At 58.0% G+C, this 69,088-nt stretch overlaps 3 protein-coding genes and 1 pseudogene across 5 annotated transcripts; 2 read left to right on the top strand and 2 right to left on the bottom strand.

Annotated features, from left to right (window-relative positions):
• The first annotated feature begins 3,763 nt into the window (after window positions 1-3,763).
• Window positions 3,764-16,108, top strand: LOC122172782 (tapasin-related protein-like). Of its 2 annotated transcripts, none has more exons than XM_065573853.1 (6): window positions 3,764-3,838; window positions 4,651-4,888; window positions 11,141-11,464; window positions 12,203-12,493; window positions 13,069-13,164; window positions 13,882-16,108. In XM_065573853.1, the coding sequence occupies exons 2-6, from the start codon at window positions 4,819-4,821 to the stop codon at window positions 14,064-14,066; spliced, it is 966 nt and encodes a 321-aa protein (XP_065429925.1). In that variant the 5' UTR covers window positions 3,764-3,838; window positions 4,651-4,818; the 3' UTR covers window positions 14,067-16,108. The 2 variants fall into 2 exon arrangements, with proteins under 2 accessions (XP_065429925.1, XP_065429926.1); XM_065573854.1 differs by having other exon boundaries at window positions 3,768-3,838; window positions 4,654-4,888.
• Window positions 16,109-16,533: 425 nt separating this feature from the next.
• LOC101948181 (free fatty acid receptor 3-like) lies at window positions 16,534-31,548 on the bottom strand. Of its 2 annotated transcripts, none has more exons than XM_065573852.1 (2): window positions 31,219-31,548; window positions 16,534-18,807 (listed from the first exon to the last, which is right to left on the bottom strand). In XM_065573852.1, exons 1-2 carry the CDS (start codon window positions 31,221-31,223, stop codon window positions 17,796-17,798), a joined length of 1,017 nt encoding a protein of 338 aa, XP_065429924.1. In that variant the 5' UTR covers window positions 31,224-31,548; the 3' UTR covers window positions 16,534-17,795. The 2 variants fall into 2 exon arrangements, with proteins under 2 accessions (XP_065429924.1, XP_005312793.2); XM_005312736.5 differs by lacking the exon at window positions 31,219-31,548 and adding an exon at window positions 28,973-29,107 and having other exon boundaries at window positions 16,539-18,807.
• Window positions 31,549-39,010: 7,462 nt separating this feature from the next.
• LOC101947910 (free fatty acid receptor 2-like) lies at window positions 39,011-44,310 on the bottom strand. The gene is made up of 2 exons (XM_005312735.3): window positions 43,854-44,310; window positions 39,011-41,261 (listed from the first exon to the last, which is right to left on the bottom strand). The coding sequence occupies exon 2, from the start codon at window positions 41,248-41,250 to the stop codon at window positions 40,261-40,263; it is 990 nt and encodes a 329-aa protein (XP_005312792.2). The 5' UTR covers window positions 41,251-41,261; window positions 43,854-44,310; the 3' UTR covers window positions 39,011-40,260.
• Window positions 44,311-62,929: 18,619 nt separating this feature from the next.
• On the top strand, window positions 62,930-64,196 carry LOC101947651 (free fatty acid receptor 2-like; annotated as a pseudogene).
• The last annotated feature ends 4,892 nt before the right edge of the window (window positions 64,197-69,088 follow it).

The raw sequence follows: 69,088 nt of genomic DNA on the forward strand, positions 1-69,088 counted from the left end.
TGGGAGTTAGTTGGGGTACCCCACGACTCTGACTAATGCCATGTACAGAGGTGATATCACAGCCTGCTCCCCAGTCCCATCAGCACAGCCTTTAGCTGTGGATTAAAAATGTCCCAGTTCACCAGACACCCCTAAATTCAAAGGCCAGGTCACCCCACCCTGTGGGGAGCGGGTGTGGGGCAGAGAGCAAAGATCCAGCCCCCTGGCCCATGCCTGGCTCCCAGGCGGGTTCAGGGGTTAATCGTTAACCAGGCATGTTCCAGTAACAGGCCGAGATCCCAGCTCTGGGGCTGCAAATCTGGGAATGTCCCACACAGGGGTGCCAAGGCGGGACTGGGAGTCTGGACTACCCCAGCTTTGAGAGGAGAGTGGGATCTGGGGCTGGGAGTCAGGACCCCTTGAGTGCTGGCCTAGAACGAGCAGGACAACCTCTACTCACAGTGTGACCCTGGCTGGTTACAGCGGCCGGGATTGTCAGTGCCTGGAAGAGCCGCAGAGCTGGGGGCTGCACGTCCCTTCTAAGGCAGGACCCCAGTTTGCATGGCCGAGCTCACACGCCCCTTGCCCTGCTGTGCTGTCTACGGCGGGGGCAGATCCGGACATTACTAGGAGCATTGCCGGCAGATCGAGGGAAGTGATTATTCCCCTCTGTTTGGCACTAGGGAGGCCACATCTGGAGTATTGCATCCAGTTTTGGGTCCCCCACTACAGAAAGGATGTGGACAAATTGGAGAGAGTCCAGCTGAGAGCAACGAAAATGATTAGGGTGTTGGGGGCGGGGCACATGACTTCTGAGGAGAGGCTGAGGGAACTGGACTTGTTTAGTCTGCAGAAGAGAAGAATAAGGGGGGATTTGATAGCAGCCTTCATCTACCTGTAGGGGGGTTCCAAAGAGGATGGTGCTCGGCTGTTCTCAGTGGTGGCTGATGACAGAACAAGGAGCAATGGTCTTAAGTTGCAGTGGGGGAGGTCCAGGTTGGATATTAGGAAACACTATTTCACTAGGAGGGTAGTGAAGCACTGGAATGGGTTACCTAGGGAGGTGGTGGAATCTCCTTCCTTAGAGGTTTTTAAGGCCCGGCTTGACAAAGCCCTGGCTGGGATGATTTAGTTGGTGTTGGTCCTGCTTTGAGCAGGGGGTTGGACTAGATGACCTCCTAAGGTCTCTTCCAACCCTGATGTTGTCTGAGTCTATGATTCTATTATCTGCACTGTGAGCTGGTGGGATGGTTCCCAGTTCAGAGAGCCGTCCCCACCCGAGCGCGGAGCGAGCTAGCGCGCTGAGAACAGAGTGCAGCCGCTCCGAGCGACATGAGAGGCCGGGTGTCCGATCAGCACCGAGCAGCAGCTGCCCTGATGGAGTTCAAGAACAAAATCAAATAAAAAGAATTGACAATTTCAGCTACTGTGTCGTGTTCTCAGAATAGAATCCGTCCCGTGCTCTGCTCTGTCCCATGGTGACATGCCCGGAGTCGTTTATAAGCATCTGTTGTAGCCTGCGAGGAGTCTTGGAAGAATTAGATGTTTGATAACGAGCTCTTCAATCTCTCAGAGAAGGTGTAACATGATGCAATGGCTGGAAGACGAAGCTAGATACATTCAGACGGGAAAGGTGCCGATTTTTAGCAGTGAGGATAACTAATCACTGGAATAGTGTACCAAGCAGGGCGGGGATGGGGGGTGGGTTCTCCATCACTGACAATGTATAAATCACGATGTGACGTCTTTCGAAAAGATCCGCTCTAGGGATTATTTGGGGGCCATTCTCAGGCCCGGGTGACACAGGAGGTCAGACAGATGATCACAATGGTCCCTTCTGCCTTGGAATCTCAAAGTCTCGTGCATATTATGTAATGTGTTACGGTCAATTTGCGGTTTTGTTATTTACCAAGTAATCTGCTTTGATCTGTTTGCTATCACTTATAATCACCTAAAGTATTTGACCCAGGTCACAGCAAAATTGCTTTCCAGCAAGTGGGAAGAAGATATAAGAGGGGGCAAGGACGGTACCTCGCTCTCCCTACAACAACACACCTGGAAACACCTGAGGGGCAAAGACTGAACAGGTGGAAGTGATGGTCCCAGGCTAAAGGGATTTCTAGCCTGGGTATGAAAACCTGTGAAACCCAAGCTGCAAAGCAAACAACCAGCCTGTTTATCACTCAGGGTGAGAATTTGCTAATTCATGTAGTATGTTAAGCACAGTTTACAGTTTTGTTTGTTTACTAGGTAATCTGCTCTGATGTTTGCTATCACTTATAATCACTTAAAATCTGTATTTCTGTAGTTAATAAACTTATTTTATGCTTTAATCCAAACCAGTGTGCGTTTGACTAAGGTGTCTGGGGAAAATCTCGGCTTGGTTTCTACAAGGGGGCATGGTTCTCTTCACATTGAGGGGAAGGCGGACTGGGTATTAAACCCACATACTGGCCAGATTTGACCAGGGCAGGATGGTTCAGTTCTGGGGAGGCTGGCGGTCAGAGAGCCTGCAGGTGACGGCAGCTGGGTGTGTCCTGACCTGTGTGAATGCTAGTGAAAATGCAGGCTGGAGGGGTTTGCAGCTTGTCACAGCAGCTCAGTGCGAGAGGGAGCCCAGACTGGTTGTCAGGGGGCTCAGCGGTACCCCAGTTCCAGGTGGTACCCCAGAGTGAACCCCTCACAGAAGGGTCTAGGTGCTGCTGGCTCTGGTCTGGGCCCTGTCCTCTCCCCTGCCCCCTGTCTCATGCTCACACTGAAGGGGCTGTGCTGAGCTCGCTATCTCTGAGCAAATCTAGGCCACCCAGCGCTGTGACAGCTCGGCCCGGGGTCTGGCTGATAAACAGCCCCAGCCCGCAGCCCCGCAGTGCGATTCCCCGGCCCCGTCGGCCCGGAGCTCGGCCACAGACTGACACAGTTATTGAAATGCTGAGCAGCGTCTTCGCCTGCAGTGCAGGGCCGGCGCGGGGCCTTGGAGTGCGCGGCAGTGACTGAGCTCAGGGCCACCTGCCAGCCACGCCCACATTTCAAGGGCTGCTTCTGTGTCTTAGGGGGTTAACCCATGGGACTCCCTGCCACTGGGTGCTAGAGCAGTTAGCACATGGGACTCTCTTCCAGTGGCCATTACCAGGGTTAACCTGCGGGACTCCCTGCCACTAGGTATTGGTGGTGTTAAACCACAGGACTCTTCCGCTGGCTATTTGTGTTATAGACCTGAAAGACTCCGTGCCATAACATATTGAGTATTAGTGGGTTACTCACGTGACTCCCTTCCACTGGGTATTAGTGGGGTTAACTTGCGGGACTCCCTGCAACTAGGTATTGGTGCTGTTAACAGGTGGGACCCTCTTCCACTGGGTATTAGTAGGTTAACTCATGTGACTCCATGCCCCTGGATTTTAGTAGGGTTAACCTATAGGACTCCCTACCACTGGCTATTAGTGGGGTTAACCTCGGAACTTCCTGTCACTGGATATTAGCAGGGTTAACTCGTGGGACTCCCTGCCCCTGGGAATTAGTTGGGTTACCCCATGAGTCTCACTAAAGCCATGTACAGAGGTGATATCACAGCCCTGCTCCCCAATCCCCTGCCAGCACTGCCTGGGGGGGGGCTTTCGCCCCTTTAACTTTGGATTAAAAATGACCAGACACCCCTAAATTCAAAGGCCAGGTCGCCTCACTTCTGAGACACCCTGCGGGGAGCGGGTGAGGGTCAGAGAGCCAAGATCCAGCCCCCTGGCCCATGCCTGGCTCCCAGGCGGGTTCAGGGGTTAATCGTTAACCAGGCATGTTCCAGTAACAGGCCGAGATCCCGGCTGTGGGGCTGCAAATCTGGGAATGCCCCACACGGAGGAGCCGGGTAGGGATGGGGTGGGGAGTGGGAGTCAGGACTCCTGGGTTCTCTACCTCTTGCTTCAGGACCCCTTGTAGTTGCTGGCCTAGAACGAGCAGGACATGCCTTACTCGCGGTGTGACCCCATCTGGTAACAGCGGGATTGTCAGTGCCTGGCAGAGCCGGGGGCTGCATGTCCCCTCTAAGGCAGGACCCCGGTTTGCGCGGCCGAGCCCACACACCCCCTGCCCTGCTGTTCTGTCTGCGGCGGGGGCTGATCACATCCTGTCAGGGTGTAAATCCAGCGCTCGCAGCTCCGCTTTATTAGGTCAGGTCTCTGACAGCCTGCGAGGTAGGGAGATAAGGCCTGAGTTGCTCTGCGCTCCCCACCCCCCACCCACCTGCTCTGCCGGAGCCCCTCACTCCCGACCCGCAGCCCCCTGCTAGCTCAGCACGGAGCTTCCCCCACGCCCCTGACTGCTTCGCTTCAGCACCCAAGTTCCTCTGAGTGCAGGGGAGGCCGTTCTGGTGGCAGGAACAGGCCGGGGGGAGGAGTCCCAGAGGCAGGTGGGTTTTCGTGAACTGCCCTCCTAAGAAGGCGAGAAATCCTGCAAACACACAAGAGAAGCACCTGAGTAAGGAACAGATCCCAGGAGTCCTGACTGCCCTGTCCTGACCCCTTACTCTAACCACTAGACCCCACTCCCCTCTCAAAGCCAGGTATTGAACCCAGGAGTCCCGGCTCCCAGCTCCCCTGCTCTAACCACTAGACCCCACTCCCCTCCCTGAGGTAGGGATAGAACCCAGGAGTCCTGACCCCCCATCTCTGCTCTGACCAGCAGGCCCTGCTCTCCCAAGCTGGGACAGGGGTCCTGGCTCCCAAGCCGCGGCTCTCAGCCCCGTTTCCCTGGCCGTGGGGCTAGCCCAGCACGTGACGCTCAGCGGGGAGTTCCTCTGCCTGGCGGGGCCACCATGCTCCAGTCCCCTGCTGGCTACGAGCGAAGACCATGAGGCTGGAGCTGGGCTGCCTGGTGCTGTGGGTCCAGCTCCTCCCCTGGGGTCCAGGTTCCTTCACAGGTCAGTGACCTTCCTTCTCGGGGTGGGGGAGAACTGCACCCCCCCATCCGGGGGTGGGGGAACAGGGGCTGTGTGTCTGCCATAGACCCCCGTGATCAGCGCAGAGGGGCTGAGAGCCAGGACTCCTGGGTTCTAGCCCCAGATCTGGGAGAGGAGTGGGAGGTAGGGTGGGGGGTCAGGACCCCTGTGTTTCTCTTTCTGAATGTCTCTTTCTTTACTGACTTTAATTTTTTTTATTAATTTATTTTTTTTTATTTTTATTTTATTAATTTAATTACTGAATAATTCTTCTGAAATGTTTATTTCTCCTACTCTGGCCTGTCTGCACACAGAAGTTGTCCCACTGTAACGAATCTCTGTCCCGTTAGAGCGAGGCAGCCCGTCATGTGGACACGGGGAAGCCGGCACAAAGGGGCGCAGACCGGGCAGGGAAAGAAGCGATCGTTTAGCGGCTCCCCAGGAGTGGGCCGTTTCTGTTCGGCGGAGGGGGCGATGAGGGAGTCGCTCTGCTCCGTGGGGCGATCCTGCGTACGGGCAGGGACTGGGAACACGCAACCCCCCTGCTCCCGGGGCAGGGAAGGAGCAAAGCAGCAGGACGTGATCTCTCCCCTCATGGTCCCAGCCCCTGTGGGCACCTCGGCCCGGCTTCGCTCTAGGTCCCTGTGTTGTGAACAGGCCAGTTAGCTGCAGAAACAGCCTCTGCCAACTAGAATGATCCCTGCCCCTGGGAAACTGCCTGGTTAGTTGGGAAAGGGCAGGGACTGTCTCTCGCTGTGTGTCTGGGCAGCGCCCGGCACGACGGGGCCCTGATCTCAGCTGGGGCAGGGACTGTCTCTCGCTGTGTGTCTGGGCAGCGCCCGGCACGACGGGGCCCTGATCTCAGCTGGGGCAGGGACTGTCTCTCGCTGTGTGTCTGGGCAGCGCCCGGCACGACGGGGCCCTGATCTCAGCTGGGGCAGGGGCTGTCTCTCGCTGTGTCTGGGCAGCGCCCGGCACGACAGGGCCCTGATCCCAGCTGGGGCAGGGCCTGTCTCTCGCTGTGTCTGGGCAGCGCCCGGCACGACAGGGCCCTGATCTCAGCTGGGGCAGGGTCTGTCTCTCGCTGTGTCTGGGCAACGCCTGGCACGACAGGGCCCTGATCCCAGCTGGGGCAGGGCCTGTCTCTCGCTGTGTCTGGGCAGCGCCCGGCACGACAGGGCCCTGATCTCAGCTGGGGTAGAGACTGTCTCTCGCTGTGTGTCTGGGCAGTGCCCGGCACGACAGGGCCCTGATCTCAGCTGGGGCAGGAGCTGTCTCTCGCTGTGTGTCTGGGCAGCGCCCGGCACGACGGGGCCCTGATCTCAGCTGGGGCAGGGACTGTCTCTCGCTGTGTGTCTGGGCAGCGCCCGGCACGACGGGGCCCTGATCTCAGCTGGGGCAGGGGCTGTCTCTCGCTGTGTCTGGGCAGCGCCCGGCACGACAGGGCCCTGATCCCAGCTGGGGCAGGGCCTGTCTCTCGCTGTGTCTGGGCAGCGCCCGGCACGACAGGGCCCTGATCTCAGCTGGGGTAGAGACTGTCTCTCGCTGTGTGTCTGGGCAGTGCCCGGCACGACAGGGCCCTGATCTCAGCTGGGGCAGGAGCTGTCTCTCGCTGTGTGTCTGGGCAGCGCCCGGCACGACGGGGCCCTGATCTCAGCTGGGGCAGGGACTGTCTCTCGCTGTGTGTCTGGGCAGCGCCCGGCACGACGGGGCCCTGATCTCAGCTGGGGCAGGGGCTGTCTCTCGCTGTGTCTGGGCAGCGCCCGGCACGACAGGGCCCTGATCCCAGCTGGGGCAGGGCCTGTCTCTCGCTGTGTCTGGGCAGCGCCCGGCACGACAGGGCCCTGATCTCAGCTGGGGCAGGGTCTGTCTCTCGCTGTGTCTGGGCAACGCCTGGCACGACAGGGCCCTGATCCCAGCTGGGGCAGGGCCTGTCTCTCGCTGTGTCTGGGCAGCGCCCGGCACGACAGGGCCCTGATCTCAGCTGGGGTAGAGACTGTCTCTCGCTGTGTGTCTGGGCAGTGCCCGGCACGACAGGGCCCTGATCTCAGCTGGGGCAGGAGCTGTCTCTCGCTGTGTCTGGGCAGCGCCCGGCACGACAGGGCCCTGATCTCAGCTGGGGTAGAGACTGTCTCTCGCTGTGTGTCTGGGCAGTGCCCGGCACGACAGGGCCCTGATCTCAGCTGGGGCAGGACCTGTCTCTCGCTGTGTCTGGGCAGCGCCCGGCACGACAGGGCCCTGATCCCAGCTAGGGCAGGGGCTGTCTCTCGCTGTGTCTGGGCAGCGCCCGGCACGACAGGGCCCTGATCCCAGCTGGGGCAGGGCCTGTCTCTCGCTGTGTCTGGGCAGCGCCCGGCACGACAGGGCCCTGATCTCAGCTGGGGCAGGGTCTGTCTCTCGCTGTGTCTGGGCAACGCCTGGCACGACAGGGCCCTGATCCCAGCTGGGGCAGGGCCTGTCTCTCGCTGTGTGTCTGGGCAGTGCCCGGCACGACAGGGCCCTGATCTCAGCTGGGGCAGGAGCTGTCTCTCGCTGTGTCTGGGCAGTGCCCGGCACGACAGGGCCCTGATCCCAGCTGGGGTAGAGACTGTCTCTCGCTGTGTGTCTGGGCAGCGCCCGGCACGACAGGGCCCTGATCTCAGCTGGGGTAGAGACTGTCTCTCGCTGTGTGTCTGGGCAGTGCCCGGCACGACAGGGCCCTGATCCCAGCTAGGGCAGGGACGGTCTCTCGCTGTGTCTGGGCAGCGCCCGGCACGACAGGGCCCTGATCTCAGCTGGGGCAGGGTCTGTCTCTCGCTGTGTCTGGGCAACGCCTGGCACGACAGGGCCCTGATCCCAGCTGGGGCAGGGCCTGTCTCTCGCTGTGTCTGGGCAGCGCCCGGCACGACAGGGCCCTGATCTCAGCTGGGGTAGAGACTGTGTCTCGCTGTGTGTCTGGGCAGTGCCCGGCACGACAGGGCCCTGATCTCAGCTGGGGCAGGAGCTGTCTCTCGCTGTGTCTGGGCAGCGCCCGGCACGACGGGGCCCTGATCTCAGCTGGGGCAGGACCTGTCTCTCGCTGTTTCTGGGCAGCGCCCGGCACGACGGATCCTGATCTCAGCTGGGGCAGGGGCTGTGTCTGGGCAGCTGTGTCTGGGGAATTTCTAGTTGTTATTGTGATACAAAGGACCCTGGGTATGAAGTGCCAGGGACGGCTGGCTGGGAATCCTAGCAGATCGTGCTCTGTGTTGCTTCTGCGGGTTGAACGCATTGCACCCCCCAAGGTGCCCCTTCCCCCTCTATTTCTGGACTCCCTGAACCCCCCCCCCCAACTCCTCCCTCACGCCAAGGGCTCTGGCTGCCCCCTTCTCCCCTCCCCCCATGTTAGGGTCCCCCACTCTTTCCCCATAGCCCCCCTCACCTATTATTGTCCCCCATTCTCCTCCCCCACAGCGGGCGTTCTGTGTGCATCCCCATACCCCTCTGCTGCCCCATTCCCTCAAGCCCTGCTTTGCCCCCTGCCCCCATACCAGTGAACCCCATTCTCTACCCGTGCCAGAGGCTCTGTGGGCCCCCCTTCCTCCCTCCCCCCCATGCCAGAGGCCCCCATTCTCTCCTGTGCCAGGGGCTCCATGTGCCCCCCATTCCTCCCTGCCCCCCATGCTCAGGTCCCCATGTTCTCTCCCCTGCCAGGGGCTCCAGCGTGCCCCCCGTTCCTCCCTGCCCCCCATGCTCAGGTCCCCATGTTCTCGCCCCTGCCAGGGGCTCCGTGTGCCCGCCTGGGATCACTCGGGGTGTCTGTCTGTGCACTTTTTACGCATCCTGGAGAACGTGATGAAACCATTGCAGCAGCGGGGCCCGTGGGCCGGGACGCAGCCCCGGGCTGACCCGGCTCTGCCCCCGGCTGGAAGACGCTGCAGCCCAAACAAGCGAAGCCGTTCCCGTTCCGGTTTGGCGCTGGCCCAGCAGTGGGTACCGGAAGCAGACTGCCTGAGCCGGGGGAGCTGGTTCTCGCAGGGGGCCAAAGCTGGGGCGGGGGGCAGTGGAAAATCCCCAAAGTGAGCCGGGGGCAGCACTCGCCTCCCACAGCTGCCGACCGCCTGGAGTGAGCCATTGCGGGGCCAGTTAACCCCTGGGGATCTAACCCTGGTACTGGGCCGCCCTGCCCCGTGTCTATACTGGCCCCAGCTCCCCGGATCGCTCGCTGCTTCCTTTGAGGGGGGGCTGTGTGCTGATCGGGGGTGGGCGGGGCGTCAGGCTGCTGGGCAGGGGCACATTGATAGTCCGCTCCTGCTGCAGGGGGTGGGGGGGACATGGGGTGTGTAAATTCCCATTTTCCCCCAGCCACTTAGGGGTTAAGAGTTTCGCTAGCTTGCACCTCCGCTGGGCCAGCAGCGGCTGGGGATAAGAAGGCAGCAGAATGCGGAAAGGCCCCCAGCCCCAGATCATGCTCTGGCATGGTGGGGAAACTGAGGCAGGGTGCGCGTGCAGGCGTGCGCTTGTTTTGGGGGGCGCTGGCGTTGTTCTGAGGGCAGTTCCACGGCCTGCACTAGACAAGCTGGTGGGATCGACGGCTCCGGTGAAAGCGGAGTTGGCTGGGGCTTGGAGCCCTTTGGCATACCCGGGTGGGCTGCACCGCGAGCTGGCACCCGATGTGCCCCCAGGGTGTCGGGAGGCCAAGGAAAGGCTGGGGCCGAATGAGAGCACCTGGACCAGGGTGAGGCACCCAAACGCAGCCACTGGGGAGCAGCTGCTAGACTGTGGTACCTCCTGTTTGTCACATGCCAGGGGCCCCCAGTCTCCCCCCATGCCAGAGGCTCTGTGTACCTCCTACTTCTTCCTCTGCCACGTTTGGGTTCCCCTCCCCTCATGCCAGGGGCTCTGTGCCCCCCATTTCCCTCTACCCCATGTGAGGGGCTCTGTTTGTCGTCCCCCCGTTTTCCTTCCCTCCATGCCAGGGGCTCCGTGTGACCCCCATTCCCCCCTGCCCTCCCCCATAGCAGGATCCTTGATTCTCCCTCCATGCCAGGGGCTTTCTCTATGCCCTCTTCTCCCCACACTTTTCCATCCCTTGATGTTTGTGACCCATGGGGGGACGCTGGGCACAGCTGAGCTGGGGGTGGGGGTAGGATGCTGGCCACTCTGCAGTCAGTGCCAGAAGCCAGATGCGGGGGGGGTGGGGGTGTGTGTGTCCCTAGTTTCCCCCCTTCTGTGTTTGCAATTCCCCCCCCCAAATCACCGCCGGAGCTGTGTAATCCACTGGCGTGTAGCCAGCGTGGCAATTAGCCCATTAGTGAGATCTGCGCCATTCTGGTTTGAGTCTCGCTTTGCCTGCTCCCAATGGCCTCGTTACCTGGTTTGGCCTGACGCCAGCTTCCCTTGAACTAAACCGGATGAGTGTGAGACATGAGCACAGACATTTAATGTGTGTGGCGGGGGGTGGGGGGGGGGGAGTTTCTGTTCTTTCTGTGTAAGAGCCTAGCAGGCAGCGGAGAGCCCTTGGCACAGAAATCCCTGCTCCCAGCTCATGTATGCAGCTAGGGAAGTGACACAATGGGGAAACTGAGGCACGATGTGGTTAAGTGACTTGGCCAAGGTCGCACAGAGACAGGGATAGAATCCAGGAGTCCTGATTCCTAGCCCCGCTCCCTCCCCCTCCCCTTTGCTCTAACCCACTGGTTCTCAAACTTTTGTACCAGTGACCCCTTTCACATAGCAAACCTATGAGTGCGACCTATGAGTGCAAACCTCCCTTATAAATTAACCCCCCACACACATAGTAACCTTGTGACCCCCTGAGGGGTCTAGACCCCCGTCCCTTCCCGGAGCCAAGGATAGCACCCAGGAGTCCCACGAGGAAAATGCACTAATATCATGCTGCAGTGAGTCCCACAGAAACACCCCACTAACATCTAGTGCAGGGTTTCAGAAGTGGTGTGCCGAGTCTTCATTTAATCACTCTAATGTAAGGTTTCGGGTGCCAGTAATATATTGTAACGTTTTTAGAAGGTCTCTTTCTATGTATGTAAAGTAAATAAGGTTTTTAAAATGTTTAAGAAGCTTCATTTAAAATTAAATTAAAATGCAGAGCCCCCCGGACTGGTGGCCAGGACCTGGGCACTGTGTGTGCCACTGAGAATCAGCTTGCGTGCCACCTTCGGCACGTGTACCATAGGTTGCCTACCCCTGATCTAGTGGCGGGGAGTTCCATAGGACCCTGCTGTAGCCCCTCCCCATGCTTGTGTCTCTGCACAGATGCCAACTTCACCGTGGTGCAGTCTCCATCCGAGGTGGGCGTCATCCGGGGAGACAACGCCACCCTGAACTGCACCTTCTCCCGGGGCCTGTCCCCGGACAAGGGCGCCGTCTCCTGGTCCCGAGGCGGGCCGGGAGGAGAGGCCGCTGTGCCCCTGAGAGCCCGTTTCACGCTGGCCTATCCCGACACCTTCCTGCACAGAGGGGAAGGGACCCTGGCCATCACCAATGTCAGCCTGGAGGATGCTGGAAAATATGTCTGCCGGGTGCTGCTGTGGGGCACTGGGGAGGCACGAGGCAACGGCACCCAGCTGCGTGTTTATGGTAAGGGCCCCTGCCTGAGTCCTTCGGGGAAGGCTGCAGGGATGAGAACTGCTCTGTGTGTGTGCTGCCCCCTGCTGGAGGGGATGAGAACTGCTCTGTGTGTGTGCTGCCCCCTGCTGGAAGGGATGAGAACTGCTCTGTGTGTGTGCTGCCCCCTGCTGGAAGGGATGAGAACTGCTCTGTGTGTGTGTGTGTGTGTGTGTGTGTGTGTGTGTTGCTCCCTGCTGGAAGGGATGAGAACTGCTGTGTGTGTGTGTGTGTGTGTGTGTGTGTGTGTGTTGCCCCCTGCTGGAAGGGATGAGAACTGCTCTGTGTGTGTGCTGCCCCCTGCTGGAGGGGATGAGAACTGCTCTGTGTGTGTGCTGCCCCCTGCTGGAAGGGATGAGAACTGCTCTGTGTGTGTGCTGCCCCCTGCTGGAAGGGATGAGAACTGCTCTGTGTGTCTGTGCTGCCCCCTGCTGGAGGGATGAGAACTGGTTTGTGTGTCTGTGCTGCCCCCTGCTGGGGGGGGGGGGATGAGAGCTGCTCCAGGCATGTGAGATTAGAACCAGCCAGTCCCCCGCCCTGGGGCCAGGTTGGAGCTGGCACCCCCTGTTGGGGAAAGGCCCCGTGTCCCAGTCCACTCTTGCAATGTCTTTATGACTCTTTCCCAAGATGTGTCAGTTTGATTATTTTTCTCCCGCTCTGTCAATCTGTCTGTCTCCCCCTCCCCCATCTGTCTGTCCCATTCCACCCCAGCCCGACCCTCCCACCCAGTTGTTTTCCTCCAGTTCCACCCGAAGCCGGAGTCGAAATGGACCCTGGTTTGCAGAACCGCTGGTTTCTACCCCCCACCTGCCCGGCTTGCCTGGTACCAAGGGAGTGTCCGTCTGCCCTCAACCCAGCCACTGCAGGAGTGTGGGGACCCGACCGGACCCCTCCAAGCTTCCACCACCCTGGACTTACCCTCATCGGGGCCCAGAGCCACCTACACCTGTCAGGTGATGCACCCGTCCCTGCAGAATCCCCTCAGCACTGACTACACCTATGGTGAGTAGGGGGAGACCAAAACCTCTCATGTAGCAGGGAGTCCTGTGGGCTGGCCCTGCTCACATCCAGTGGTGGGGAGTCCCATGGGTTCCCCCTGCTTGTGTTCAGTGGAGGGGAGTCCCATGGGTTCCCCCTGCTTGCGTCCAGTGGCAGGGAGTCCTGCAGGCTGGCCCTGCTCATGTCCAGTGGCAGGGAGTCCCGCGGGCTGGCCCTGCTCATGTCCAGTGGCAGGGAGTCCCGCGGGCTGGCTCCGCTCATGTCCAGTAGCGGGGAGTCCCGCAGGGCAAGGAAACAATGGTGGTGATGGGAAAAGGTTTTGGGAGGATTCGAGGCTGCTGGCTAGATGCAGAGCATCTCACAGAGTGACAGGCCGGGGCGTTTGCCTCAGGACGGGCTGCAGGGCTGGTGGGTACCAGCAGGAGAGGGGAAGGCGCGGGGCATCAGCCCCATGTGCTCGGTACAGCTCATCTGCCTGGGGAGAGACCTGCAGGCCCTGGACTCGGCAGGGACACTGGGAGCCTCCTGGGGATCCGGGTGTCCCCTGCATCCTTAACTCTGGGGCTTTCCCCTTCCAGACCCGCAGCACCAGGACCCCCCCTCCCTGATCGCTGGCCTCAACCTCCTGAAAATAGCCCTGCTGGGGGTGCTCAGCCTGGGTGTGGGGCTGGCTGGTAAGAGACTCCTGCCCCCCCCCCCCGGCCCTCCAGGCCCCTTCAAACTCTGTAGGGTAAATGCCAAAGGGCATCGGACCCCAAAGGCAGGGATGGGGAGGGAGACCCTAGTTGGGCAGGGACTGGGACATGGGGTCTTTCCCCTCTAGGGGGCGCTGGCTCTGATCCAGCCCCAGGGCGGGGGACTGGGACACGAGGTCTTTCCCCGCTAGGGGGCACTGGCTCTGATCCGGCCCCTAGGTCGGGGGACTGGGGCATGGGGTCTTTCCCCTCTAGGGGCGCTGGCTCTGATCCGGCCCTAGGGCGGGGGACTGGGACATGGGGCCTTTCCCCTCTAGGGGCGCTGGCTCTGATCCGGCCCTAGGGCGGGGGACTGGGACACGGGGCCTTTCCCCTCTAGGGGCGCTGGCTCTGATCCGGCCCTAGGGCGGGGGACTGGGATACGGGGTCTTTCCCCTCTAGGGGCGCTGGCTCTGATCCAGCCCTAGGGCAGGGGACTGGGACACAGGGCCTTTCCCCTCTAGGGGGTGCCGTCGCTGGCTCTCACATGCACCCAAAGCAAGGCTCCCTGCAGTGGGTCTCTGGGGCGACTGAGGCAGGAGCCCCTCCCAGGGGTTAGATGCCAGGGGCCAGACACAGAGATGGGAGGGTCCGCTGCAAACCTGCTGGACTCCTAGCCACGCTCACGCCCCCTTTCTTCGTGGTCCTTCCTTCTAGCCTGGCTGAGGCCCTGCCTAGGGCGACGCCGCCCGCTCCAGGGGGGTGAGGCCCTGTCACAGAAGGAACCGGTCCGGTCAGTGCTGGGATTCACCACCAGAGGGCGCCCTTCCATGGGCTCCCCATCGCCAGGAGCTGCACCGGCTGCTTGGATTCAGGGGGGCTCGGGCAATAGAAGGAACTGAGACTCGGAGAGGGGGAAAGGACTTGGCCTGGGTCATCAGATGGGGAGAGAACCCAGGAGTCCTGGCTCCCCTCCCCCGCTCTAACCACCAGACCCCACTCCCCTCCCAGAGCTGAGAGAGAACCCAGGAGTCTGGGCTCCCAGCCCTCCCCCAGCTCTAACCACTAGACTCCCCTCCCCTCCCTGAGAGAGAACCCAGGAATCCTGGCTCCCAGCCACTCCATGCCCGCTCTAACCACTAGACCCCACTCCCCGCCCTAAGCTGAGAGAGAACCCAGGAGTCCTGGCTGGGGGTGGCAGACGGGAGTTGGGGGGGTCAGGGGGAGAGTGATGACTCAGGCAGAGTGGATGAGGGTGTCCCCTAGAGGTTCAGTTCCTCCTGTCCTCACCCCCACTGCCCCGGCTCTGGCACGCCCAGGCTGAGCTGTGCCCACCTCTGATCAGTGTCCGCGCTGTGGCTGGCACATTCCTGGCGGCCTTCGCATTCCCGCTGCAGCCAGGGCTCCTCCTTCCGCACTGCGGCCAGCTGCTTAGCATCCCACCGCCTGACAGCCCCGGGAATCCCAGCGCACACTGCTTCCCTGGCACAGTCTGCAGGAATCAGGACATGAACCCTGGTGTCCTGGCCAAATGCCATCTCACAACTCCCTGCAGCATGGCTGTGCGGCTCTTCCCCAGCTGCCCCGCCCCAGAGGTGGCTGCATCTTGGCGCCGGGCACACCCTCTCTGTTGTGTTGGCTGTTAAACATATAAGGGGATAACAGCCTACTACTCCTGCCAGCTGATGAGGTGAGTCCTTTAGCCCTCCATAATGGGATAACAGCCTACTAATGCAGCCTTCCTCCAGTGGCCCACACAGCAGATCGCTGTGGGGCCTGTACTGATGTCTAAACTGTTCCGCTCTCTTCTGCTCCAGTGGAGATGGCGGCAGCAGTTAATAAAGCCCTTATCAGATGAAACAAGCCGAACAGAGCGCTGCTTCCCTTGTGCCCTCCTAGCAGTCAGGTTCCAGTGCCACGCTCTTATCTAAACCCTTGAGGTTGCCTGGCTCTCCAGATAAATTAATTTCCAAACAGCCCTTAGCGTGGAAATCAGAGGTTGTGCCACTTCCCCTCAGCTGGACGGAGACATACATTCAAATACTGGGCCAGATCCCCTGCTGGTGACAAATCAGCGTCGATGTGGCTGATTGGCACCAGAGATCTGTCCCCATTGACCCCAGTGGAACTACGGCCCTGTGATGAAGTTGGGGATTTTTGTAGTGTTTTACATCAATAGCGTGTGCGCGCCTCAGTTTCCCGGTATGCTGCATGTTTGGCAAGGTGGTGGGAGAGGGTTTGTTGTTGCAGAGGACCACATGTGAACTTGCCTAGCGGCCAGGACCCCCGGACAATGGCCTGGAGATGGGGAACCCTAGCAACTGGTGACCTGGAGACTAAGACACCCACCCCAGTGGGAGGACAAAGGGCTGAGGAGAGAAGACCCCAGTGATGACCAACCAGTTCCAGCCAGAGGGGAACAAAGGACTGAAGAGAGAGGGCCTCAGCGACCTGTTTACCTGGGACGGAGGACAAAGGACAGGGGTCTCTGGGTTGGATGGAGAGAGCAGGCAAAGCCCACCTGGATGCAGGAGACACTTAGATGTACGGTGCTGAGGGAGGCCAGGCCTGAGGACCGGAGAGTTTCCTGTGCTGTGTTCAGACGCTCAATAAACCCTCCTGTTTTACGCTGTCTGAGAGTCGCTCTGATCTAGAGAACAGGGTGGCATTATTCCCTCTGGGAGTGGTGGCCCTGGGGGTCCAGAGTGAGGGGAGTCCCTGAGGGGGCCCACGGCGAGAGACAGACGTGCTAAGGCTCAGAGAGGTGCAGTTCTAGGTGGCGGAGGGGCTTAACCCCCGAGAGAGAGTGCACCCCTGAGAAGGGCTGTCGCACTGAAGGGGGTCCCCAGGGACCGTACGGGGCCAAGAATGGGCACGACCTCGGAGTCTGTGACAGGCCCATTGACCCCAGCTGGGGGTCTGGCCCTCAAGTTATAGCATCTTTCTGCCTAAAGCAATTGAGTCCACTTTACAAATTGCATGGAAATGGTGTGATCTAGTGATTAGTGGAGAGGGGGCTGGCAGCCAGGACTCCTGGGTTCCATTCCTGTGTCAATGTGGGCAAGTCATGTACATGCTCTGTGCCTCAGTTTCCCCTCTGTATACTAACAAGATTTCCCGTATATTGCGGAGCTGCCAGTCATCGCTTGTTTCAAAGTCCTTTCGCACTCAGGGTGGAGGGTTTATTCCTGTCTCCCAGCCAGGTACATGGAGTGCTTTGCAAACATTAGCTAATTAAATGTTATTATTGTTCCGGGGGCTGGATCAATATAATTCTCCACGTTGTACAGGGGCGAGAAAAATGAGGCATAGATATGGGATAAGATACAGGCGAGCAAGGGCAGAGCTAGGAAGAGAACCCAGGTGACCTGACTCCCAGCCCCCGTTCTAACCACTAGACTCTGCACCTCTCCCAGAGCTGGGATAGAACCCAGGAGTCCTGATTCCCAGCCCCTCCTCATGCTAACCAGTCCCATTTGTAGGTGGATAGACCATTATCTCTCTCTGCCCCATTCACACACTCCACTATCTCCTCGATAACCAGACCATGTCACATTCTCCAGGATAGAAACCAGTGGCCCCTGATGGACTCCAAGCCTCTTGCTTCAATGCCCTGCGTCGGCCACTTTAATTAACTTCTCCTTGCCATGATTACAGAGCCTAATGAGGCACCTTTGGCTGGACACCTACTCACAGATGGGGACAAATCCGGGGGTAGCAGCAAAATGGATGATCAAAGTTTGAGATGAGGCCACCAGTGGGATGCATTTCCACGAGAGTCCACCAGGGGGTGGTGGAGGTGCCTGAGGCGTTGCAGTACCCAGCAACTCCGCCAGAGGGAGGCGTTGCAGTCTCACACTGCACAAACCCATGCCACGCACTGCCAGCAGGACGCCTCCCACCGCCGCGATCCATGAGAGCCAGCGCTCTCTGTCGCCCCCTCTTGCTGTGGAGGTGCACTGCGGGCGGCCACCCACCGCAGCGCTGCCTTGCGGCAGGAGGCAGAGGTGTGTGTTTTGGTACTGAGGTGGAGGGTTTGAGTCCCAGCAGAGGATCCGTGAGAGGAAGGCCGTGTTGCTAATAATCGCAACAGGAAGGCACCCGATTTGTCCCAGGATGATGATGTCCCAGTAGCCAGCTCTTCGTCCCTAAATCCCACAATGCTTTACAGGTCAGTGTCATTATCCCCACTGTACAGCGGGGGAAACTGAGGCACAAAGTGAGGAAGTGACTTGCATGGGGTCACGCAGCAGGCCACGAGATCTGGGCTCTGTCTGCTCAGCCTCGCAGGGCAGGGATTCCTTCGACACAGTGACCGGCAGAGGCCTTTGATGCAGAAGGGACTGGGGTATGGGGCCTAGAAATGGCTCAGCGGCGGATTCCAGTCCTGACCTGAGCGTGTCATGAGGCTGGGGCTTTCCAGCTTGGTCCTGGCCCCAGAGAGGGGATCCTGAACAGCGGGGGAGAGAGGGCAGCTCTGAGAAGATGTGGATTTGGGAAGAGGACCCAGGAGTCCTGACTCCCAGCCCCATGCTCCAACCCACTGGACCCCAGCACCAGGGATAGAACCCAGGAGTCCTGCCCCACAGTCGAGTCAGTCTCTGGGGGCCGAGGGTGGGTGACTGCTGGCATCACAGCTTGGAGCAGCAAACCTGGCCGCCCCCAAGGCCTCTGCATTGCTCCTGGGGCGGTCCCGGTGTCAGTTTCTCCGTTCGGCGGTAGAAGACCTTCCTGGCCAAGGGGGGCAGGGAGCAGACGCCCCAGAGCCGGGCCAGGAACCTGCGGCAGGAGTGCTGGACGGCGGAGGAGGAGAAGTAGAAGATGACGGGATCCAGGCTGGCGTTGAAGGTGCTCAAGAGCAGAGCCTTGTCCCGCCAGGACGGGCTGGCCCGCTGGACGAAGCCCACCACGTGGGAGACGTTGTAGGGCGTGAAGCAGACAATGAAGACGGCCAGGGTGGCTGCCACCAAGCCCACGGCCCGCTGCTTCTTCCCCCGGCGGATGTGGGGCGAGGAGACCACCACCCATACAAAGCCGCAGTAGCAGAAGGAGGTGAGCAAGGAGGGCACCAGGAAGAGGACGATGCCCAGCTCCAGGCGCACGGGGAGCAGCACCTGCAGCTGGCTGGGGGTGAAGTCATCGTAGCAGAGGCCCTTGGAGGAGGCGCTGGTGGTGTTGGCCGGCCCGCCGCCTGGCTGCAGCTCGGTCACGTAGACGATGCTGCAGTGGGCCAAGGAGCAGAACCACAGGCCCAGGCTGGCCAGGGCGGCGTAGGCGGGTCGGCGGCGCAGCTTGTAGCGGATGGGGTAGGCCGCAGCCAGGTAGCGCTCCACGCTGACGGCCGTCAGGAAGAGGGTGCTGGAGTAGATGGTGCTGAAGTAGAAGAGGCCGCTGAGGGGGCAGAGGAAGGCGGGCAGCGGCCAGCGCCCAGCCCGGGCCTCGGCCACCTTGAAGGGCAGGAAGGCCAGGAAGCAGAGGTCGGAGAGGGTGAGGTTGAGCAGGAGGATGCAGTTGGGGGTGGCCTTGCACCGCAGCTTGCGGATGAGGGCGTGCAGGGCCAGCAGGTTGGTGGGGAAGCCGGTCAGGATGGTCAGCAGGTAGATGGAGAGGTACAGGGCGCGCTCCTCGGGCTGCGGGGCCATGCTGGGGAGAGAGCGGAGACAGGGTCAGCGTGGGACGTGGGGCCTTTCCCCTCGAGGGGGCGCCGGCTCAGTGGGGGCAGGGAACGGGACGTGGGGCCTTTCCCCTCTAGGGGGCGCCGGCTCAGTGGGGGCAGGGAACGGGACGTGGGGCCTTTCCCCTCGAGGGGGCGCCGGCTCAGTGGGGGCAGGGAACGGGACGTGGGGCCTTTCCCCTCGAGGAGGCGCCGGCTCAGTGGGGGCAGGGAACGGGACATGGGGCCTTTCCCCTCTAGGGGGCGCCGGCTCAGTGGGGGCAGGGAACGGGAGGTGGGGCCTTTCCCCTCGAGGGGGCGCCGGCTCAGTGGGGGCAGGGAACGGGACGTGGGGCCTTTCCCCTCTAGGGGGTGCCGGCTCAGTGGGGGCCGGGAACGGGACGTGGGGCCTTTCCCCTCGAGGGGGTGCCGGCTCCATGGGGGCAGGGAACGGGACGTGGGGCCTTTCCCCTCTAGGGGGCGCCGGCTCAGTGGGGGCAGGGAACGGGACGTGGGGCCTTTCCCCTCTAGGGGGTGCCGGCTCAGTGGGGGCCGGGAACGGGACGTGGGGCCTTTCCCCTCGAGGGGGTGCCGGCTCAGTGGGGGCCGGGAACGGGACGTGGGGCCTTTCCCCTCGAGGGGGTGCCGGCTCAGTGGGGGCAGGGAACGGGACGTGGGGCCTTTCCCCTCGAGGGGGCGCCGGCTCAGTGGGGGCAGGGAACGGGACGTGGGGCCTTTCCCCTCGAGGAGGCGCCGGCTCAGTGGGGGCAGGGAACGGGACGTGGGGCCTTTCCCCTCGAGGGGGCGCCGGCTCAGTGGGGGCAGGGAACGGGACGTGGGGCCTTTCCCCTCGAGGGGGCGCCGGCTCAGTGGGGGCAGGGAACGGGACGTGGGGCCTTTCCCCTCGAGGAGGCGCCGGCTCAGTGGGGGCAGGGAACGGGACGTGGGGCCTTTCCCCTCGAGGGGGCGCCGGCTCAGTGGGGGCAGGGAACGGGACGTGGGGCCTTTCCCCTCGAGGAAGCGCCGGCTCAGTGGGGGCAGGGAACGGGACGTGGGGCCTTTCCCCTCGAGGGGGCGCCGGCTCAGTGGGGGCAGGGAACGGGACGTGGGGCCTTTCCCCTCGAGGGGGCGCCGGCTCAGTGGGGGCAGGGAACGGGACGTGGGGCCTTTCCCCTCGAGGGGGCGCCGGCTCAGTGGGGGCAGGGAACGGGACGTGGGGCCTTTCCCCTCGAGGGGGCGCCGGCTCAGTGGGGGCAGGGAACGGGACGTGGGGCCTTTCCCCTCGAGGGGGCGCCGGCTCCGATCCAGCCCCAGGACAGGGACTGGCTGGCTCAGGGGCTGAGATCTGAGTGGCCAGCGAAGTATTTTGCTTGGCTATCAAACCTGCTTTAGTGGCCCAGCCTTGGCAGCCGCTCGCACCCCTCCCTCCTTCCCTCCCCACCCCACTGGAGCACGGCTGGGGCATGACAACCCTGGGGGAACCCAACAGCCCTAGCCCAGATGTGTCTGCCCCTGCTCTCCCCAGCCCCATCGCTCTCTCTTGGCCATGGGGGGAGCTCATTCCCCCTCCCCCCCCCGTTGGCATGCACCCCCCATGCACTTCCGTTGCCCCCGCCCCAAACAGGCAGCGTCATCAGGCAGCCCCTCCTAGCCGGGAATGCACGGAAAGGGTCGTGCATTGCCAGGGATGCATGCGTGTGTGCACACGCCGAGCAGGGTCTGACGCAGCGTGTCCAGCAGGGGGCAGGGCTAACACACAGAGCAGGACTCATCCCCTCCAGCAGGGGGCAGCAGGGACACACACACACACACACACACACACACACACACATAGCAGGGCCCAGCCCCTCCAGCAGGGGGCAGCAGGGACGGACACGGACACACACACACACACACACACAGAGCAGGACTCATCCCCTCCAGCAGGGGGCAGCAGGGACACACACACACACACACACACACATAGCAGGGCCCAGCCCCTCCAGCAGGGGGCAGCAGGGACACACACACACACACACACACACACATAGCAGGGCCCAGCCCCTCCAGCAGGGGGCAGCAGGGACGGACACGGACACACACACACACACAGAGCTGGGCCCAGCCCCTCCAGCAGGAAGCAGCACACACACACACAAACACACACACACACGGAGCAGGAACAAGCCCCTCCAGCAGGGGGCAGCAGGGACACACACACACACACACACACACACACACACACACACACAGAGCAGGGCCCAGCAGACACACACAACCAGGACACCCCAAGTACCTCCCCTGACCCCCTGCCAATGTAGCCCCCTCCTCCCACCCCACTGCAAGGGGGGGGCTGAGACTGTGCCCAGTGCCCCAGGATGCGAAGCTGCACAGGGACAGCTCGCCTGGTGCTGGGGAACTGGATCAGAGCCGATTCCTGGGTTCTGTCTCCGGGAGTGGGGTCTAGTGGTTAGAGCAGGGGGGCTGGGAGCCAGGACTCCTGGGTTCTATCCCCAGCTCTGGGAGGGGAGCGGGGTCTAGTGGTTAGAGCAGGGAGCTAGGAGTCAGGACTCCTGGGTTCTATCCCCAGCTTTGGGAGAGGAGCGGGGTCTAGTGGTTAGAGCAGGGAGCTAGGAGCCAGGATTCCTGGGTTCTGTTCCTGATGGTGAGAGAATACAGGCTAGAGCTGGGGACAGCACCGGCAGGCCGCTGTCTGCCTTGATACATCAGGAGCTCTTGAGTGTCTCGTCGCAGGTTTAGGGAACAAATTGTCTCCCAAGAGACAGACAGCGGGTCAGTTACAAGGTGTCTCTTCCCCCGCGTAATAACGGCCTAACTCAATCCGGGGGCTTGGCTCATCTTTCCAGAATAGTGCCTGAGTCACTCAGTTCCCGTGACTGGCCTGGGGGCTTAATTCTCATCCCGTGGTCACTCTCCCGCTGCATTAACTACACTAGCTCTCTGCTGGCAGGCAGGGCTGGCCCCAGAGTGGCGCTAGGGGGCGCTGTGCTGCAGGGGGCAGGGTGGGGCTCTCCCCTGGCAGTCAGGGCTGCCCCAATGCCCCAGAGCGGCGCTAGGGGGCGCTGCGAGGCAGGGCAGCCCAGGTCATGTGTGTACATTGCTTATCTGTGTTCTTTGAAGCCGGCGCATTTGCATGCCCCAGATTGGCCTGGCCGCTCTCCTCTCCCTTATCTGTCAGACAGTCGAGCGCAGCGGGAGAGAACGTGGGAACCGCGGCAATGCAAGATCCCCCCAACCCTGCCTGCAAACTGCGGGCCAACAACCCCACACTTTCCCACGGCCCTTCCTCCGCTAGGAGACGACACGGCAGCTGAACGGAGCTCTGCCCATCGGAACGCCCCACACCTCCCTCCCGAAGGGCTGGGGGAGAGGATGCAGGGCCCCCGCGGGCACCTCTCTAGCTAGGAGAATAAACAGGCTAACCCGACCCTTGGGAGCCAGGACTCCTGGGTTCTATTCCCAGCTCTGCCCTATACTCCCTGTGTAATCACTTTGAGCAAGTCACTTTGTGCCTCAGTTTCCCCCAGTCTATAAAAGGGAGGCAGGCCCTCCCTTCCTCTCTGCCTGAGCGGCAGGCCAAGTACCAAGATCAGCTCATAACTGTATCATTAAGGTTGAACAAAGTTCCTGTTTTAGCAACGGGGCCTCCAAAATGCCCTAAAACCCGCGGGTCAGTGGTGCCAATCTGGGGTCAGGCGGCTGGGTGGCTACCTCATGGAATAAAGGACCTGCTGCTCTATGGTTCTCTCTCTCTTTGCTCTTATCAGGGGAAATAAATCTTCCCTCTTTTCACCCCCGCCCCCAATCTCTGCTCCTAGCCCCCCAATGCCAAGCCCACCTGCTGCTACTCCAGAACGGCTCCGTTCTGAGCTGGCATTTCCCTCGGAAATCAGCGGGGACCTAATAATACATTTGCTTTACCCTGGCTCCAGAAATGGGGCATGAGGCCTTTCCCCCCTAGGGGGCGCTGGTTCCGATCCAGACCCAGGGTGGGGGACTGGCTGGCTCAGGGACTGGGACACGGGGCCTTTCCCCCCTAGAGGGCGCTGTTTCTGATCTGGACCCAGGGCAGGGGATTGGCTAGCTCAGGAGGGTGGGGAATGGGACCTTTCCCCTCTAGGGGGCACCAGCTCCCATCTGGCCCCAGGGCAGGGGACTGGCGGGGGGGGGAGGGGGCGCGCAGGGAATGGGACACTGGGCCTTTCCCCTCTAGAGGGCACCAACTCCACACTGTACCCACATAGCCTCATGCGACAACTCCCTGGCCACAGGCCGTCAGCAGAGCTTGAACCCTGGGCCTCTAGATAAACAGCCCAGCCCATGTGAGCTAAGAGAGTCGCTCCGTTACCTGGCAGATATAGTAGGCTAGTATCCCCTTACGTCTTCCAGCCGTAGAGGAGGTTGCATTGTAGATCCAGGAACTGGCGGCCCCAGCCCAGCCGCTAATGGCGGGCACCGGCTTAGAGGCCGACTTAGGGCATGTCTACACCCGGAGTGCAATCGCAGCGTAGACGCACTCTGAGTCGCAGCCATGAGGAAGGTGACGAGATGCTCGGCTCAGGATGGGAGGTGCACGCCCAGCCCCGGCAGGCCAGTGAGGGGCAGAGTGCAGGGGATCTGGGCACGGCTGAGGGGGTGTGGGGAGCCCAGGGCTGCGGGTCGGGATTGAGGGGCACCGGCAGAGCTGGGGTACACGCAGAGCTAGCTAGCGAAAACAGCAGCTGGACAGGCTGATGGATGGATCTAATGAGGGGAGTTTAGCCGCTGGCGGGGGAGGGTTTTTCTCATCATCCTGATCAGGGGAATCTAAGTCGGAAACCCAATTTCCCTTCCCCCTGACGGCCTGGGGGAGCGGCTGGTCGGTGGAACAGGCTTCACGGACGCTGGCGTCTGGTACGGACCACACAGGGGAACGTCACGTCCCACCCTCCTGAAGCAGAGCTCCCAGCCCTCCCCCCGCCCCCCGTTCTGACCCCCTACATCCCCACTCCCCTCCCAGAGCTGGGGAGAGAAGCCAGGAGTCCTGGCTCCCAGCCCCCACCACTGCTCTAACCACTAGGCCCCACTGGCTTTAAACTACCAGGAAGAAATGCCGGCTAGTGCCCAGGGTTCTGGGCCACAGTCACGCCGACCAGACCCTCTGCTCAGCTCAGCACCTCAGAGCCTAAATGTACCTGCACTGCCCTTCCCCTCCCCCCATGTGGACCTGGCCCAATGCCCCTCACCTGGTGAGGGGACCCTGGTAAAATGGGGGTTACAGCCCCCCACAAACCACCAAACCCAGATCTGCTCTGCCCCAGCCTGCCCTTTCGGGTACTATTGAGGCAACAGCTGATCAGATTTGGTGACAAGACACTGAGATGCAGCCACCTCTGGGGTGGGGCAGCCGGGGAACAGCCACACAGCAATGCCACACGGGTATGGCTCAGTTAGATCAAGATTGATACCTGGGCTCTGTGCCCAGCTCTAGGAGGGGAGTGGGGTCTAGTGGCTAGAACAGGGGGTACTAGGAGCCAGGACTCCTGGGTTCTATCCCCGGGTGTGGAGTTTAGTGGTTAGAGCAGGGGGGGCTGGGAGCCAGGACTCCTGGGTTCTCTCCCTGGCTCTGGGAGGGGAGAGGGAGCTAGTGGTTAGAGCAGGGGGGCTGGGAGCCAGGACTCCTGGGTTCTCTCCCTGGCTCTGGGAGGGGAGTGGAGTTTAGTGGTTAGAGGTGAGGGAGCTGGGAGTCAAGACTCCTGGGTTCTCTCCCTGGCTCTGGGAGGGGAGTGGGAGCTAGTGGTTAGAGCAGGGGGGGCTGGGAGTCAGTACTTCTGGGTTCTATCCCCAGCTCTATTGTATTGGACACAGCCGTAGCTGCCAAATATCCAAATAAAGACACCAATACAAGTGGGAGCCGGACTTCTCTCTGCCAGTCCCAGCCATTAGACCCCCCCTGCACTCCCAGAGCTGGGGACAGAACCCCGGTGTCCTGGTGCCGTATATCTCTCTGTGGATTTGGGCTGGATCTTCATTGTACTCAGGCGTCTCTAACATCCAGGGGTGTCTGATCTCTCAGCCCTTTGTCCCTCCCTAGTCACCCAGCGACTCCGCCCGGCGTCGGCGCTAATGGTGCGGGGATGGCCAATCTGCTGGTTGTGTGACGTTAAAGCCAAACAGCACTTCCCAATTTCCAGGAATGGATTTAAAGGCTGCTAGGGGCCAATGTGCAGAAAAATAAGAAAATCACAATAAACCTCCTTCCCTAAGCACGTTGGAGAGCTGGAGTCTGGGGCAGAAAAGCAGCCGGTGTTTACACAACATGCTAAAGGCTGAAAGAAAGAAACAGATTTGCCACACAGCAAATCATTAACCCATGGGACTCCCCGCCACTGGGTGCTAGGAGGGTTAAGGATCCAGGCCCTGCTATGAGAGACAGTCCCTGACCCGGGGGAGATCAGGGCCCCGCTAGGCCAGGCAATGCCCAGGCACACGGCCAGAGACAGTCCTTAGTGAAGCAAACTCCTGCCAGGGATGTGTTGGATTTCGCCCATCACACATTTGCTGCTCTCTGAAAGGCAGGTGTGCACACACACACGCACATCATGGTCACACCAAAGGATCGGTGCACGCACACACAGACCCAGAACAGGGATCAGCTCCTCCTGCAGGGGGCAGCAGGGATCCCCCCCCCCGAGCATCGATCTCAGGGCTCCCAGGATCACCCACACACAGAGCACGGCACACCCCGATCTGTTTCAAGGTCATTCTCCAGGGATGCTTGTCCCAGGGCCGGGAGCGCAGCCAGCTCGTCACTAGAGCAAACCTGTCGCCCTGACAGAGACGGGTCCCCGTGGGATGCCGGGAGATGGGGTCGCGGGCAGGTTCATTGGCACGAACCGGAGCAGGACTTGTGGCTTCGTCCACTCCTGCTTCTGTACATCCTGGCTGGGGGCGGGGCGGATCTCACATCCCCCTGAGCTATAAGGATTGCCTGAAACCCCCTGTTCTCACCACTAGATCTCACAGCCCTCCCAGGGCTGGGGACAGAACCCAGGAGTCCTGGCTCCCAGCCCCCCCGCTCTAACCACTAGACCCCACTCCCCTTCCAGAGTTGGGGTAGAACCCAGGAGTCCTGGCTCCCAGCCCCCCTGCTCTAACCACTAGACCCCACTGCTCTCCCCAGCCCAGGGCCATGCTGACAGGCATCTCTTGCCTACAGGGAGGTGTTTGTGTGACGCAGAGGGAACAAATCGATCCCATTAATGGTTCCTCAGCACGGGGCCCCGGGGTCGCTGGCATGGACAGCAGTAAACAGGTGCAGCCCCGTGTTGCTGGGAAGCCAGAAAGTTTTCTGCAGTAGGTAAACAGACAATGTTCCAGCCCTGGCGAGCTGGAACAGGGGACAGGCCACCTTCCACCTCTAGGAGGCATCGGCTCCCATCCGGCCCCAGAGCGGGGCACTGGCTGACTCTGGGGCCAGGGCATGGGATATGGGGCCTTTCCCCTCTACACCACACTCCCAATACCCAGCTGGGAATGGAAACCAGGAGTCCGAAAGAAAGATTGACTTGAAACATCCACCTTCCTGGGTTGGCTCCCCAGTTCCGGGAGGAGGGTGGGGTCTAGTGGGTTAGAGCGGGGGGGTTGGGAGCCAGGACTCCTGGGTTCTATTCTGGGCACTGCCATCTGCACAATGAATTGCTTTACACCGGGAACCATGGCGCTCGTATGAGACGGGAACATCTGCCTGTCCAGCCAGCCAGCCATGCACACCCCCCAGGTAAACATATCTGGCCATCCTTCGCTCTGTCTATGCACCTCCTTTCCTCTCTCTGCTGTTTGTTCACAGGCCTCAGGCCGGGACGGGGCATCACATTGAACTCACCAGGGCAAGCCAAATCTCAGCCATTGATTAGATAGATAGATAGAGGGGGTGTCGGGATAGATAGAGGGGGTGTCTGGGGATAGACAGAAGGGGTGTATGGGGATAGATAGATAGAGGGGGTGTCTGGGGATAGACAGAAGGGGTGTATGGGGATAGATAGATAGAGGGGGTGTCTGGGGATAGACAGAAGGGGTGTACGGGGATAGATAGATAGAGGGGGTGTCTGGGGATAGACAGAAGGGGTGTATGGGGATAGATAGATAGAGGGGGTGTCTGGGGATAGATAGATAGAAGGGGTGTCTGGGGATAGATAGATAGATAGATAGATAGGGGGTGTCTGGGGATAGACAGAAGGGGTGTACGGAGATAGATAGATAGATAGATAGATAGATAGAGGGGTGTCTGGGGATAGACAGAAGGGGTGTATGGGGATAGATAGATAGAGGGGGTGTCTGGGGATAGATAGATACGGGGTGTCTGGGGATAGACAGAAGCGGTGTACGGGGATAGATAGATAGAGGGGGTGTCTGGGGATAGATAGATAGGGGGTGTCTGGGGATAGACAGAAGGGGTGTACGGGGATAGATAGATAGAGGGGGTGTCTGGGGATAGATAGGGGATGTCTGGGAATAGATAGATAGGGGGTGCCTGGGGATAGACAGAAGGGGTGTACGGGGATAGATAGATAGAGGGGGTGTCTGGGGATAGATAGGGGATGTCTGGGAATAGATAGATAGGGGGTGCCTGGGGATAGATAGATGGAAGGGGTGTACGGGGATAGATAGATAGAGGGGGTATCTGGGAATGGATAGATAGATAGAGGGGGTGTCTGGGGATAGATAGGGGGTGTACGGGGATAGATAGATAGAGGGGGTGTCTGGGAATGGATAGATAGATAGAGGGGGTGTCTGGGGATAGATAGATAGAGGGGGTATCTGGGGATAGATAGGGGGTGTATGGGGATAGATAGTTTATGGAGATGGATGGATAGATAGGTGGGGAGATGGAGGCATGTGGGGGGGTAGAGGATTGAAGGGGGATGAAGGGATGAGAAGATGGAGGGGTATAGAGGGATGGATGGGGAGATGGAGGGGCGTGGGGGGGATGGATGGATGCATGGGGAAGTGGGGAGATGGAGGCATGTGGGGGAATGGAGTGATGAGATGGAGGAGTGTGGGTGGATGGATGGGGAAGCAGGGAGATGGAGGTGTGTGGGGGAGATGGAGGGGTGTAGAGGGATGGAAGGGAGAGATGAAGGGGTGTGGGGGGGATGGATGGAGGTTGGGGGGGATGGAAGGATGGAGACTTAGCCGGGTACAGGGGAAGGGGGTGCAGGTGGAGGGTTGGATGGGGAGGGACCGAGGGCAGTGCAAGGCGGTATGGGGCTGGGGGGGAGGATGGAGGGTGTAAGAGGACACAGAGAGGTAGATAGGTGGATGTCGGGGGCAGGGGGGGGGAATAGATGAAGGGGTTGGTGATGGGTGGAAGGGTAGGGGCTATAGTGGTGAATGGATATGGGAGGATGGACAGAGGGGTGGCTAGGGGACTAGATCAAGGAAGGGAGGGATGGGAGCTATGGGGGAGGGTGGGATGGACAGGTGAGGTGGGGATGGATGGAGGAAGGGTTAGGGCTATGGGGGTACATGGGGGGCTGGTTGGAGGACTGTGGGGCTATGGGAGGGGGGATGGAGGTGGACCGGGGGGATCTCACACACACTCTACAAAGGACGGATTAATTGGAGGTGCTGAGGGGCTGGATGGATGGATGGAGGGAGGGAGGGAGGGAGGGTGCATAGGGGCTGGATTGGGGGATATGGGAGGATGGATGAAGGGAGAAGGGGTTGGGGCACATGGGGGTGGATTTGAGGGATCGATGGATGGGGTGCATGAAAGGATGGAGAGAGGGTGGGATGGATGATCTGTGGGGGATGGATGGATCTGGGGTGCATGGGGGGGACAGATGAAGGGAAGAGGGGATGGGGACTATGGGGATGGGGATGGATGGATGGAGGGGGATGGGGGCTATCGGGTGCAGGGGGTGGGGGCTATGGTGTGGATGGATGGAGGGACAGGGGGGATGGGGGCTATGGGGATGGATATGGATGGATGGAGGGGGATGGGGGCTATCGGGTGCAGGGAGTGGGGATATGGTGTGGATGGATGGAGGGACAGGGGGGATGGGGGCTATGCGGGAGGCTATGGGAGGCTGGGGCCAGGATCTATGGGGCACGCACAGATTTAAGGCCAGGGGGACGCGTCCTCCCCTTCCTAATCCCCAGCCGGGCACCTACCGCGCTGGAGAGTGGCCGGACTCCTGGGTCCCTCGGCTGGAGCGCTGCCTCCGGAGTCCCGTCCCGTCTGCTCCGCTCCGCCGGCTGCAGTCCCCGCACCCCGCCCGCACCAGCTGGCGCCGCCCGGGGGCGGGGCTAAAGTGGGCACGGACTGGGAGCTGCACCGGGATGGGGGGGGGGGCGGACTGGGAGCTCGCCCTGGGGGGGCTGAACCCTGGTGCAGTGGAGCTGGGGGGCAGAGATCCCGGAGGAATCGCCCCCCAGGGAGGGGGCAGGAGAAAGAGCGCTCAGGCTGCTGAAGGCTAACATTGGACAAAGACCAGGCAGTGGGGAGCCGCTGAGAGCAGAACCCAGGAGTCCTGGCTCCCAGCCCCCTGCTCTAACCACTAGACCCTCCCACCCCAAGCCAGGGAGAGAACCCAGGAGTCCTGGCTCCTCCCTCCTAACCACTAGACCCCACTCTCCTTCCAGAGCTGGGGAGAGAACCCAGGAGTCCTGGCTCCCAGCCCCCTGCTCTAACCACTAGATCCTCCCACCCCAAGCCAGGGAGAGAACCCAGGAGTCCTGGCTCCAAGATCCCCTTCTCGGGCCACAAAACAGCGCCCAGTATTCCAGAGCTGGCATGGCAGCGGTCTGTGGGTTGGGACTGAGGGGCACCGGCAGAACTGGGTTGCCGGGGGGACCCCAGGGCTGGGGCTGCAGGTCGGGATTTCTCCCTAGCTATTGTTATTAATTCCGCAACCCTGCGCGCTGCAGGCCTCTCTCCGTGTTTACCATTTTAATACCCTTTCTATTACGTTCAACGACTTCCCCAATAAACCTCTGCCCCGACGATGGATCTAACCTTTCATCCCTGCCCAGCTCGGCGCTTCCCCTTTTCCCTGGTCTCCCTGGAGGACGAATCACACAACAAAAACACACAATGGAGTTAATGGCAGCTGGCCCGGACCCGACCGAACCCCGCCGTACCCTGCCCCCACTACGACTCAGAGGCATCGTTTGCATAGGCAAAGTGGGTGGTCAGACTGTACATTTCCAATTTCCAGTTTCCCTAATGCTTTCCTTCCTTAACGATCTCAGCACCGAGACTCGGCCACCTCCGGGGCAGGGCAGCGAGGGAGCAACCGCACGGGGATGGCTCGCCTGGTGCTGAGATGCGACCAGCTCTGGGGGGGGGGGGGGGGGGCAGCTGGGGAACAGCCTCATAACGACACCCCCAGCTATGCCCCCAGCACGGTGCCCCTGTGCCAGCCTTCCTCTGTAGCATGGGGCGCAGCTCGCCTGCTGACCTCACCTGCACACGTCTCCCCTAACCAATCCCCTGCAGTGGCTGGGGGCTCTGGTCTTGCAGGTGTCTGCTGTTCTCTGCCTGGAGCAAGCGCCACCGTCTGGCCAGGCGCTGCAGGACGTTGCCCCGGCTGATCTAAGGGGCCCTGCGGGGCGGATCCGCTGGTGAGCCTGGTGCCAGGCTGGCACCGTGCTGAGACACAGCTCAGACGCTGGCAGGTTCTCCCAGGGGCGGGCGGTGCTGGGGGCGGCTCAGTGTGGGTTTGATTTGCGCTGGGCTGGCGGCTGGCTCGGCCGGGACGTAAGCTGGTTACCCCCTGGGCCAGGGACCCTGGCAACTCCAGACACCTGCCCTGCGTCGAGGGGTCTAGGACACGTGTCCTCACCAACCACGCCCAGTGGCCGGGTCCCGCTCTGTGTCTTGCCACGTGCAGCCTACCGGCCGGTTTGTCCCCCTCACACCCACTGCAGGATCCTTTGGTAAGCGCCACCCTCACCCTTTGATTAAATATGGGGGGGGGGCTGTTAGCATTGTCACAGAGCCAGCCACACTCCAGCCCTCCTGCATGGGACAGGCCGGAGAACTGCCCCCAATAACCCCAGCGCCAATCCATAAAAACCCAGCCAACTCTGATCTAAACCCTGCGCTGACCGAGAAGGCCCCAGGCCCCTCAGGAAATTGTTCCAGTGATTAATGACACTCGCCGGGACAAACGTCTACACTACACAATCAAAGCGACCCAACGTCAGCACACGGCCGCTGCGGGAATGACATCGCTTGTGCGTGTCTACGCTTGGGTTCCCGTGTCGCCGGTGTGCGTCCGCACCACGAGCGCCAGCCCCGATTGTACCGTCACCACGGCCCCTGAAAGCCAGCAACAGGCAACGTGAGCAACGCGGCATCTGCACTGACACCGCGTCGACCGCTCATCTGGTCTTTGTTATCGAAACCAGCCTACCACATCTCTCCCCCGGGGCTCCGTCTGGTGCATCACAATTGCTTCACACATCCGAGCCTGCCCTCCGTTCCCCTGCCGTCCGAACGACTGCCACAGCCTGTTAGAATCTCCATCCATCACCGTCTGCGTCTAGACATCGCAGGTCAGAGCTCTCCGCTCCCGCAGCCTTCCCCACAGCACCGAGGCCCGGGGAGGAGAGGAGACTCGCTGGGTCCCACGTGGCCGGATCGGGCCGAGGCAAAGGTCAGCCTTGCGGGGCCAGGCCAGGCAGTTACTCCCAGCCCCTGTGGTTGGGATTTTCCTGCTGTTAGTCACCCGGAGTTTGAATGCAGGGAAACGTTTGTCAAATATTTTCAGAACAGGAAATGCCCCCCCACCCCCCAAAGGTGCTTGTGTCTCAGAGGACAAAGAGGGGGCAGGTTCTATACACGGATCAGCCATCACAGGGTCATTTTTACTGGCTTTTTTGGCTGCAGCCGTCGGAGCAGCAGAATGTGAGGCTGCCACATGCCGGCCTGGTCTGGCTCTGCATCCTGCCACGTGCAGCGTGCCAGCCGGGTCGTGCTCTGCATCCTGCCACGTGCAGCGTGCCAGCCGGGTCGTGCTCTGCGTCCTGCCACGTGCAGCATGCCAGCCGGGTCGTGCTCTGCATCCTGCCACGTGCAGCGTGCCAGCCGGGTCGTGCTCTGCATCCTGCCACGTGCAGCGTGCCAGCCGGGTCGTGCTCTGCGTCCTGCCACGTGCCGTGTGCCAGCCGGGTCGTGCTCTGCATCCTGCCACATGCAGCGTGCCAGCCGGGTCGTGCTCTGCATCCTGCCACGTGCAGCGTGCCAGCCGGGTCGTGCTCTGCGTCCTGCCACGTGCCGTGTGCCAGCCGGGCCGTGCTCTGCGTCCTGCCACGTGCCGTGTGCCGGCCTGGTCCTGCTCTGCGTCCTGCCACGTACCGTGTGCCGGCCTTGTCCTGCCACATGCCGTGTGCCGGCCTGGTCCTGCTCTGCGTCCTGCCACGTACCGTGTGTCGGCCTTGTCCTGCTCTGCATCCTGCCACGTGCTGTGTGCCAGCCAGGTCTTGCTCTACGTCCTGCCACGTGCCATGCCAGCCGAGTCCTGCTCTGCATCCTGCCACGTGCCGTGTGCCAGCCTGGTCCCGCTCTGCGTCCTGCCACGTACAGCATACCGGCCGATTCATCCCCCTCGTGCCCACTTGCAGGATCTGTGGGCAAGTGCCACCCTTTCCCTTTGTTTAAATATTGGAGAGGGGGAAACTGTTACCATTGTCACAGCACTTTTTTTGTGTCACAGGTCAAAATAAACCCTTCCAGTGGGGCTTGTTCGAGTGGGGGGGGGGGAGGACCTGAACAGAGCCAGCCACACTCCAGCCCTCCAGCCTGGCACAGGTCAGAGAACTGCCCCCAATAACCCCGGAGCCGACCTGGGAAAACCCAGCCAACCCTGATCTAAACGCGGCGCTGACGGAGAAGGCCCCAGGCCCCTCGGGCAATTCTTCCGGTGATTAATGACTCTCGCCGGGACAAACATCTACGCTACACAATCAAGGCGACCCAGCGTCGGCACACGGCCGCTGTGGGAATGATATCGCTGTGCATGTCTACGCTTGGGTTCCCGTGTCGCCGGTGTGCGTCCGCACGAGCGCCTGCACTGATTGTACCGCCAGCGTGGGGCACCGTGGGCCGGCCCCTGAAAGCCAGCAACAGGCCACGTGAGCAACGCAGTGTCTGCACTGACACCGCGTCGATCTACCTACACCAGGATGGATGCTCCGCCGCTCAGGGAGGGGGTGTTATGAAGTCAGGGGAACAGGTGGGTGACATCGGGGGCAGTGAAATTTTAGTGTTGGGGCGACATCAGCTGCCTTACTGCATCCGCGTTGGAGACCAGGGCCACGCCTTGTTTCCAGTCTGACTCTATCTAGCGTCACCTCCCAGGCACCGGATCTGGTCAGACCCTCCTCTGCTAGGCTGACGAGCCAATCGTTAGATACTTGATCGCGACGTAGGTACCTAGAGATGGGGATCAGTCCTGCCAAAGCCTGTTACAATCTCCATCCGTCACTGTCTGCGTCTAGACATCGCAGGTCAGAGCTCTCCGCTCCCGCAGCCTTCACCACAGTGCCGAGGCCCGGGGAGGAGAGGAGACTCGCTGGGTCCCACGTGGCCGGATCGGGCCAAGGCAAAGGTCAGCCTTGCGGGGCCAGGCCAGGCAGTTACTCCCAGCCCCTGTGGTTGGGATTTTCCTGCTGTTAGTCACCCGGAGTTTGAATGCAGGGAAACGTTTGTCAAATAATTTCATAACAGGAAATGCCCGCCCCCCCATCCCAAAAGTGCTTGTGTCTCAGAGAGGACAAATGGGAGGCAGGTTTTATGCACCGGTCATTTTTTTCTGGCTTTTTTAGCTGCAGCTGTCGGAGTAACAGAATGTGAGGCTGCCACGTGCCATGTGATGGCCTGGTCCCGCTCTGCGTCCTGCCACGTGCCGTGTGCCGGCCTGGTCCTGCTCTGCGTCCTGCCACGTACCGTGTGCCGGCCTTGTCCTGCCATGTGCCGTGTGCCGGCCTTGTCCCGCTCTGCGTCCTGCCACGTGCCGTGTGCCGGCCTGGTCCGGCTCTGCGTCCTGCCACGTGCCGTGTGCCGGCCTGGTCCGGCTCTGCATCCTGCCACGTACCGTGTGCCGGCCTGGTCCGGCTCTGCATCCCGCCACGTGCCGTGTGCCGGCCTGGTCCGGCTCTGCATCCTGCCACGTGCCGTGTGCCGGCCTGGTCCGGCTCTGCATCCTGCCACGTACCGTGTGCCGGCCTGGTCCGGCTCTGCATCCCGCCACGTGCCGTGTGCCGGCCTGGTCCGCCTCTGCATCCTGCCACGTGCCATGTGCCGGCCTGGTCCGGCTCTGCGTCCTGCCACGTGCCGTGTGCCGGCCTTGTCCCTCTCTGCATCCTGCCACGAGCTGTGTGCCGGCCTGGTCCCGCTCTGCGTCCTGCCACGTGCCGTGTGCCGGCCTGGTACTGCTCTGCGTCCTGCCACGTGCCATGTGCCGGCCGGGTCTGGCTCTGAGTCCTGCCACGTGCAGCATGCCAGCCAGTTTATCCCCCTCACGCCCACTTGCAGGATCGGTGGGTAAGCGCCTCCCTTACCCATTGTTTAAATATGGGGGAGGGGGAACTATTGTCGTTGCCACAGCACTTTTTTTGTGTCACAGGCAAAATAAACCCTTCCAGGGGGGCTTGTTTGGGGGCACAGAGGCCTGAACAGAGCCAGCCACACTCCAGCCCTCCTGCATGGCACAGGCCAGAGAACTGCCCCCAACAACCCTGGAGCCGACCTGGGAGAAACCCAGCCAACCCTGATCTAAACGCTGCGCTGACGGAGAAGGCCCCAGGCCCCTCGGGAAATTCTTCCAGTGATTAATGACTCTCGCCAGGACAGATGTCTATACTACACAATCAAGGCGACCCAACGTCGGCACACGGCTGCCTCGGCGATGACATCACTTGGGCGTGTCCACACTTGGGTCTCCGTGTCGCCGGTGCGCGTCCGCCCCACGAGCCCCAGCCCCGATTGTACCGCTGGTGCCTGTGTCTCAGGCGGCAGGTTTTACGCGTGGATCGGCCATAACAGGGTCATTTTTTTCAAGCGTCTTCAGCAGCAGCTGTGGGAGCAGCAGAATGTGAAGCCTGATCCTCGCACGCCTTGTCCGAGCAGCGTGTGCCATGCTCGCGCGGTCCGCCCCCGTCCCAGCAGCCTCTGAGCCAATCTAGGGCTGAGGACACTAGCTAAGCCTGGTTGGCCTCTTTCTTTCTTTGCTCACAAAAAGACTTTTTATCAGCGCTCACCCTCTAGCCGTTGAGTGAGCGAAGCCCACGTCTTTCCATTTCAGCAACAAAATCCGAGCTCCCTAAAGATAAAAATACACAGATCTTTCCATTGATAACAACCAGAATCGACAGCCAATCGACCCCAGAGAAACGTCTTGAGACTGTGCCACGCTCCCTTTAAGGCTGTTGACGCTGTCTGTATTGACAGGTGACACTGACGGTCGAAGGTTTAACGATTAGCGTCAACTTTTGGAACAGCTGGGTCATTAAAATTTAGTTATAGACTCAGAGAAGATTAGGGTTGGAAGAGACCTCAGGAGATCACCTAGTCCAATCCCCTGCTCAAAGCAGGACCAACCCCAACTAAATCATCCTAGCCACCTCCCTAGGTAACCCATTCCAGTGCTTCACCAACCTCCTAGTGAAATAGTGTTTCCTAATATCCAACCTAGACCTCCCCCACTGCAACTTGAGACCATTGCTCCTTGTTTTGTCATCTGCCACCACTGAGAACAGCCGAGCTCCATCCTCTTTGGAACCCCCCTTCAGGTAGCTGAAGGCTGCTTTCAAATCCCCCCTCATTCTTCTCTTCTGCAGACTAAACAAGCCCAGTTCCCTCAGCCTCTCCTCGTAAGTCATGTGCTCCAGCCCCCTAATCATTTTTGTTGCCCTCCGCTGGACTCTCTCCAATTTGTCCACATCCCTTCTGCAGTGGGGGGCCCAAAACAGGACACAGTACTCCAGATGTGGCCTCACCAGTGCCGAAGAGAGGGGAATAATCACGATCTGCTGGCAATGCTCCTACTAATGCAGCCCAATATGCCGTTGGCCTTCTTGGCAACAAGGGCACACTGCTGACTCATATCCAACTTCTCATCCACTGTAACCCCCAGGTCCTTTTCTGCAGAACTGCTGCTTAGCCAGTCGGTCCCCAGCCTGTGGCAGTCCATGGGATTCTTCCTTCCTAAGTGCAGGACTCTGCACTTGTCCTTGTTGAACCTCATCAGATTTCCTTTGGCCCAATCCTCCAGTTAGTCAGACACCCCCCTCCCCCCCGCCATTGTCTGATCCCATCGTCATTTCCTGCAACTCTGAACATTGAAACGGATGAAAACTGGGGGTGGGGGAAACGCTGAAGCCGAAACGTGGAGATTATCTGTGGAATTTATTTTAAAAACGGCAAATCGAAAGGCCGCGGGGGCGTCGGGGCCCCTTGCAGCGGTGGAGCAATAGCTGAAAAGCAAACGGCCCCGGGGAAAACCATGTCAGGGGATTGCAGCCGCGATGCCCTCGCTGACCTTGGCTGACTTTGGCCTGGCTGCTCCATAACGGCCGGACTCATCCAGGTGGTGAATATCGTCTAACCCCCCTCCCCCGCAAAAAGAGACACACCAGGCTGTAGGATCTTGAGAATTTCGGTGGATTCCCATTGCCGCCGACCTGCCCACCCCTGGCTTTTGGTTTCCTTCTGGTGCCCCGTCCCTCGGGGATACTTGGTACCCCCCATTACCTGGTTACCCCGCCCAGTGCCAAGTACCCTGTAACTGGGTGTTAGCTCCAGTGCATGTGTGTCCCCACTAACCACCCCCCACTGGCCACCTTCCGCCACTGCAGCCTCTAAATATTTAGGATGCGACTGTCCGCTCCCGTCTCTGGTCCCCCACATTCCCCTGGGGCTCAGGTGTGAGGTGCTGGTGCCCTCTGGTGGACACAGCAAATACTGCACCTGGCTTTTTCCAGGACTGTAGGAAATCTGGGGGAAGGGGGTGGCACTCCAAAGGGGGGGACAGTCAGGAGCAGGAGGGGACACGGGGTGGGGGGGGGTCTCTGGCAGACTGGGGTCTGCCCATGGACTGCAGGCACTGCGTAGCTAGGCCAGGGAGCGCCTTCACAGGGCCCGTCCTTGGGCCGTGCTTAGGGAGCGGCTCCCGGACTTGCTGGGAAAAGCAGACGGTGCCAGAGCTGAGTGATGCCTTCCAAGGAGCTCCTGACCTCTCCCCCGCTCTGCCCCCGTGCCCTGCAGGCCCCTTTCCCAGGCTCCCAGATCCTGCCTCAGCTGCCACGGCCTAGTCCAGCCACAAAGCTCACTCCCGACCCACGGCCCCCTGCTAGCCCAGCCCTGGGCTCCCCACAGCTCTGCCAGTGCCCCTCACTCCCGACCCACGGCCCCCTGCCAGCCCAGCCCTGGGCTCCCCACAGCTCTGCCAGTGCCCCTCACTCCCGACCCACGGCCCCCTGCTAGCCCAGCCCTGGGCTCCCCACAGCTCTGCCAGTGCCCCTCACTCCCGACCCACGGCCCCCTGCTAGCCCAGCCCTGGGCTCCCCACAGCTCTGCCAGTGCCCCTCACTCCCGACCCACGGCCCCCTGCTAGCCCAGCCCTTGGCTCCCCCACACCCCCCCACACAAGCTGTGCCGGTGCTCCTCACTCCAGACCTACAGCCCCCCCATCCCCTACAGCTCTGCTGCTACGGCCGATGTAGGCGAAGGATGAGACGCTCGCTCTTGGCCAGCCCTGTGGCTTGTGGCGGAATCACCCTGACACGGAAGCGAGCGTCTATCAGTCTTGCTATCGGCCCTTAGCCCGCCAGATGGCCCTGGAGATTCAGGGCTATGCACAGAAGCGCAGGGTAGAAATCCCCAGCTGCAGACAGAGGCAGATTGTAGCACAGCCTGGGGCATCGGGGCTAGCCCGGACTGCCAGGGGAGAGCTCCCCACCCTGCCCTCTGCAGCACAGCGCCCCCTAGTGCCAGCCTGGGGCATTGGGGCCAGCCCGGACTGCCCCCTGCAGCACAGCGCCCCCTAGTGCCGCCCTGGGGTGGGCAGTGAGTTCACCCTGCTAAGCGCACACAGTCTGTTCCATACGGCTGTTGTGGTGTGTGAATGTCTTATGGGTGTGTTCGTGTGCTGAGATTTTGTGCAGCTGTGTGTGGGGGTGGGGGGTAAGGGGGCATTCCTGCTGCCCCTGCTGGAGAGGACGAGCCCTGCGTGGGTGTGTATGAGCAGACACACCTTCCTCCCCCTCCCCCACAGCTCCCCTCCCTGCTGCCCATGTGCGTGAGGGTTTGGGAGCCCCTGTGTGGGTGGGGGGGTGTTTGCAATGCAGCGGGGGGGAAGGGCGCTCCCAGTGCGTGTCTGCACCGCGCTCGTTTGTTTATCTGCTAACAGCTGCTCTGGGGAGCTCGCTGTGCAATGAGGTTTGCTGGGTCTCAGCCCCATTCGGAGAGGAGCTGAACTGCACCCAGCTCCCTCTCCGCCCCCCCCCCGCCCCCGCCAACCCCCCGGGGAGCTGGCCAGGCCACGGTGACTGAGCCCAGGAGAGGGGCTGCACGTCTGTTTACAGGGGGCTGTATAGGGGGGCTCCTGCTCTGGGGAAGTCCCGGGAGGAGGGGTGAGCTCTGTGGCAGCGTCCCATGACCTGGGATCTGGTGGTTCCTCCAGCGCCCATGCGAGATCCCCTGACTGCCCCAGGCCCTGCCCAGCCCAGTTATCCATTAACCCCGGTTAACATCAGCACCAGGGAGACACTGTTTGTTTACATGCAGTGCCGGATTCACGCCCTGCAGTTAATTAAAAGTCGACAGACACAATGTGCTTGTGTCCTACTTCCTAGTCCTGGTCCCCTCCCATGGATAGAACCCAGGAGTCCTGGCCCCCAGCACCCCCCCAACTCTAACCCATAGACCCCACTCCCCTCCCAGAATTGGTGATAGAACCAAGTGTCCTTAGCCTCTGTTTGCCAGAAGCTGGGAATGGGCGACAGGGGATGGATCACTTGCTGATCCCCTGTTCTGTTCATTCCCTCTGGGGCACCTGGCACGGGCCGCTGTCGGAAGACAGGACACTAGGCTAGATGGACCTTTGGTCTCACGCAGTATGGCCGTTCTTATGAGTCCTGGCTCCCAGCCCCCCTGACTCTAACCCACAAGACCAGAAGAAAAATAAGAAAATAATCACTATTGGATAATAAATCAATAACTTTATTTAATACGTAGCTAAAGCCACTGCCCCTGGGGGGCGCCAGATCCGCCAGCGAAGGGAGAAGGTGCAGGACCTTGCGCAAGGGAGATCTCAGCTCTATGTCCAGACCTGGAACAGACCCGCAGGGACCAGCGTCCATTGTACGTGTGCCTGCTAATTGCCCATCCCCCACCCACCTGGAGGATAACAGCCCTACTACCGCTGCAAAAGGCACTCCACCTTTAGATCACGTGATGGTGCTAGAAGTCCTGCTTTCAAATCCTGCTCAGCAAGAGCCTTCCCACCACTGCTTGCATAGAGCGCCGTGCATTGATAGTGAAGGTCCAGAGTCCAAATCCTTCCCGTCCACATGGCAGATAACAGCCTTACTACTGCTGCCAACACACGGCATTTCTCCTTTAGCTCAAGCAGTAGCATGCTGGGCTGCAGCCTCTTGCGTTCCAGTCCCACCGAGGCGGTAACTACATTTCCACAGAGGCCAACAAAGACTAATACTAGTGGCCAAGGAGGAAGAGCTCTCCATAGCTTAACAAGGGCAAACTCAGGGCCCATGGGCCCCTCATGGAGCCTGGTCCTTGTTCATCTGCCACTAAATGGTTCCCCTGAAACGGGACAAGCTCAGCCCAGCCTGTTTGCCCTCCCGCAAGCAACCCCCACTTGCAGTTACAGCCCATAGTCACTTGCTTGCCCGTGGGCCCAACCATGGAGAAGGAAAGACCAGGAGTGAGTGGAGGGTGCCGGGGGGACCCTCCAGCTGAAATCGGTCTATGTTTCACTTGTGAGCCTGCAGCGGCAAAGGAAGGCCTTTGACGCCATGGCGACCCTGACACTGAGAGAGGCCGGATCCTTGAGGAAGTTGGGACACTCACTCCAAAGCTGAAGTAAGCCAAAGTCCGGTGGGCGCTTGGTCAACCGCTCGGTTGTGGCCCGGAAGCAGCATAGGAAGGCCCTTGACACCATGGCGACCCCGACTTCAGGTCAGCCAAAGCCCTCTGGAGCCAAGTTTGGCCAACCACACTGAAGCTCAGGTAGGCCAAAGCCATGTGGAAGTTGGGCACCAACTCCAAGCCCCGCCGCACGCTGCTGTCTGAGGAGGCCTACGGCCCTCTCGGGAGGTGCAGGGAAGGACAGAAGATGCCGTCCCGGGCTCAAGTGCAGGATCTCTTGCTCCTGCGGTGCATGGGACAAGGAAGGCTCTGCAGAGGAAACAGAGAGTTGGTCTCACCCTGGGAATCAAGTCGTTGACCCCTCAGCCTCGTCCCCACTGGCTGCCTCCAACTCTCTGCCCCCTTCCCCACAGCAAGTCAAGCAGGGGAGATGGCACCGGACCACGAAGGTTCTGAGTTTGTGCCACAGGCCGGCCAGGCACTTGGTGAAGGCCCGTTGGACAGCAGTGGAGGAGAAGTAGAAGATGGCGGGGTCCAAGGCGGCATTGAGGGTGCTGAGGAGAAGAGCGTACACCCTCCAGGAGGGGCTCTTGTTCTGGACAAAGCCCACCACGTGGGACAGATTGTAGGGAGCGAAGCAGACTATGAAGTTGAACAAGGTGGCCACGGCCAGGCCCACAGCCCGCTGCTTCCTCCGGGCCGGGATGTTGGGCAAGGCCACCAGGATGCGGACAAAGTTGACATAGCAGAAGATGGTGACGGTGAAGGGGAGGCAGAAGAGGACCAGGAAAAGCTCCAGCCGGAAAGGGAGGAGGACATGGAGCTGCGTATCGGAGAAATCATCGTAGCAGTGGGACCTGTTGTTGGAGACTGCGGTCCTATTCAAGTCTTGGTATTGGATAATGTAGACAATGCTGCAGTGGGCACAGCCGACCACCCAGAAGACCACGGAGGCAGCAGTGGCATAGGCTGGCCGGCGTCGGAGCTTGTACTTGATGGGAAAGGCCACGCCCAAGTAGCGCTCAACGCTGACGGCCATGAGGAATAGGGAGCTGATGTAGATGCTACTGTAGAAGACGAAGCTGGTGAGCGTGCAGAGGAAAGAGGGCAAGGTCCATGCCCCATTTGAGATGGCCTCCACCATCTTGAAGGGGAGGAAGATGAGGAGGGAGATGTCGGAGACGGTGAGGTTGAGGAGAAGGATGTCGACGGGGGTGGGTTTCTGGCGGACCTTCACCAGGAAGGTGTAGAAGGCCAGGAGGTTGGACGGGAGGCCGATCAGGAAGGTGAAGATGTAGACAGTGAGAACCACCGGAATGAAATCGGTCGCACTCATTGTCTTGGCTTCTACAAAGGAGAAAAGGATTGTCAGCTGCTGAAGGAGCCCAGGAGTCCTGGCTTCCAGCCCCCGCTGCTCCAACCCACTAGATCCCACTCCCCTGCCAGGCCTGGGGATTGAACCCAGGGGTCTTGGCTCCCAACCCCTCCTTACCCGTAGCCATGCGAGCAAGCTCAGGGCTCCTGGTGCATTAGCTGACACTAGACATAAGACTGGAATTTATGTAGCCAGCTCCCGTATTTATTTAGCTCAGTTTCCTGTTTAGCCAGTGGCAGGTGCGGGGGGGCCAGCACCGGAGAGATCGGCGGACCTGGGATGCACGAGATCGCGTGAGCAAACACACAGGGATGGGATGGGGGGGGCAAGCAGGCAGCTCGGAGTACAGGGAAGTGGCTGTTACTCAAAGGGAAATTTTCATAAATATCATCATCAAATGTGGGGTCTAGTGGTAAAGGCGGGAGGTGGGGGGGAAGTGGGAGCCAGGACTCCTGGGTTCTCTCCCTGGTTCTGAGGAGTGATTTTGTGGTTAAAATAGGGGATAAGGAGTCAATACACAGTAGAACTAAGAAACACAAGCCAGGATTCTTGATCTTTCAGCTCCACTCAACCCACTAGACCCCACTCCCCTCCCAGAACCAGGGAGAGAACCCAGGAGTCCTGGCTCCCGCCTTCAGCTACTGAGCCATCCCAGTGACTCTGAAGAGCAGCCCGCCAGCTTTCCCAGGGCCAGGGTGTCCTGCGCCCGTGCTCCAGACAGGCAGTGGGTGCCCTCACGCCAAGCTGCGATGGGCCCCTCCCTTCCCCAGGGTACATGTAGCTCTACTCCCGCCTCCTAGCTGTGGGGATCGATCGTTAAAAAGCCTCATTAAGGAGAAGCTAATAAACCTCCGGTAAAGTAAACCATTGCCTGGGTCCTTCTGCCGTCTGTAATCACTGCTCCTAGATCCCTTACCACTGGCGGAGTGAGAGGGGGGGTGTCTAGTGGGCTGGGAGCCAGGACTCCTGGGTTCTGGATGGAGAGGGCACATGGGTATGGATGGAAAGATAGCAGAGCTATCCCCTCCATGCTCCTCTATATCCATCTTTCTCCATACGCACCCCGTATCTAGCTATCCAGTCTCATAGAGCCCTGTCCATGTCTCTTAACAGTTGTCTGTCCAGCCATCCCCCTGCCTTTCTCCTGCCGCCTTCTCCCCCTAGTGTCCACAGCCCTGTACTGCACTCGCTCGCCCCCGCTCTATGCAAGAGGCATCAGGCTGAGCCACGGGTTTGAATCCCGGAGCGGCCGGTTCCCACAACCCGCCGGCTCCTTGCTCTTTGCCCGAGTTGGAGCTCAGTCGTGGCAGGGTGGGATTGCTGGTCATTCACCCAGGGATGCCCGAGAGGGATAAATCACTTGGGGCTCGGCTGTCCCCCGCTTCAAATAGAAATACTCCTCCTGCTGCTGTCATTTCAGCCAGCTCGTAAAATCAGGCGCTGGGCTGACCTGCCGCAATCCTGCTACACAGGTTGGCCAGATTATTTTCACTCCCTGGGGTAATCTTGCGGAGTCAGGACGCCTGGGTTCTATCCCCAGATCTGGGAGGGGAGTGGGGTCTACTGATCAGAGCAGGAGGCTGGGAGCCAGGACTCCTGGGTTCTCGGAATAGGGGTGGGTGTATGAGCCAGCCAGCAGATCTCTCCTTGTCATGCCCTCCTGCCGTTCCCGTCTGTCCTTCCGCTCTCTGTTCTCAGAGAGAAACCCACTTCCCCTCCTGGCCTGTCTCGCTGCTCAGATGTGGTGGCACGACATGGAACCGCGGCGAGATCAGACCCATCATCAGGTTCCCAGAGCCCTTGGTAATGGAGCCGCTGCCTGGGGTGGAGGGAGGGGAAGGAATTGTCCCCTCCAGTCTCTTTCTCCGAGTGGGGGACCCATTCTTTGGGGGATGGAATGACCACGCCCTATATCCTGACTGGCACCTCCCCATGCCAGTGCTGGGTGCCCCCCGTACATGGACTGTTGTGTTTTCCCCTCTCCCTGTCCCCACCTTGCTCTTACTCAGCTGAGCTAGACACATTTCCATGCCCCGCTGCCCACGTCGCTCAGCCCTGATCGCTCGGTGGTGGGCGAGCGCGTGGCCAAAGTAGGTCACAAACCTTCACCCCCGTTTTACAGGTTGAAGAACAGAGTCAGAGCAGGGAAAGAAGCTGGCCACGCTGGGGAAAGAGCCCAGGAGTCCTGGCTCCCCCCAGCCCCTGGCTCTAACCACTAGACCCCACTCTCCTCCCAGAGCTGGGGCTAGAACCCAGGGGCCAGCTGAGGCAGCCACTTCCCTTTTACTTTGTTGCTTGTTTGTTTCTTTTTAATTTCACAAAAGCAAAACTAAACTTTGCACAGACCCCTGGGCATGACTGGTAAAGGGAAATACACACTGGTCAGGGCTGGGGACAGAACCCAGGAGCCCTGCCCCTGGCTTTAACCACTAGACCCCACTCCCTGTCCAGAGCCAGTGATAGAACCCAGGAGTCCCAACTCCCCATTCCCCCTGCTCTAACCACTAGACCCCACTCCCCTCCTTACAAGCCCTGACCCAGGCAGCTAGAGAGCCCATCCTCACCTCCTTTCCAGCAGCCAGTGCGCTGGGAGCCTGCAGAAGGGCTGGAACCCAGGTGTCCGGGCAGGGAATGACCCCAGGCGATGTGTCAGGGAAGAGCTGGTGGCTGGTCTCTTGCGTCCTGGCTGGGGAGTGAGTTTTCTGTAGTCCAGGCAGCTGGTTAAATTGTGTCTGTGGTTGAGCCCCAGGAAACCCCACCGGTCCCTCTCCTCGGAAATCCACGCAGAAAGGATGAGAGATGCAATCGTTACTTCCTCGTGCGAGGTGTGAACCAGCACGTCCTCAAGTGAGTCTGAACCTCCCTTTCCACGGGTCAGCTACTGCACCCTGCTGGGGGCGAGGCCCCTTGGGTTCTATCCCCAGCTCAGGCAGGGGAGTGAGGTCTGGTGGTTAGAGCCATGAAGGGCTGGAAGCCAGGACTCCCGGGCTCTAGAAGAGGAGTGGGGTCTAGTGGTTCTATCACAGGGCACGGAGGAGAGGCTGCGCTGGATTTATGAATCTTTGACCCCCCCGGGCTGCAGCAACTTTCAGAAGCACGATATTAAATAAACAAACAAATCCAAGTTCATATTTCTTCGCTCGGGCTCCGGGGCACATAAAAACCCTGCCCAGAGCACAGGGACACTCACAGTAGCCACAGCTGAGTGGGAGGGAATCCTGACTGACTGCCAAAGACAGAGGCAATGGGGCCAGATCCCAGCTGGGGGTGAGTCATCCGTCGCTCCGTTGTAGCCATAGCCGGGATACCAGAGGCGATGGGTCCCCAGGGGCCATCGGGGTATCGTTGCAGGGGAGGGGACACTGACATCCACGGGCCAGTGCTGGGAACAATGAGACGTTCCACGGCTTTACAAGCTACCCCAAGGCATCCTGGCCAAGGGGGCTGGGTGAGAGGGCGGGTTCCCCACCCTCCCCCATGGCCTGGCTTTGGGGAGGGATGAATGAGCCCCATGGATGCAGATTCTCACCCCCCAGCCTCATGCAGGGCTCTGGGTCCAGTGTCCTGTCCCTCCCCCACGGTGGAGCCGCATCAGTTACTATTTGCATAGTTCTGATAGCGTCGGTGCTGTGAGACAAAGGTGACCTCCCGGGTGCCCGTCCTCCTGGCGCGTGCACAGACGGACATTCATGTGGGAGTGCCACGGGCTGGCTCCCCCGTCTTTCCAGAGGGGAGGCAGGTTTCAGATGGGGGCGTTTCTCACTGCAGGGTTCGCGCTTGGCATCTATGGACCCACCCTGTGCTCTTTTGCCATGATAGCCCTTGGCCCAGAAGTCCTGGCTCCCCGCCCCCTGCTCTAACCACTAGACCCTACTCCCCTCCCAGACCCAGGGAGAGAACCCAGGAGTCCTGGCTCCCAGCCCCCTGCTCTAACCACTAGACCCTACTCCCCTCCCAGACCCAGGGAGAGAACCCAGGAGTCCTGGCTCCCAGCCCTCTGCTCTAACCACTAGACCCTACTCCCCGCCCAGACCCAGGGAGAGAACCCAGGAGTCCTGGCTCCCACCCCCACTCTAACCACTAGACCAGCAGTTCTCAGTTCATTTTAATGAGATTGCCAGTGCCGGTGTTAGACTCACTGGAGCCCACGGGGGGAAGCCTGATCCCTGACCAGAGCCCTGGCAACCCACTTCTGACAACAAAAAATGAGGACATGACTCCAGTGCGCTGGCTTAACTATTGAGTAACACGGGGCACTGAGGGCGTTTGTTAACTCCTGAGTAACACAGGGTACTGGGGTCATGTAGCTATTTTTGTTGTCAGAAGGAGGTGGTGGTGCAATGAATCTGAAGACTCTCTGCATTACATCTTCCCTGCTCCCCGCCCAGAGCTGGGGAGAGAACCCAGGAGTCCTGGTTCCCAGCATCCCTGCTATGACCACTAGACCCTACTCTCTTCCCACAGATGAGAAGAGAACGCAGGAGTCCTGGCTCCCAGCCACACACACCCCCCCCACCCAGCAGCTCCAACCAATAGACCCCAAGCAGAGGAGCCGAATCCTGCCTGCCCCATGGTGGTCGGTTGCCCCATTAGCTGCAGGGAGGTTGGGCCGGGCCGGCTCTGCCCTGGGCGAGGCAGGAGGAAATGGCTGCCCACAGGATCTGCCAGAGCTCGTGCTGCACCCAGTGCAGGGCCCCTGATATGGGGCCTTTGTACAACCCTCAGCACCCCGACTTCTGGAAAATCAAACGGAGCAACAAGCTTCTGCCCACAACATTTCCACAGATTTCCCATAGGGGGCGCTAGGCCCGATCCGGCCCCAGGGCAAGGACTGGCTGGCTCTGGGGGAGTGGGACATGGGGAATCATGAGGGGTGGAATGGGGAGGATTTAGCCAGCTGGTGCCAGAGGGAGGGGCTAACCCTGAGAGCTCCCTCCTTTCCCCTTGCCTACCCCAGCTCCCAGCCCTACCTGCTCTAACGCACTAGGCCTCAATCTTCTCCCAGAGCTGGGGGTAGAACCCAGGAGTCCTGGCTCCCAGCCCCTCTGCTCCAACCTGCTAGGCCCCACTCCCAGTAGAACCCAGCAGTCCTGACTCCCGGGCTCTCACATTGCACGCCGCCTTCGCCATGACCCTGGAGGGCTGCGGCGGGCGCCCAGTGCCCAGCTGGTGGCCGTGAGGCGGAGGCAAGGCAGCCCCGCTGGGGGACATAGTCCCCAATGCCGGACTTGCCCTGGCCCCCCTTCCCTTGCCCAACTCTGAGAAACAGAGCCCCCCTCCCTGCCCCAAGACACGGAGAACCGGTTCCACCTCACGCAGGGCGGTGGCCTCATCGGCACGGCCACGGGCGCCCCTGGCACCTCATGTTGGACGTCCGCCCGGCCAGGGTTATGTTCCGTCAATGGGATTTTTTAATTATTGACACCTGGGTTTATTATTTCTTTATGAGCCGGCTGGGAAGAATCTCCTCAGAATATTGCTCAAAGGGTCATAAAATTCCTCGTGAGCAAAGGGCTCTTTGGGTGAGGTTTTTCTCCACCAGCCCTCAGCATCCGAGTGGCAGCTGGCGGGGATAGAATTTAAGGCCAGAAGGAACCCCCTCCCACCAGTCAGTTTAACTCAGATACCCCTGTATTAAGCCCTGTGACGGGGTCACTGCCTTCAGGGCACCCCTTGTGGCATGGGGTGGCCCTGCCGCAGCCCTGCCTCAGTTTCCTTCTTTTCAGGGCTTGTCAATAAACTCCACCCAGGCTTTTGTCTTGGCCCATAACCCCCTGGTTTGTTCCCACAGAGCCTTGAAGATAAAGTCCTCCACATAGAATCATAGCATATCAGGAGGTCATCTAGTCCAACCCCCTGCTCAAAGCAGGACCAACACCAAGTAAATCATCCCACCCAGGGCTTTGTCAAGCCGGGCCTTAAAAACCTCTAAGGAAGGAGATTTCACCACCTCCCTAGGGAACCCATTCCAGTGCTTCACCACCCTCCTAGTGAAATAGTGTTTCCTAATATCCAACGTAGACCTCCCCCACTGCAACTTGAGACCATTGCTCCTTGTTCTGTCATCTGCCACCACTGAGAACAGCCGAGCGCCATCCTCTTTCGAACCCCCTTCAGGTAGTTGAAGGCTGCTATCAAATCCCCCCTCATTCTTCTCTTCTGCGGACTAAACAAGCCCAGTTCCCTCAGCCTCTCCTCATAAATCATGTGCCCCAGCCCCTCCCAATGGAGCTATCCTGCAGGACCTAGGTTCCCCAGGGCTGGGTTCCTCCACACACACACACGTACGCACACACACACAGAGCAAGTCTGAGTGGACCGGGTAAATCAGCACCCTCAACCTGACCCCCTTATATGCCCCCGGACTCAGTAGTCTGCGTCGAGCAGCACTTCCAAGCTGCCACCCTCGTATGTCCCAGGTTCAGCACGTCCCTATCCCCACGGTCACGTTACAATCGTTCTGGTGGTAACCCACTTGATGAGCAAACCCCACAGGATTTTGGGGCACTACAGGGATCTTTAGCTTAGGTAAAAGAAGCGTTGCTGCAGAGTACATGGGGAAGCTAAAAACTCAAAAGAGTAAAGTTCAGAGAGAGAGAGAGAAGCAACCAGCTTAACCATAAAAGTTATTTATAGAATAATAGTGATACCACACAAGGAGAGCTTAAACCAGGAGTAGGCAACCTGTAGCACGCATGCCGAAGGCGGCACGCGAGCTGATTTTCAGTGGCACTCACACTGCCCGGGTCCTGGCCACCGGTCCGGGGGGCTCTGCATTTTAAATTTAATTTGAAATGAAGCTTCTTAAACATTTTAAAAACCTTATTTACTTGACATACAACAACGGTTTAGTTATATATTATAGACTTATAGAAAGAGACCCTCTAAAAACGGTAAAATTTATTACTAGCCCGTGAAACCTTAAATGAGAGTGAATAAATGAAGACTCGGCACACCACTTCTGAAAGGTTGCCGACCCCTGGCCTAAACCAACATAACAGTTACATTATTAAAGGTTAATACCTGAGGTAGAAAAGAAAAGAGAGAGAGAGGGAGGGAGGGATCTCACCCACTCCATGAGGCTTGAACCGGTCGGGGGTCCCAGGTGATGGTGGTAGCTCAGGGTCCGGAGTGCTGGAGACGGGCAGAGCCCCCAGCACGGTCAGTCAGGAGAAGATGAAGTCCCAGTGGAACTGATGCAGATGTTGGATCCAGGCATCAGAGCACTTCCTTGAGCGTGGGTCAGGGTTTTGTAGGGAAACAACAATGGTCCAAGGGAGAACACTAGATTTGTTTATGGGTAAACTGATGACTCCAGGGTTTTCTTTAGGCTAGACAATAGGAGCTGATCACTCCTGGCTATGGGTGATGTTCCTTCCAGGGAGCTCACCATGCAATTCGGCTGCTTCGGTATTTTGGATTCAATCAAGGATTCATTCCTAGAATTGGTCTAATAACTGCTGAGCTGGGTGTGTGCAGGCGTAGGTTCATTAACGTCTGGAGCAGAGATCCCCCAGGATGCAGTGCTTCCCTGCTTCTCTGGTCCCAGAGTTCAGTGCGGTTCTCTGTTCTCCATTCTGTATGCTAATGGAGATGTCTCCCTGTCCCATCTTTCATGCAGATGAGGTAAGGGGAGTTGCTTTTGGTCTTGTCACCCTTGTCAGGAGGGGTCTAGATGTGTCTCCCACTGCCCTTCACTGCTCTCTGCAAGTCTTTTCTCTGATAGGTTTTGGTTCAAGCAGAGGCGGGGGTGTGGGGGGGGGAGTGTGTCTTTCATGAGTCAGACAGGCTGGATACTGCGCCCTGGTTCCCCAAGAACACAGAGCTGACTGGTGTCACAAGGGCCCACAGCTGACTCATATCCAGCTTCTCATCCACTGTAATCCTGTTACAGAGTGTGGGGGAGTCAGGGCCCTGAACCCCCCACTTCCTGCGATTCACCGTGACTCTTAGCCAGCCAGTAAAACAGAAGGTTTATTAGACGACAGGAACAGAGTCCCAAGCAAGGCTTGTAGGTACAACCAGGACCCCTCAGCCAGGTCCCTTTGAGGGGCAAGGATCTTAGACCCCAGACTTGGGGTTCCCTGTCTCTTCCCAGCCAGCCCAAAACTGACACCAAAAACCCCACCCCCCTTCCTGGCTCAGGTTACAGGCTCAGGTACCGTCCCTCACCTAAAGTCATCACCTGCTCTCCCATCCCCCATGCAGACAGTCCCAGTAAAACTAGACGACATTCCCAGGACAATCCACCCCGTTCCCTACTGCGTCACAAATCCCCAGGTCCTTTTCTGCAGAACTGCTGCTTAGCCAGTCGGTCCCCAGCCTGTAGCGGGATTCTTCCATCCTAAGTGCAGGACTCTGCACTTGTCCTTGTTGAACCCCATCAGATTTCTTTTGGCCCAATCCTCCAATTTGCCTAGGTCATTCTGGACCCTATCCCTACCCTCCAGCGTATCTACCTCTGCCCCCAGCTTAGTCTCATCTGCAAACTTGCTGAGGGTGCAACCCATCCCATCATCCAGATCATTAATAAAGATGTTGAATAAAACCATCCCCAGGACCGACCCCTGGGGCACTCCGCTTGATACATCCTGATGTTTGTTCTTCCTGGGTCTCCAGCCAGCCCCCTACTTGCCCTGCTTTTGGGGGTGACTCTCTGCCCTCCCTAGCTAGAGTCTTTTCCCACCTGGATTCTGAGGGCCTACTGCAGGAGCCTTCTCCAGGCCTCTGCTGAAATCTCTGCCTTCCCCACGTCTTGCTGCCGGGGCCTCTCCATCATCTAGGGAGGCAGATTGGGCGTGTTGCCAATGGGACTGGGCCCCATCTCCCTTGAAAGGGCCCCCTCCCACCTACCCCACATGAAAAGCCCAAAGACTCCAGTTGGACTAGACTGTTAGAGGGTTTTCCCTTCACCCTCTCCCCTGGTTCTTGTCATGCAGACAGAAAGCAGAAGCCCAGAAGTCCGAAGTGCAGGCAATGCAACGGTTATTGGGGTTAGTTCCAAGTTAGTTCTACACGCCAACAAAGTCTGTCCCCCTTCCCAGCTCTGATGCCGCAGAGCCCAGCCTGTGTCCCCGTTCCCCATTCCCACCTCCTCCTTCTTAGCAAGCCTCAGTATACCTGCAATGCCCGCTTTAACTGCTCTTATATGTTCTCATTGTACTAACAAACCCATCGGGCTAGGCAGAAGCAACACACACGGTGTCTTTGTTCTTTGTTCACACATATATTAGTATAAGATATAAGAGTAACAAAAAAATCCAAAATTCTATCTCAGGCTAACAAACAAGCCTAAATACTAACACTTCACCCCTTTTTTCCCCTTTTCTTCTGGAATCCGCCTGCCCAGGTGTCTCGGTAAAAGCATCGGACATATGGTGGCACATTTCCTCATAGGGCCAGGTATCGAGATGGAATGTGTCTCGTTTGCTCCACTTCTCCCTGGGCAGTATAGTGCCCTGCACCTTCCCTCGTACCTATTCCAATGAGCGTGTCGGACTGCATAGCGATGGGCCGAGTGGACTGGGGCCGGGTTATCTGTTACTTTTATTATTATTAATGGAGATATCCTATCTCCTAGAACTGGAAGGGACCTTGAAAGGTCATCGAGTCCAGCCCCCTGCCTTCACTAGCAGGACCAAGTACCCATTTTGCCCCAGATTCCTAAGTGGCCCCCTCAAGGATTGAACTCACAACGCTGGGTTTAGCAGGCCAATGCTTTGGTGCAGGGCCTATTATATTACTTATATGTGACAATCAGTGGTTGTGCTTTGTGGGTCTGTGCCCCCCCAACCACCGCGCTATACATTACAGGATTAGTATACTTAACAATAGGCTGACAACTATAACGATTCACCATAACGCTGAGAGCCCTGACCATTGTAATGTAGTCCAGCATCTGGGCCACCACAGAAACACTGCTTCTCCTCCATTGACTGGGTTAAGATCTTGTAACACCATTCTGGAGTGTATATTTTAAATGTGTCCAGTTGTTGGCAGTTGCATTGAACAGCTCCTGCAGTCTTCACGTGCTTTTGTCCATATTATGAGTCCACTGGATATTCACAGAGACATGGGGTATTGTCCAAACCAGTTTGACCACTTGGCACGGGATCGGGTACGATGCGCTGGTTCACTTATTCACAGCAATGAGTTCCACAGATCCATTCATGCACCAAAGTCCAGATAGCAGCGCATAGGTGTGAGTAACTTGGTCATGTGCTGGTGCAGTTGTGGCCCCTAGTATTGAGTACATTCCCAGCAAAACACCCCATCCCCCGTATACATCACCCCTAATGGTTCCCATTTGCAACAGGCCATTGGTTCTGCTCCTCCGTGGCCACTGGGGAAGGACACATCCAACTATTTTTATGGACAAACAATTGTTCAACTGAATTATTGTCCAATTTACCCCATTCCACTTTCCCCATCTATCCCCCAGTGTGTCCCAGCGAGCCTCTTCCTTCCTCATTACTCCCATAGGGCTCATGGGGACCCACCTTAGCTGCCGTTCCGTTCCAAGGTACCTCGATAACTATTACGCAGGTGCTAGCCCCCGAGTTGAGCATTCTGCATTCCCAGACTCAGCTTCCCGCAGCGAGGCCTTCTGAAGCCATCCCCCATCCACGTCACGAGGTTCCCTGTCCCGAGTTAACCGCAGGCTCACCTCTGCCGCCCTCTTTCACCCCGTTGTGATTGCCAGTCGTTCACGGATTTGAACATGGTGTTCTGGGTTGTTCTTCCGCTGGCGCCAGCTTGCCTGTAGAGTGTCTGAAAAACAAAAGAAACCTTTCCCGGCCCACTGGTGGGGACAGATTATTGCTTAAAAATACCCCTTCCTTTTACCAATCTCCCTGCTGATTGCCGGAAAAACAGAAGAATTGCCGCCATCCTTTCCTTGTTTTATTCTAAAGGCAGGCTGGTGAATTATCCCACTGTTCAGTTATGAAATTCATGAGGTGGTGTGCCTCAGTTTCCCTTTGTGCACAACAGACTGGGTTTGTAATGGTTTTTCTGCAAGCTTTAAGGTCATTCACAGGTAATAGCTGAGAGGCAGCGTTACCATGAGACCTTTGACATGCGATTTGCTTTCAATTACCATTTTTGGCATACTTAAACATTTCCCCCCAAAAAACATAGAATATCAGGCTTGGAAGGGCCCTCAGGAGATCATCTAGTCCAACCCCCTGCTCAAAGCAGGACCAATCCCAGACAGATTTTTGCCCCAGATCCCTAAATGGCCCCCTCAAGGATTGAACTCACAACCCTGGGTTCAGCGTCATACACATAATACACTGTTACAGGGTTACGCCCTAGCATTTATGCCAAGGTTTAACACTGTGACAGGCTGATTACTTAGAGCCACATCAAGGCTCAGTGTTTCTGACGCTGGTTCTTTTGTACAATTCACCCTTCAGAGGCGCCGCGTGGAACAGAGTGTGTGCGCTCAGCGGGGTGAACTCACTGCCCACCAATAGGGGGCGCTGTGCTGCAGGGCGCAGGATGGGGGCTCTCCCCAGTAAGGTGACCAGATGTCCCGATTTTATAGGGACAGTCCCGATTTTCGGGTCTTTTTCTTATATAGACTCCTATTACCGCCCACCCCCGTCCCGATTTTTCACACTTGCTGTCTGGTCACCCTACTCCCCAGCAGCGTGGGCGGGCTGCTCCCCTGGTTTATCGGCTACAATCTGCCTGTGTCTGCAGCTGGGGATTTCTACCCTGCGCTTCTGTACATAGCCCTGAATCTCCAGGGCCATCTGGCGGGCTAAGGGCCGATAGAAAGACTGATAGACGCTCGCTTCCGTGTCGGGGTGATTCTGCCACAAGCCACAGGCCTGGCCCAGAGTGAACTTCTCATCATTCTGTGACCGACCCAGACCAGTGGGGTACAGGAGTCTGGTAGAGGGCAAATATACTGGTCACTGGTTGAGTAGTTTTCTGTTCCCTGAGTGGCCAGAGAAGGGGCTGCACTAGAGTAATCAGGAACCTGCTAGAACCAGTTAAGACAGGCAGGCTAATTAGGACACCTGGAGCCAATTAAGAAGAAGCTGCTAGAATCAATTAAGGCAGGCTAATCAGGGCATCTGGGTTTTAAGAGGAGCTCACTTCAGTTTATGGTGTGGGTGTGAGTGTGAGGAGCTGGGAGCAAGAGGTGCAAGGAGCGGTGAGGGTGTGCGTGTGCTGCTGGAGGACTGAGGAGCACAAGCGTTATCAGACACCAGGAGGAAGGTCCTGTGGCGAGAATAAGGAAGGGGTTTGGAGGAGGCCATGGGGAAGTAGCCCAGGGAGTTGTAGCTGTCATGCAGCTGTTACAGGAGGCACTATAGACAGCTGCAGTCCACAGGGCCCTGGGCTGGAACCCGGAGTAGAGGGCGGGCCCGGGTTGCCCCCAAACCTCCCAATTGACCTGGACTGTGGGTTCTTCCAGAGGGGAAGGTCTCTGGGCTGTTCCCCAACCCACATGGTGAATCTCTGAGGCAAGAAAATCCACCAATAAGCGCAGGACCCACCAAGATAGAGGAGGAACTCTGTCACTATTTGCTTACATTGGAGCATCTGTAGAGCTGTGGGGGCATGGGGGGGAGCCCAGGGCTGGGCTAGCAAGAGGCTGTGGGTTGGAAGTGAGGGGTAACAGCAGAGTGGGGGGAGCCCCAGGCTGGGAGAAGAGGGGGCTGCAAGTGGAATTGGGTTGGGGGGGGGGGGGGTCAGGGGGTTTAAGTTGCTTTCATTTTTGGAGCCTTGCGGGTTTGGGGTTTGTTTGCTTTGGAGGTGGCTGATTTGGCCTTCGGGCGGGCTGGGCTGCTTCCCCTCCAAGGCCGGCCGGGCTGGACGCTCTGCTTACGTGCCATGCAGGGCCCCGGGCGGTGCGGGGGGAGGCAGGATTTGCTGCTGCTCAGGGAGCTCCAGGCGGGGCTCGGCAGCGGTCATACAAGTGCTGGTGCCGCTGGGCCCTGGCGGCCTGCGAGGAGCACATAGGGTTGCCAACTTTCTAATCGCACAAAACCGAACGCCCCCATCCTGCCCCTTTTCTGTGCCCCCCCCCACTCACTCCATCCCCTCGCTCTCCCCCAGGAGGGGGATCAGGGCTGGGGCAGGCTGTTGGGGTGTGGGCTCTGAGAGGGGGTTAGGGTGCAGAGGGGGTTCCGACCTGGGCCAGGGGATTGGGGTACAGGAGGGGGTTCGGCGTGCAGGCTCTGGGAGGGAGATTGGGTATGGGAGGGAGCTCGGGGGAGGTGAGCGGAACTTGTATGCAGCATCTACCCTCCCCCCCCCCCACTCCCACGCACACACTGCACTGGGCTCACCCCATCCCCCCACAGCTCTGCCGATGCTCCCATGTAAGCGAACGATGGGAAGCTTGCTCTGGGCCACCCCAGGAATCACCCCTGACACGGAAGCGAGCGTCTATCAGCCTTGCTATTGGCCCTTAGCCTGCCAGATGGCCCTGGAGATTCAGGGCTTATGTGCCAAAGCGCAGGGTAGAAATCCCCAGCTGCAGATGCAGGAAGATTGTAGCCGATTAACCATGGGGCCAGCCAGCATCGGGGCCAGCCATGACTGCTAGGGAGAGCCTCCATCCTCCCCCTGCAGAGCAGCGCCCTGTAGCACCATCAGGTTCATCGGGGCCAGGCCTGGGTGCCAGAGGAGATCCCCCACCCCGCCCCTGCAGGACAGGCCCCCCTGGGGTCGGCAGTGAGTTCACCCCACTGAGCGCACACACTGTTCCATACTGCTCTTGTGAGCTCATGGTGTGTGAACGTCCCATGGGTGCGTTAGTGTGGTGAGATTTTGTGCAGCTGGGGTGAGCAGCAATGTGGTGGCAGCACTTCAGGGCGACAGGCCAGGCCCCTAGAGATCTGCGCAGAGCTCACCCCGGAGCTGCAGGGGTGGAATAGCAATATGAGAGCTCCCCTCAGCACGGAGAAGCGCGCGGCTGTCGCTATCTGGAAATTCGTCACCCACAATTGCTGCTGGTCAGGATCTAGCTCATTCGGGGTTGGTAGATAAACCTGGGGCGGTTGTCATGGAGGTGTGTGCTGCTACCAGGAGGGTGATGCTCAGGAGATTGTTGGTGGAGGGGCACGTTGAGGGTTCCCGAATTGGGGGCATTGATGGGACACATCTGCCTGTTCTTTGCTCCCCACACCAGGCCTGAGAGTTCATCAACGAGGGGGTCTCCCCATGGTCTCCAAGATGCAGCTAATCTCCACGGTCTCCCCATGGTGCTCCAAGATCCGGCTGATCTCCACGGTCGGCTCACCCATATTGGGGTGGGCTGGAGGTAGGAGATTTAGAAACTCAGCCCAGCTTCCTGCAATGAGCAATGGACCACGGCCAGGAAGGGTGGTGTGACTTCTCCTGTCCTTCCAGGAGACCAGCTTCTCCTCTCCCCCGGCTGATGGGACCTGTCACTGGACAGCCCTGACTGCAGAAAGGAGTCCACCCCGTGTAGCTGCAGCGCGCCAGCAGAGCGCACACAAGGAAGGTGGAGGCATCTCGAGGCTGCTAAGCAAGATCTGCCTCATGTCCCAGCCGCTTGGCTGTGTTTAGCACAACAGCTGAGGGCTTCGCCCGTGGAACATTACGAGTGGCCCCAGAGACGCCCTCTGCTCAGGGGTCTTGGTCTCTCCCCGTCTCTCCCTGGGGCACAGGGTTCGTCTAGTCCAACTGGAATCTTTGCGCTTCTCACAAGGGTGGGGCCCTTTCATTGGAGATGGGGCCCAGCCCCACCAGTGACACGCCCAAGCTGCTTCCCGAGATGGTGGAGAGAAACCTCACCCAATGGAGCCCTTTGCTCACGAGGAATTTTATGACCTTTGTGCAACGTTCTGAGACTTTCCCCGGCTGGCTCATAAAGAAATAATAAACCCAGGTGTCAATAATAAAAAAAATCCCATTGGCAGAAAATAACCCTGGCTGGGAGGACGTCCAACGTGAGGTGCCAGGGGCGCCCATGGCCATGCCAATGAGGCCACCGCCCTGCGTGAAGTGGAACCAGTTCTCTGTCTTGGGGGGGGGGGGGGGTGTCCTGTTTCTCAGAGCTTGGCAAGGGAGGGGGGGGGCATTGCAAGCTCAGCATGGGGGTCCTTGCGTCTAGCCCCCACTATGTCCCCCAGAAGGGCAGCTTGCCTCCCGTCACAGACACCAACTGGGAGCTGGGCGCCCGCCGCAGCCCCCTGGGGACATAGCAAAGGTGGGGTGAGACCTGAGAGCCTGGGAGTCAGGACTCCTGGGTTCTACTGGGAGTGGGGCCTAGTGAGGTGGGGAGCAGCAGAGGCTGGGAGCCAGGACTCCTGGATTTTCTCCCCAGCTCTGGGAGGGGAGTAGGGTCTAGTGGTTAGAGCAGGGGGCGCTGGGAGCCAGGACTCCTGGGTTCTCTCCCTGGGTCTGCAGTAGGCGAGTGGGGGGACACCCCACTCGCTCGAGGACATGCTGGTTCACACCTCACACGAGGAAGTAACGATTGTATCTCTCATCCTTTCTGCGTGGCTTTCCGAGGAGAGGGACCGGTGGGGTTTCCTAGGGTGCAACCACAGACACAACATAACCAGCTGCCTGGGCTACAGAAAACTCACACACCAGCCAGGACGCAGGAGACCAGCCACCAGCTCTTCCCTGACACATCGCCTGGGGTGGCTCCAACCCCGGACACCTGGGTTCCAGCCCTTCTGCAGGCTCCCAGCGCACTGGCTGCTGGAGAAGAGGTGAGGATGGGCTCTCTAGCTGCCTGGGTCAAGGCTCATCCAGAGGGGAGTGGGGACTAGTGGTTAGGACAGGAGGGGGTTGGGAGCCAGGACTTCTGGGATCTATCACTGACCCTGGAAGAGGACTTGGTTAGAGAAAGCAGGACCCGCCCTGGGAGGTGAGTGGGGTCTACTGGTTAAAGCTACGGGCCAGGACTTCTGGGTTCTGTCCCCAGCCCTGACCAGTATGCATTTGCCTTTACCAGTCATGCCCAGGCCTCTGTGCAAAATTTAATTTTGTTTTTGCAAAATTAAAAAACAAACAACCAACAAAGTAAAAGGGAGATTGCTGGCTCAGCTGAGCACGGGATTCTAGTCCCAGTGCGGGAGAGGAGTGGAGTGGTTAGAGCAGTGGGGGCTGGGAGTCAGGACTCCTGGGTTCCAGTCCCAGATTGGGGGGAGTGCAGTCTAATCATAGAAGATTAGGGTTGGAAGGGACCTCAGGAGGTCATCTAGTCCAACCCCCTGCTCAAAGTAGGACCAATCCCCAACTAAATCATCTCAGCCAGGGTTTTGTCAAGCCTGACCTTAAAAACCTCTAAGGAAGGAGATTCCACCACCTCCCTAGGTAACCTATTCCAGTGCTTCACCACCCTCCTAGTGAAATACTGTTTCCTAATATCCAACCTAAACCTCCCCCACTGCAAATTGAGACCATTGCTCCTTGTTTTGTCATCTGGTACCCTAAGAATAGTCTAGATCCATCCTTTTTGGAACCCCCTTTCAGGTAGTTGAAAGCAGCTATCAAATCCCCCCTCATTCTTCTCTTCTGCAGACTAAACAATCCCAGTTCCCTCAGCCGCTCCTCATAAGTCATGTGCTCCAGACCCCTAATCATTTTTGTTGCCCTTCTCTGGACTCTCTCCAATTTTTCCACATCCTTGTTGTACTGTGGGGCCCAAAACTGGACACAGTACTCCAGATGAGGCCTCACCAATGTCGAACACAGGGGAATGATCGTGTCCCTCGATCTGCTGGCAGTGCCCCTACTTATACAGCCCAAAATGCCATTAGCCTTCTTGGCAACAAGGGCACACTGTTGACTCATATCCAGCTTCCCGTCCACTGTAACCCCTAGGTCCTTTTCTGAAGAACTGCTACCTAGCCATTCGGCCCCTAGTCTGTAACAGTGCATGGGATTCTTCCATCCTAGGTGCAGGACCCTGCACTTGTCCTTGTTGAACCTCATCAGGTTTCTTTTGGCCCAATCCTCTAATTTGTCTGGGTCCCTCTATATCCTATCCCTACCCTCCAGCGTATCTACCATTCCTCCCAGTTTAGTGTCCCCTGCAAACCTGCTGAGAGTGCAGTCCATGCTATCCTCCAGATCATTTATGAAGATGTTGAACAAAACCAACCCCAGGACTGACCCTTGGGACACTCTGCTTGAAACCGGCTGCCAACTAGACATGGAGCCATTGATCACTACCCCTTGAGCCCGACGATCTAGCCAGCTTTCTATCCAACTTATAGTTCATTCAACCAGCCCATACTTCTTTAACTTGCCGGCAAGAATATGGTGGGAAACCGTAATGGTTACAGCAGGGGGCTGAGGGGGATTCAGGACACCTGGGTTCTTCCCCCACCATGGCCATCTCCTCTCCCTGCTCTGACTCTCTGTTCTTCCACCTGTAAAACAAGGGTGAAGATTTATGACCTACTTTTGCAACGTGCTCACTCATCACCAGGCAATCAAGGCTGAGTGAAGCTGACAGGGGGAGTGGAAATGTGTGTAGCTCAGCTGAGTAACCACATGGTGGGGACAGGGAGAGGGGAACTCCGAGACGGGACAACACAACAATTCACATATGTGGGGGGGCCCCCAGCACTGGGATGGGGAGATGCCAGTCAGGATGTGGGGCGTAGTCATTAAATCCCCCACAGAATGGGTCCTCCCGGCAGCAGCTCCATTACCAAGGGTTCTGGGAACGGAACCATCAGGTCCGATCCGGTCGCGGTTCCATGTCTTGCCACCACATCTCAGCAGCGAGACAAGCTGGGAGGGAAAGTGGGTTTCCCTCCGTTAAGGAGAGCGGAGGAACTGACAGTTTCTAACTGCAGGAGGACACGACTCTTGGAGAGATGTTCTGGCTGGTTCATACACCCAGCCCTGTTCCTAGAACCCAGGAACCCTGGCTCCCAGCCCCCTGCACTGATCACTAGATCCCACTCCCCACCCAGAATCAGGGATAGCTCCCTGCTCTAATCCACTAGACCACCCCCCTGTAATTGGTAGGGGAGCGAGGGACTGGTCGGGCTCAGACACTGGTTTATTTTATGGAAGAGGCTGATTAACTTCACGTTAATGAGGTTATTTAACAATCGATCCCCACAGCTAGGAGGCGGGAGTAGAGCTACATGTACCCTGGGGAAGGGAGGGGCCCATTGCAGCTTGGCATGAGGGTACCCACAGCCTGGCTGGAGCACGGGCGCAGGATGCCCTGGCCCTGGGAAAGCTGGTGGGCTGGTCTTCAGAGTCACCGGGATGGCTCAGTGGGTAGATGGGGGAGCCAGGACTCCTGGGTTCTCTCCTTAGCTCTGGGAGGGGTGTGGGGTCTAGTGGGGTGAGTGGAGCTGAAAGATCAAGAATCCTGGGTTGTATTTCCTAGTTCTGTGCATTGACTCCTTATCCCTTATTTTAACCACAAAATCACCCCTGAGAATCAGGGATAGAACCCAGGAGTCCTGGCTCCCAGCACTCCCCACTCCAATCCACTAGACCTCACGCCCTTCCCAGAGGTGGGGATAGAACCCAGGAGTCTTGGGTCCCAGAACCCTCCCCCTGCCCCCGCTCTGACCAGTAGACTCCACTCCGCTCCACCTTTGATAATATTTATGAAAATTTCCCTAACAACCGCTTCCATGTTGTCCAAGCTGCCCACTTGGCCCCCACCCCACCACAGCCATTTCCTGTGTGTTTGCTTACACGATCTCATGCATCCTACGTCCTCCGATCTCTCTGGCGCTGCCCCCCGCCCCATCTGCTCCTGCCCCTGGCTAAACAGGAAACTGAGCTAAATAAATACAGGAGTCGGCTCCATCAATTCCAGCCATATGTCTAGTGTCAGCTAATGGAACGGGAGCCTGGAGGTTGCTCGCATGGCTATGGGTAAGGAGGGTTGTAAGCCAGGACCCCTGGGTTCTATCCACATGTTTGTGAGGGGAGTGGGATCTAGTGGGTTAGGGCAGGGGGGCTGGAGCCAGTACTTCTGGGGTCTATCTCCAGGCCGGGCAGGGTGTGATGGATGCAACGGGTTCTCCCCCCCAGGATGCCACCTGGAAATGGGGTACCACTGAGCCCCCTGACCCGCCAGCATGGGCTCCCTCTCACACTGTACTGCTGTGACAAGCTACAAAGCCCTCCAGCCTGCACTTTCCCCACCATGTATACAGGTAGGGACACACCCAGCTGCTCAGGCACCCACCCTCTCTGGAGTATAAACCCAAAATTATACCGTCTTGCGCTGCACAGGGAATAAAATTCACCCCCTCCCTCAATGTGGAGAGGAATATTCAACAACCTTTGCCCCTGAGCCATGATTCCCCCACATTGGTTTAGATAAAGCAAAAATAAGTGTATTGACTACAAAAGATAGATTTGAAGTGATTATAAGGAATAGCAAACAGATCAAAGGAGATGACCTAGCAAATAAACAAAAAAACGCAAACTAAGCTTAATATACTAAATAGATTGGATCTGAGTAGCAGATTCTCACCCTAAGAGATGATACGAGCAGGCCGCAGATTCTAAATGGACAAGCTGCACTTGCTTTACAGCTTGGAATCTCCGCCTAGCACTCCTCCTTCTTGGAACAGATACATGATTAATATTCATAACTTCAGATACAAAAATGATACATGCATACAAATAGGACCATCATATTCAGCAAATTATAACTTTTCCAATGCATCTTGTGACAGTCAGCAGCGACACCTCCCCTAAGAGCTAGCAGCCTTTATGGCAGCCAGTGGGCATTAGGGAAAAACAGACACCTCACGTACACAGTAGCCTAAACTTTTAAACTGTCTTCCCTTCTCTGCCTTAAGGCAGTGGGAGCTGGTCCCAAACCGGTTCTCACAGACCAAATAGCAGAAGTGCAGGGCTTGTTAACCACCAAGCAAATGTTAACACAACCAGGGCCTGTGTTTAAGTGTGTATAAAAAATCTTTGGGTTTTTGTATGAGTTAGAATTTTTGTGCTCAGGTGCAAAGCTCTCCTTTCCTTTGCAGAATAAAGCAACCTCTTACTTATCCAGCTGTCTGGCTGTTATTAGCTCTCAGCTAGGTGGACCCGATATTTCGGTAACAATCTCTCATGACCCATCTTGAATAAAATGCATCATAATTATGCCATAATCATATCATAATAATATTACTGTGAAGAATATGGGGTGCAGTGTCACAACGGGATCCCTGGGGTGCAACCTGGAACTCAGGTACCACTAAGACCTGTTAGGGTCCACCAGTCACGGCTCCCATGCACACTGCGATGCTGTGACAAGCTACAAACCTCTGGCAGGTACTGGACTTACACAGCCATTCACAGGCAGGGACGCACCCCTCTTAGTTACATGAATGCTGCCCTCGGGTACTCATGAACCAACAACAGAGAGGCTCCAGCCAATTCCCCCCAGCTCCCCAGCCTAGGACCCCAGACCTGTACCGTCCTGGCATGGTCAGAAGCCTGAGCAGTGTCAGTTCTTTGCCCAGCCCGTCCCCCTCGCCCCTGGAGAGGACATGCACACGCCTTTTGTTAACTGAGCTAAGATTTCCAAGCATTTCAAGCCAAATTCATTGTTTTAGATAAAGTATAACACAGATTTATTAACTGCAGATAGAGTTTAAGTGATTATAAGTGGTAGGTATAAAAAGCAGTGATAGTTTACCAAAGAAAACAAAATAAGCGTGCAATCTAAGGCCTTGGCTACACTGGCAATTCACAGCGCTGCACTTGCTGCGCTCAGGGGTGTGAAAAAACACCCCCCCTGAGCGCAGCAAGTGCAGCGCTGTAAAGCGCCAGTGTAATCAGCGTTGCATGCTCGTTCGCAGCGCTGCAAGCTATTCCCCGCGGAGAGGTGGAGTACTTGCAGCGCTGTGAGACAGCTCTCGCTGCCGCGGCAGCGCTGTGAATCCGCGAGTGTAGCCAAGGCCATAATCTTAAACCTCTAAGACACTAGGCAGTATTTAGATCTAGCAGTTTTCTCCACTCAATGGATGTTACAGTTCACAATACACAGGTTTCTCCTTTGTCTCCTCTGCTGAAGTTCTCTCTCTTCTCAGTGTCCTTGTGGCTTGCAGCGTAGGTGGGGGAGGAGAAAAGGCCAAGCCATGCAGCCTCTGTCTCTTAATACCAAGACCCGTCCTGATGGGCTTTGCTGAGTCACAGTGACCAAGTAAATCCCCCATTGTGTGGTGCTTCTGCAACTGTCATTGAATTGTAAATCCCTTGATTGCAACACCCCCGTTGATGAATGGCCAGTGAACGGCCACGTGGGCAGGGGTCACCACCCTTGTAGGAAGGACTCTCAAACTTACAACATATTTCTCTGACAACCATACAACAAAATCTTATAACTTCATACACACTAACGATACACATATTTGGAAAGAACAACAGGTTTCAGCAGATCATGACCTTTCATATGATATCTCACATGCATTCTTTGTATCACACATAACATAATCATGTGACATTGGTGAATATGGGATTCCAGGGTGTTGCTTTGGGGTACAGAGTGCCACAGAGGGGAGTGGGATCTAGTGGGTTGGAGGAGGAGGGGGCTGGAGCCAGGACTCCTGGGTTCTATCCCCAGCCCAGGGACAGTAGTGGAGTCTAGTGGGTTGGAGGAGGAGGGGGGCTGGCTACCAGGACTCCTGGGTTCCTTTGGCAACTGATGAGCCCATTCTCCTCTGTAGGAGCTGAGAGGATGACTTTAAATGTTTCCATCCCGCTGGTTCTCGCTGTCTACATCTTCACCTTCCTGACCGGCCTCCCGTCCAACCTTCTGGCCTTCTACACCTTCCTGATGAAGGTCCGCCAGAAACCCACCCCCGTTGACATCCTTCTCCTCAACCTCACCGTCTCCGACATCTTCCTCCTCATCTTGCTCCCCTTCAAGATGGTGGAGGCTACCTCAGGCATGGAGTGGCTCTTGCCCCATTTCCTCTGCCCACTCACCAACTACTTGTACTTCAATAGCATCTACCTCAGCTCCTTCTTCCTCATGGCCATCAGCGTTGATCGCTACCTGGGGGTGGCCTTTCCCATCAAGTACAAGCTCCGGCGCCGTCCAGCTTATGCTGTTGCCACCTCTGTGGTCTTCTGGGTGGTGGTCTTTGCCCACTGCAGCATCGTCTACATTGTCCAATACGAGGTCCTGAGCCCCAATGGGACCGCAACCTCCAATAGCACGTCCCACTGCTATGAACATTTCTCCCCTGTGCAGCTCCAGATCGTGCTCCCTGTCCGGCTAGAGTTTTTCTTCGTCCTCTTCTGCCTCCCCTTCACCGTCACCATCTTTTGCTACATCAACTTCGTCCACATCCTGGTGGCCTTGCCCAAGATCCCGGCCCAGAGGAAGCAGCGAGCCATGGGTCTGGCTCTGGCCACCTTGTTCAACTTCATAGTCTGCTTCGCCCCTACAACCTGTCCCACGTGGTGGGCTTTGTCCAGAATGAGAGCCCCTCCTGGAGGGTGTACGTTCTTCTCCTCAGCACCCTTAATGCCGCCTTGGACCCCGCCATCTTCTACTTCTCCTCCACTGCCGTCCAAAGGGCCTTCACCAACTGCCTGACTAGCCTGTGGCACAAACTCATCACCATCATGGCCTGGTGCCATCTCCCCTGCTTGACTTGCTGCGGGGAAGGGGGCAGAGAGGTAGAGGTGACCAGTGAGATGGAGGCTGAGGAGTTGATGACTTGACTTCCTGGATGAGACCGACTCTCTGCTTCCTCCGCATATCCTTCCTTGTCCCATGCTCCGCAGAAGCAAGAGATCCTGCTCTTGAGTTAGGTGTGACGGGTTCCCCCCGCCTGGAACTGGGGTACCACTGAGCCCTCTGACCCACCAACCTCTCACACTGTGTTGCTGTGACAAGCTACCAAACCTGCCAGCCTGCACTTTCGCGAGCATACATACTGGTAGGAACGCACCCAGCGGCAGTTACAAGCAGCTCTCTGACCAGCCCCTGCATGAGAAAGCTACTCCCAGCTCCTCAGGCACGCACCCCCACTGAAGTATAAACCCAAAATTATACCGTCTTGTGCTGCACAGGGAACTGTACAGCGTAAGCTCATAAAATTTGCCCCCTCCCTCAGAGTGGAGAGGAATATGCAACAGCCTTTTGCCCCTGAGTTATGATTCCCACACACTGGTTTAGATAAAGCAAAAACAAGTTTATTAACTACAAAAGATAGATTCTAAATGATTAGAAGGGATAGCAAACAGATCAAAGCAGATTTCCTAGCAAATAAACAAAGAAACACAAACTAAGCTTAATATGAGTAGCAGTCTCTCACCCTAAGAGATGATACAAGCAGGCTGCAGATTCTTAAGGGGAAGATGCACTTGCTTTACAGCTTGGAATCCCCAGGTGTTTCATTCACAGGCTAAAAATCCCTTTAGCCTGGGTCCAGCACTTCCCCCAGTTCAGTCTTTGTTCCTCAGATGTTTTCAGGAGTCTTTTTGTGTGGGGAGTGAAGAACCCCAGATGTCACTCCCTGCTTTATATAGCTTTTGCATAGGGCGGGAACCCTTTGTTCCCAAAGCTTGGTTCCCATGCCCGGTCAATGGAAAAACAGTGTCATCCCAAAATGGAGTCTAGAGACATGCCATCACATCCCATGGCCTTGTAGAGTCATAGCAGCCATGACTCAGAGGCTGTTTGTAATGTTCTCCCCAGGTGGGAGATAAGCTTCTCCTAAGGCCTATTGTTTTTTCCTCATTGCCCTGAACAGGCCCTTCCCCACCCACTATCTAGACTGAAAACATCTTGTCTGGTGGGCGTTACCCAGGTGTAACTAAATTTGAAATACAGATACATGATTCAGAGTCATAACTTCAGATACAAAAATGATACATGCATACAAATAGGACATTCATATTCAACAAATCATAACTTTTCCAATGACACTTCGCATGACTCATCTTGCATAAAATACATTATAATTATGTCGTAATCATATCATAATATCACTGCGAGAAATATGGGCCGCAGTGCCACACCGAGGACGGCATCTTCTGTCCTTCCCTGCACCTCCCGAGAGGGCCGTAGGCCTTCCGTAGACACCATCATGCAGCAGGGCTTGGAGTCGGTGCCCAACTTCCACAAGGCTTTGGCCTACTTGAGCTTCAGAGTCATTGACCAAACTTGCACAGGGGTTTGGCCGACCATGGTGTCACTGGCCTTCCTTTGCTGCTGCTGGGCCATGAGCAGGACTGGATTTACGATGGTATCAATGGTGCCGGGCCCACCCTCAGAAAGAGCCCTGGCGCCTGTGCCCCCCTGCTGCACCCCGAGGCCCCACCCCCACTCGGCCTCTTCCCCCCAAACCCCTGCTCACTGTGTGCTCCTCTCCACCCCCTCCCCCACTCCTCACTCCCTGCTCGCTCCACTCCATCCCCTGTGCCCCATGCGAGCGACAGGCGGGGCCTCGAGGGCAAGAGGCTGAGCAGGGGCGGGGCTTTGGGGCAGAACGAGACCAGGTGCTGGGGTCTAGAAAAGATTAATCTGGCCCTGGCCACGAGCGGTTGGCCAAGCACCTCCCAAACTTCAGCCTACTTCAGCTTTGCAGTGGGAGGCCCAACTTCTGCAAGAATCCCTCTCAGTGTCAGGGTCGCCATAGCGTCAAGGGCCTTCCTTTGCCGCTGCTGGTTCACAAGTGAAACATACACCGATTTCAGCTGGAGGGTCCCTCCGGCGCCCTGCACCCACTCTGGGTCTTTTCTTCTCCATGGTTGGGCCCACGGGCAAACAAGCTACTATGGGCTGTAACTGCAAGGGGGGAACCAAGTGGGGGTTGCTTGAGGGAGGGCAAACAGTCTGAGCTGAGCTTGTCCCATTTCAGGGAAACCATTTAGTGGCAGATGAACAAGGACCAGGCTCTGTGAGGGGCCTGTGAGCCCCGAGTTTGCCCTTGTTGAGCTATGGAGAGCTCCTCCTCCTTGGCCACTAGTAGTAGTGTGTGTTGGCCTCTGTGGAAATGTAGTTACCACCTCGGTGGGACTGGAACGCAAGAGGCTGCAGCCCAGCACCCTACCGCTTGAGCTAAAGGAGCAGTGCCGTGTGTTGGCGGCAGTAGTAAGGCTGTTATCTGCCATGTGGACGGGAAGGATTTGGACTCTGGACCTTCACCATCAACGCGCGGCCCTCTATGCCAGTGGAAGGGCCGGCGCCACTTGGTAGCAGCAGTGGGAACAGGCTGTTATTAATTAGGATTTGAACGCAGGACTTCCAGCACCACAGTGAAAGGCTCACGTGATCTAAAGGCAGAGTGCCTTTTGCAGCGGTAGTAGGGCTGTTATCCTGCAGGTGGGTGGAGGATGGGAGATTAGCAGGCACACGTACAATGGACACTGGTCCTTGTGGGTCCGGATGTAGAGCTGAGATCTCCCTCTCGCAAGGTCCTGCACATCCTCCCTTCGCTGGTGAATCTGGCACCCCCCAGGGGCAGTGGCTTTAGCTATGTATTAAACAAAGTTATTGATTTATTACCCAACTGAGATTATATTCTTATTCTTCAGGTCTAGTGGAGTGGGGTCTATGGGTTAGAGTCGGAGGCGCTGGGGACCTGGGTTCTATCCATGGGAGGGGACCATGGCTAGGAAGTAGGACACACACACATTGTCGCTGGCGACTTTTAATTAACTGCAGGGCATGAATCTAGCACCGCAGGTGAGCAAATAGTGTCTCTGTGGCGCCGATATTAACCAGGGGTTAATGGATAACTGGGCTGGGCAGGGCCTGGGGCAGCTTGGTGATCTCGCATGGACATCTGGAGGAACCACTGGCTTCGAGGCCATGGGACACCCCTTCCCTGGGGCTTCCGCAGAGCAGGAGCCCACTCACACAGCCCCCTGTACACACAAACTGTAAGTGTAACCGTAACAAAGCAGCCTTTGGCGGGACAAATTGCTTAGAGCAGGGCAGTCACCGCCCAAGGCTGGGGGTCCTTTGCACACCAAGGCAAACCAAACCAGCCAAACAGAGAAGACTTGGGTTTTACCCCACTGGCTAACCAGAAGTCACACAAGCAATTCCCTCAGACACTCCAATTTCCCAGTATCACCACCAGTGCCGCTCCTTATGGGGATGACTGGTTATGAAAACCAACACCCCAGTAAAAGAGAAAAGGTTCTCCTGACCCCAGAGGACCAAGCTCCAGACCCAGGTCAATATATAAGTCAAATCTTACCTACAAATCACACTGTTGCCAAGCCTTTAGAATCTAAAATCTAAAGGTTTATTCATAAAAAGAAAGAAATATAGATGAGAGTTAAAATTGGTTAAATGGAATCAATTACGTACAAAGTAACAGCAAAGTTCTTGGTTCCGGCTCGTAGCAGTGATGGAATAAACTGCTGGCTTAAGTTAAGTCTCTGGAGTACGTCCCCAGCTGGGATGGGTCCTCAGTCTTTTGTTCAGAGCTTCAGTTTGTAGCAAAGTCCCTCCAGAGGTAAGAAGCAGGATTGAGGACAAAATGGAGAAGATGCAGCTGCCTTTGAGAGTCTCTTGCCATGCGGCCTTTCTTTCTTTGTTTCAAGCATTATAGGCTGTGTCAAGTGGGTGGGTCAGAAAGTCTATGACTTTGTCCTCCACCCCCACTGCAAGGAGCTCGGGGGAGGGGACTGGGACTTGTATGCAGCATCTGCCCCCCTCCCCCCCCCCCGATACACACACACATTGCACTGGGCTCACCCCATCCCCCCACAGCTCTGCCGATGCTCCCATGTAAGCGAACGATGGGAAGCTCGCTCTGGGCCAGCCCAGGAATCACCCCGACACGGAAGCCAACGTCTATCAGTCTTGCTATCGGCCCTTAGCCTGCCAGATGGCCCTGGAGATTCAGGGCTTATGTGCCGAAGCACAGGGTAGAAATCCCCAGCTGCAGACGCAGGCAGATTGTAGCCGATTAACCATGGGGCCAGCCAGCATCGTGGCCAGCCATGACTGCTGGGGAGAGCCCCCATCCTCCCCCTGTAGAACAGCACCCCATAGCACCATCAGGGTCATCGGGGCCAGCCCTGGATGCAGGAGGAGATCCCCCACCCCGCCCCTGCAGGACAGGCCCCCCTGGGGTCAGCAGTGAGTTCACCCCACTGAGCGCACACACTGTTCCATACTGCTCTTGGAGCTCATGGTGTGCGAACGTCCCATGGGTGCGTTAGTGTGGTGAGATTTTGTATGTCTACACTACCCGCCGGATCGGCGGGCAGCGATCGATCCAGCGGGGATCGATTTATCGTGTCTAGACTAGACGCGATAAATCGACCCCCATGCCCTCTCCCATCGACTCCTGTACTCCAGCGCCGTGAGAGGCACAAGCAGAGTCGACGGGGGAGCGGCGGCAGTCGACTCACCGCGGTGAAGACACCACGGTAAATCGATCTAAGTACGTTGACTTCAGCTCCGTGATTCACGGAGCTGAAGTTGCGTAACTTAGATCGATCCCTGCCCCAGTGTAGACCAGGGCTAAGATGTGGGTTGTCACAGATGCAGTCAATCTGTCTTCTATAACTTGAACATCTAGAAATGAATCTACTGGCCTACCCCTGACATCAAGATAACGTACACAATGACTTAATACTTGATTCCCATTTGCATCGGTGCATTCATCAGCCATGTATGCAAATTTTTTGAATGTGGTGAGAGAGTTCTTCACTTTTTCAAGTGTTGAGTCTTTCACTGTGGCACCACATACTTCTAGCCAGTCAGCTGAGTTTCTTGCAGAAAGATAGTGAGCATTTGCTGGTCTTGTTTGGAACCAGTGTTCAACTTCAGGATGAACAAGTGACAATGCACTGAACATTGGCCTCCAGTTTGTAGTGTGTGGTA

This window comes from Chrysemys picta, chromosome 20 (genome assembly GCF_011386835.1).
Source record: "Chrysemys picta bellii isolate R12L10 chromosome 20, ASM1138683v2, whole genome shotgun sequence".
NCBI lineage: Eukaryota > Metazoa > Chordata > Testudines > Emydidae > Chrysemys > Chrysemys picta.

Excerpts from the sequence above, each read along its gene's own strand:
- LOC122172782 (XM_065573853.1), top strand. The coding sequence starts at position 4,819 with ATGAGGCTGGAGCTGGGCTGCCTGGTGCTGTGGGTCCAGCTCCTCCCC. Across the intron at positions 4,889-11,140 it reads GGGTCCAGGTTCCTTCACAG|ATGCCAACTTCACCGTGGTG; the intron begins GTCAGTGACCTT and ends GTCTCTGCACAG. Across the intron at positions 13,165-13,881 it reads CCTGGGTGTGGGGCTGGCTG|CCTGGCTGAGGCCCTGCCTA; the intron begins GTAAGAGACTCC and ends CCTTCCTTCTAG.
- LOC101947910 (XM_005312735.3), bottom strand. The coding sequence starts at position 41,250 with ATGAGTGCGACCGATTTCATTCCGGTGGTTCTCACTGTCTACATCTTC.